The sequence below is a fragment of the Taudactylus pleione genome, unplaced genomic scaffold (assembly GCF_031769625.1).
Source record: "Taudactylus pleione unplaced genomic scaffold, aTauple2 ptg000061l, whole genome shotgun sequence".
Classification (NCBI taxonomy): Eukaryota; Metazoa; Chordata; class Amphibia; order Anura; family Myobatrachidae; genus Taudactylus; species Taudactylus pleione.
In genome coordinates, this window is record NW_028284463.1 from 5,896,660 (window position 1) to 5,968,748 (window position 72,089).

The window sequence follows — 72,089 nt, forward strand, 5'->3', positions numbered from 1 at the left end:
AGTATGTAATATGAGATTGGTGACATGACAGTAGGGAGCATGACATTCTTGTTCTGCACAGTATGTAATATGAGCTTGGTGACATGACAGTATGGAGCATTCCATATTACATATGAGCGGGTTCGGTTCCCAGAGAACCCAACCAACCCAAATTTAGCATATCCAAGTCGGATCCAAGCAGGCTCGGAGGTTCCCACCATACTCAGATCTCGAAACCCAGGCAAAATCACAGAGTCAGAAATCTCGCAGTTAGTTGAGCTTTTGTCTCTATGATCAATGTAGTATATAAGGGACCACGCGGTGGATGCCATTTCCGCTATGGCTGTGGAGACTGAACAGGGAGGGTGGGTAGTGTAGGGTTGGGAGAGGAGCTAGTGCTATCTGCTGTGACCTGGGCTGTTCCTGATGCATTCCGGTCTCTTTTCACGGTGCTGTCACTATCACTGTGCTGTCTGCTGATCCATTCCAGTCTCTAGGCCTGATTCAGATCCGGACGCTCTGAACGAGCGCCTGCTCTGAATCAGGGCATGTTTTTTTTAATTGTGGAGCGGTCTTTTGAATGCTCGCATAGCTGTGGGTTACCACCCACAGCTTATGCGAGCGTCCATGATGATGGTCGCGATTTTCAAGACCATCGCAACCATCGGGCTTGTGACGAGACCCTTGCGGTAGGGTCTCATCTTCCGCAAGCCCTGGAGTGATTTTGGCTCTATCAGAGCCAAAATCACTCCCACTGACATCAGTGGGGCAGAACCCTGATGGTAGGCATTCCCATAGGAACACCTCCGTCTGGACAGCCACGCCCCTGGCACACCCACCAAAGGGGGCGTGCTGTCACTCAACAACTCAACACTCAACAATTTAACATGATTATCCTTTTATCTAACTTATCAGTGTTTTGTGCCCAAAATAGACAAAATTTATTCTAGTCAATTTCATATGGTGCCCCATGGGGATTTCATGCATATTTAGGGGTAATTTTCTAAGAATCGAGTTTGGTTGAGATTGCATTCTTGTGTGTGTTTGTCCATTTTCTTAATCTCGCACATTTAGTTAAAGCAATCTCGGGGGAAAAATCATGATTCTCTCTGCAAAACACGTGTGACATCACAAATAAAAATTAATACACTATCAGTCAAACTCACAATTACTTTCCATAGACAAGACTACAACATGGGAATATATGAAGAATTGTGATTGTAATCACGGATGTAAATTAAGCAAACTTGGTCCAAAATAGAAGTTTAAACAGACTACGTCCTTAGCAGCATGTTTAGCAAAAACATACACAGATCAGTGTGATCTGTGTATGTTTCTGCATACAAGAAAATCAAAGAAAGGGTTAACATTTTTAAAAAAATGGTCCTGGTTCTGGTTAACATTTAAAAAGCAGTCCTGGTTCAAAAATATTGGGGACAAATGTGTAGGGGTCCCCTATGTTTAATGAACAAGCACTGGGCTCTTTGAGCTCATCCTTGATTTAAAAATATCAGGAAAAATGAAGTGGGGTGCCCCATATTTTTAAAAACAGCTCCAGGCTTCTATAGTCAGGGTATAATGCCACATACAGGGGAACCTTCAATGGGTCTCCCGGCAAAAGCATTAACACCCCAAACTAGTCAGCCCTGGCTGGGGATCCCAGGGGAGGTAGCAGCCCCCCAATTGAGGTCATCTGCACTTGCCGGGCCGCCAGACAATCAGCAGCAGGTAATATAGTAAGTTGATGTTGATTTGTGAGTTGTCTGGCTGTCAATCAACAACCAGGCCACTCACTGCCAATCCGTGGTCCCTTACTATAGTGGCGGCTGCTGAGAGAGTGGCTGCCAGGCAAGTTCACTAAACCTCATGGGCCCTGTCACTTGCCATGGAAGACCAGTATGTTTAAACACACACAGCTCTTTAGTCCAAAATGGCTTAGCACATTGCATTTTTTTAATGGCTGGGGACTCTCCTGGAGCAGAACACCTACCTGCACCAAGGTGTAGATAAATATTTATATATCCAAACTCCAGGATACTACTGGAGAAGAGGACCACACATCAGAGAAAAGGTGAGTATAGTGTGAGTGGGAGTGTATGTAATAAACTTTTATTTCCTAAGCTGTGTGTGTCCTGTGTTTATTTTATTATTTTTTTAAAGTGTGGGTACCAGTGCTCCCTGCTGGCACTTATAGCTCTACAAGTGCCAAGGAGCAGACACACTGGGAATTGTAATCCCACTGTATAAAACAATATTATGAGTACATTTACTAAAGGGAGAGTTTTTAGAAGTGAGTTTTAAAAGTGATTTTGCCCATAGCAACCAATCAGATTCTACTTAACATTTAACTAGCACCTTATAGAAGATAATAGCTAGACTCTTATTGGTTGCTATGGGCAACATCACTTTTAAAACTCACTTCTAAAAATTATCACTTGAGTAAATTTACCCCTTACACTGATTATTATCACTATTACCCCTGCACCCACTGCCCAGAGATGCAGGGTAGAGCCTCAGAATTCTGCCCAGGCCTGGGTTGCTCAAGAGAGGGGGGACTGCTGAGATCCCAGTCCTGCAGTGGCTAGTTTGGGATGTTAATTATTTGGCTGGGGGACCCTGTGAAAGGGTCCTCTGGCTGCAGTATTTTCCAGCTAATTAAAATGTCATTACTGGCTTATGGCAACAATGATGAGGATCCTAGTTAGCGATGCAGCTAGTCTGCTTGAGAGTCCAATGCAAGTAGTAAAATTATTGGCCTAATTCACTATCAAACTACAATTCACTACAAATCTTAGGTCCACGGAAAGTATAGGTGATTGGAGGTTAAGTACTATTTAGTGGAAAGTAAAGCATTAAATTTGTATTACTACAAAAACAAAAAGTAATTCAGAAACAAAACAAAAGATAAACCAAGCTTCAAATGTGAGTTTTGAAATGGAAGCTAAATCCAAAATGCAAATCACAGGTCTTAGGCCAGCATAAGTGATTGCTCCAGTAGTGTTGGTGGAGTCTATTGACACATGGTTGTATACCACAATGATACCTATGAACTATTTTGATACAATGTATTCATGTGGATATATGTAACAAGGTCAATATTCTGGAGACCTGACACCAGTGAGTAGCATTGAAGATTAACAAGGGGCTATGGGTAATCATACTACAGATGCATGGTCTTATTTATCTCCTGCATAACGATGTTGTACCACATATGACCTATCATCCATACCATCACCTACACCTGAACCAAGTTACTTTTACAGCCCATGGGCACCCTATAAGTGTTCCCTCTATACCAACATAGATCATGTTATATGAGCCTATACTCTATAATTGACAAACACATCAAAATGTATACTATATCAATTTATGTACTTAGGTACACAAAGAGAAAACTCAAAGTGAATGATCGTTCTCTAATATCACATATATAAATATTTGCTTTTCAACTTTTTTGTAATTGCTTTATATACTGTAGATATTATTGAACAAAGCTGACAATCAGGTGTGATGTCTCAAAACCTTGATTATTGGTGATATTGAATGAGACACACATCCCAAAAAAAATCACACTACATACTGGTCTAAGGACACATATATAGAAAATACTGTATCTCCCTATTTTCCCTCCTTCTTTCGTATCTTCTAGAGAAATATATTTTAACAGACATTAATAAAAGTTATATTTTAACTACTGTAAATAATAATACAAATTAGAGTGCCCCAGAAAAAGAGCCTTCTCTCTCTCTATTTTTTGTATTTGATTAAACTTTTGGCTCTAGGGAGCACCACCAACTTAAGTGATTTCTAACCCTGAATTGGTTTCAACACGCCATATATGTTGGTAAATAATATATCAAAACACTCTATTTTATTTCTGTGTGGATTCAATAATTTTTCTTCACATACAATAGAATTATGTTTGGAACTCACCTTCATGACCTGTAAGACATGTAACGCAGCCAATGTCCGGAGATGCCATGGCCATCTACCACATAGACGGACTTCAAGTCTCATCACAAAAGCATACTGCCAGATCGCTGATCTAAAGCCAAAAGGAGGACCTTTCAAATTGTGAGCACTCAACTACGTATAATAGCAGCTGTGATTTAGATTTGCAACTGGATGAGGAAGAAACATCAAATAGATGATTGTAGGAGGCAAAGACAGCTACTACAGACTTATATATTTACTGCAGGTATCATACTTATTGGCAAACCTGCAAAATGTCCATGTTTTAATACGGGACAAACTCACTGTTATCAATTGCAATAGTCTTTATTTTCTCAAATGACATATATTATTTTGTGAATTGTACACTATTAATTAAATGCTTTTTTTAATCATTTTAAAATTGTTATTTACGACTTTTCTTGCACTATTCTGCAAAGCACCTCTTAGCATATTTAGATTACTGAAATCATCGGATCAAATAAACAAAGTTATCATTTACATCAACTTATTTTTTTTAAAACCTTTACTTATTCCCATCTGCCTTTCTTACTTCTTTCCCAGTTTTTTCAGCTCCAGTCAACACACAAAGTTACTCTTTAAAGTGTGTTAATGTAACACCATATAATATGCATAAATGCAACAATTTCTAAATTTTTAAAAATTAAAATTACTCTACATAGTCCTATTGTTCTACAAATTATTTAAGAGATATTTTGAGTTTAATCTAACAAGCTGAAATATGGTTTAATTTCTTTAAATATAAATGCCAAAATATTATTGTTTTCACTCAAAAATCACTGCTAACTTTAAAATAAAATAACAATCACTTTTATCAATACATAGCAAGCTGTAATGTGCTTAGTTACATTACAATAAGTTTTTATTTTGCTCAATAGAATATGAGCAACATTAAAATTAATCTGAGGTTTAGTTTTTTTTGACCGTAGAGCCAGAATTGCAAAGGGATCTTTATTTATTAAATATAATTGCATGCGCTCATTTATATGACCACTAAATGCTCTAATGCTAAAATCTATAACTAATAGGAGGATGTTAATTTACTTCAGGAAAATTAATAGCAATAGATTAATGTTGCTATCAGAAAGGAATTTATTTCAAGGGAACAGCAAATATATTTCATAATGATCATAGGGAATAGCTGAAAACTGTATTGTCAAATGTACCATAAGAGGGAATTTGTAGAGTCCTGTATACTGTACTTTTTAATGTGGTGACTTGTAGACCAAAATTGAAACTAACAAACATAGAACATTCCATAAAGTAACTGATATCATTGTGTTTTAGTGTGTGTAAGAAATATTATTTGTCACATGTACTATCATATATGGATTTGTTATTTCTGCTTTTGCACCTGTCTGTTTAATTAAAAATAATGTGCTTGATTACTGGCATATAAAGAAGCAAATGGAAGCTCAAAGATAGAAATTTACAAGTTAATTTAATAAGTTATAATTAGCAAAACATATAATTTATACCTGTAATACAATTTAAAACCACTTTAAATGGCCAGCAGATTATCCTTAGTCTAAAGAGGGGATATACTGTATAATATAATAACAAATATACTCACATACAGTGCATATATAGTCCACCAATGTCTTTAAGGATCTGGTATAATTGGTAAATCCACTTTATAATGGGACATAAATAAATTTTCCAGGATGAATAACTGCAGTTAATAGCCCAAATGCTGGTGTGATTTTCAACCTCCCCACCATGAGTGCACCTCACCACCACTGTAGATCTTGATCCCCAGTGCTTATCCTGGAGTTGTGGCAGTGGGAGTGCAGTACCTCGGTGAATTACTCTCCCCTTGAGATGTTGTGAGCATCCACCTGTTGTTATGATAGAGCAGAGTCAACGGGAGCAACACGTCTTTGGCCAGTGTGTGGAGGGAATGCACGGCTTGTATTGGAATCAAGAATTAGTGTCTTTGTATATGGAGAGTCCCAGTTGTTATCGCATGTACTACTGGAAAGCTTAACAGTCGTGGACCAGCCTGCATATAGCATCCTTGATAACTGGGCTGAGAGCCCATTGTCATATTTATGTTTAATAATTATCAAAAGTGTATTAATTAATTTAGAAATAATAAAATAACTTCTTATTAACTTACACACAAAATTAATTTATAGCAAAAAAAGAGCCAAAAAAGTAGAAATGCAGATAAAACACTTTTAGTATATAGTATCCTTGTGCTGTAGCAGCAAACTGTCATGAAAAGTCAAAACCGCAAAGGGGAAGATTGGCCATATGTACAGTATTTAGGATTGTTCCCCTTGTAGTCTGACAACACCCATTATGTCATGGGCTGCCAAATTTAGTGTTTTCTAGATTTTATGATTTTCAAGGTAATTGGGGCCTCCCTTGGCCTTTTAGTGGCCCTGGACTGATCTATCCTTATCATGGCTGGTGTGCATCACTTCACATAGTGTCAAAGATTAAGAAGCTTTTGCTGCCTGCCATGATGGCCAAACAGGCCTTCCAGCAGGAACTAGTAGAGATAATGGTCAATATTCAGAGGTGGAAACAGTGTTGATGTAGGATGCAAGTGGCTGATGATTTCAGTCTGTGCATGCATCTGAGTTACACACTGGTTGCTGCAGGGGGATGTAGAGTAAATTTAGATGCAGAGAGGTGGCATTTCAGAGGGTGTTTCTTGGTGGTAACAGGGGGTGCCTGGACAGATGTGGGCATGTCACAGTCAGCAACTGCAACTTTTTCCACAGTTGAGAAAAAAATAGTGGTTGCTCAAATCAACTCAATGGTCTCTCACATGTGCTTGAAATGGAAAGGTTAAATCTAAACTAGAAAAAAAAGTGTTCCTGCAGCACAGTGCAAAAGACCAGCAATAAAATTTGAATACTACAGGATAATAGGGATCCAGAGATCTTTGTTGCATATGTTTGCAAAGAAATGTTTAAGTACCGGGCAACATCAATGCTTCTCTGTATATATTATTACTTGTATACACTGGACTCACAAGAGAGGTGAAGGGGTGTGGCCTGCAACGGGTGACACCATCCGAGGGGGTGCCACCAAAATAGCAGAGCTGCTCTGCTATTTTGGTGTCACCCCCTCGGAAGGTATCACTGAGCAGCCATACTCATGAGTGTAGGGAGAGGCTCTTGCTGGCTGTCCAGCAGCTGCTGTAGCACTGAGTCAGGCTTACTCAGCAGAGCAGCCCCTAGCCTCTCCCCTGCCTGACTTCAAAGGTCGGGATTGTTAACAAGTGGGTGTGGCTTAGTAAGATGATGCCACACCCCCTTCCAACCGCACGTGCGCTGGAGGCATGCGAGAATATGGATCCCATATCCATCACCGCACTGGGTGCAAAAAAGGTAAGTGACGCCACTGCTTGTATATATAAATTTAAAAAATAACTTAGATTCTGCAACAAAGATGGCTCATAGGAAATGAATCCTTACAGGAATGCATAAACATTAAGATTACCACGAATGTATTAGCACAATTTGTATTACTTAAATCACAATTTTTTTGCTTAATGAATTTGATTTATGGTGAACAGAATTTATGGAGCTTCATAGACCTCTACTCATACATGAGACTCATTGATGAAAAATATATATCTCTTATTAAAGACATCACTTAATAGATTTAATTTTATTATTGCAGAGCATGCAGGGATATATAGAAAAAGGGATGTAGTCAGCATTCCGGCGTGTGGGATACTGACAGGCTAAATACCAGCACCAATTCCCAACAGGTTTGGATATTGGCACCAGTATCCCGACCATTGGCATCCCAAAGGGTAAGTATTGGGGTACAGGGGGAGAGTAGAATAAGGTAGGTATAGGCATCAGGGGGGAGAAGTAGGGTTAGTCATCAGGAGGGAGGGTTAGGATTAGGGTGCAGGGAGGGGGATATTAGGTTTATGCACTAGGGGGAGGATAGGTTTAGGCACCTGAGTGGGGGTGTAAGGTTTAGGGTGCAGGGAGGGGAAGGTTAGGTTTAGGAACTAGGAAGGGAGGGTTAGGTTTTGGCATCAGGGGGGGAGGGTTAGGGTAAGGGTAGGGAAAGTACTCACCATCACTTGCTATGGGTGTCGGGATGCTGCTGTTGGTATTGTGACCAGCAGCATCCTGACAGCCGAGATATCATACCCATTCCAAAATATACATGTCAAAGAATTCAAATTTTTAAATAAAACCTAAATAACCTCTTTACCTCTCTTTTTATGTCATTATTTTGTAGACTGTAACTCAGGGAGTTTAGCATGGGAGCAACAGTAGCATACAAAACAGTCAAAACCTGTTCTAAGATATCTTTGTGGTTTGACGGAGGCTTTAGGTACACAAATGCAGCTGTCACATAATACATGATGATTAAAATGTGGTGGGATGAGCAGGTGGAGAAGGTTTTTTTCTTTCATCTCTTGTTTTGATGCACAAGATAATGGAAATATTTTTTATATTTGACAACAAACTACAAAGAAATAAATCAAAAACCAGTATCAATGTTTCCAGAACCGCTACCTATATGATATAGCTCTGTACTTGCATAGGAGATATCATCCAGAGCTTTTGGATCACAGAAGAATTTGTGAATTGTATTAGAATAACAGAAGGACTTATGTTTTAAGCTGAGGCTATAAATAATAATGAGTTCAAACATGATGGCACCAATATTCCAGCCATTAGTAGAGAACAGTTTTCCCTACACAAAATATGGTAGTAGTATAAGGGTTTACAAATAGTGACAAATCAGTCATAGGCCATAGTAGTCAATAGCAAATACTTGGTGCTGGCCACAAATAAAAGGAGAAACATATGGGTAAAGCATTGTGCAAAGTAGATTTTGTTATTCCAGGATATTAACATTACCAGCAGGACAGTTGTATAACAGATATCGACAAAATACAAATTACAGAGAAATAGATACAAAGCAGAGAATACGTGAGGATTTGTACATATCACTGTGATAATAGCAGAACTCACAAGTAGTCCAATTAAGTACATCTAGAAAAATACACTGGTAATGGTCAGTTTTGCTTCTGGACCACTGAAAAATGCCAAATTGAAGAAAAATTTCACAGAATTTTGATTCTCTATTTCTATTTTATGTATGCTTTAAAAAAAGAATACTATTTATCTGTTCATTTTCATTGCCCAGTACCTTTCTGAATATGTATCTCCAAAGAATATTGGACGGCACTCTGTGTCGGATAGCTTTCTGAATAAAGAATCTCCAGAAATCAAGGAGTAGGTTGACAATTCAGGGCGCAAACCCTTTTATCAAGCCAATATAATACAAAAACATACCTTTAAATAGTGTCCACCCATGCTTCACTTTCACCTTGCTGTGACTCCCATCGGAGATGTCATGTGATACACCATAGCATCAGTGTCCCAGTGTCTCCAGGGTGCATGACAACAACTTGACAACCCATGACCATGGCGATGCCTGATATGAAAGTATAAAAACAATGCACATGAACAGTAACAGAGGCCAATATGCACTTATACTAAAAGAACATGTAATGTTAATGTCTAACAGATATAGTAGCTGAAAGCGAAAATGATTTAACACTATAGCATATTTAATACATAGACAAAAGGGATGGCTAAGAGGAAACAACACACAAACAGTGTGTCATGGGAAATGGCTCTAAACATTTAATTGAAACCACCTTGCTGTGATTTGATAAATATCAGGTGAATGGCTGGCCAAGCAGGAAATAAACACACTAAAGGGGGATATCTACTAGGTTTTTTTAGCAAGCAATTCACGTTAACGACGTCCTTATCATACACTCGCTTGCAAATCGTGCATGCATCGGGCATATTTTGGTTGGAAACAACCAGCGATGCACGTGCACGCTGGTCACTTACAACATCAATTCATTGCCCATACATGTTGATCAAACTGACTATCCTGTCATGTTCAGCATGTGCTGTTATGATGGATGTGCCTTGACTGAACGAGTGCACATTCAGTCTAGTCACATCACTAGATATACAAACAAGAGCACAATTGCAATGTTGTAATCATGCTTTCGTTTGTATATCTAGTAGTGGATACCCACCTTTAGAAATTATAGGAAACAAGAGAAAAAAAGAATCTCAATTAAACCCTGGGGATTTACAGTCTGTAGAGTGTGATTCCACCAGGTTCTCCTCTGTAGAAGGATGCAATGTCAGTTACCACCTCTAGGGTTAGGTGGAAACCAGTTTATCATATTGTACCTAATGGTAGACAAATTGTGTTTGCAGTTGATAAAAATAGCTACTGGATGCTCTAATGATTTGCCATCATGAGTCACATGTAATTTAGACATACAGTATGGAGGGCCATCCTTTCTTTTAGCTGTCTGGAGGTCTTACCAACAGGGTTGGACTGGCCCACAGGGATACAGGAGAAATCCCCAGTTGGCCCCAATGCCTGTGGCCCACCCTCCTCCTCTAGGTGTCAGGTTCCAGACCTCAAATTATAGATTGTTACTCATTAGTTGGTCACTTACCAGGAACATTGAACAGCATGGGGGCTTGGTTCCCTTCTATAGAAAGTACACCAAGATTTGCCCATTGGTTAGCCAAGCTTCTATAGTGGCTCACCACACCCCCTCTGGTGGATCACCACAACCTTTAAGCATGGGCCCCTACCACTGCATTCCCCCGTGGGCCCTTCATGTCTCAGTCTGCCACTGCTTACCAATATACAAAAGTCCACAAGGACATCATATATAATAAACTACAAATCTGCTAGAGCAGGTCACAGTGTTCCATTCATGGAATTCATCAACACCCTCTCACAGTCAGGTGGCCAGTTGTACAGCAAAGTGGAAAAATTCTCACCAGAGATTTAGTGATTATCACAGAGATTACACTAAGAGAGAGTTCTTGTTTTCTTAAAGCAGTAGACACAGTAGCTGTTCTTCATTCATGCACCTCATAATGCAGGTGCTCTGAGATGGTCAGAGCATTGTAGAGAGGAAAATGTTTTCCATTAAGAATAATTCAACTATTGCTTTAATAATAACTGTACATATGCAATTTTTTTTTGTAAATGTAAGGTCATTGAGGGCAGGTAACCAGAATGCCTTTTGTTATGTTTTCGTTTATATACTGTTAACATTTTGCCCACAGAGATCAATAGTAGCTTTAATTACACTCAGGAAGCCTGAGGTGCCCTGGTGTAGTTTCATTAGTATGTATATTATGCATGGTCCAGAAAAACAAGGACCTAAAAAAGATGTGCAGACAAAAGGCCTTTCAATTATGCCTGCATATCGATGACTGGAGAATGCTTAACTGGATCCCAACACAGAAGGAGTTGTCCAAACAGCAGTCTGGTCACAAAGTGTGAATTAATATAAATAGGGATCAAAGACCTTACCAAATGTTATCTTTTTTTATGAAAAAAAAATATTTATACAACAACTAGGAGTTTCCAAAATTCAAAGATAAATATCTGAAGACTGTAAATTGGCTGGTGGTATTCGGAGGCAGCTAGTATGTATGGTTTGGGAGAAATTAGGTATTTAACTAATCACACATCATAGACCAGTTGTGATAACATTCATTTGAAAGCTTAAATAATTTAGTTTAATTTGAACATACCAAATTTAATGTAGCAATTACATAGGGGAAATTATGTTTAGATATTTGAACTTAGGTTAAAAGTTAAGTGACAGTAATCACAATTCCAATTTGTTAATTAGCAAGTCAGCCAGTTCTCAGGAACTTAGTATTGACCTACCTATTGGGTAGGAAAAACAGATAAAATGTATGGAAGTATGTTGTTTATGGGATCAATTTTGAGTTGCAGCCTAGACCTGCATGTAAATCTGTGTACATTTTTCCCTTTTATATTAAGATTGCAACATATTTATCATTGTTTTATCTAACCCTTTTTATTTAAATAATTTCTGTAACTAAGCATTGCATTTTGTAAATAAAGTGTTAATTTATTAGCCTATTTTCAGATATGCTCCAGAACCCAGTCTATTAGATCACTAAGGTTATGCTATGACTATTATTTATTGCAAGAAGCAGGTGGAGACCAACAAATTGCATGGTAGTTTAGTCACTGAGCCTGCACAACTGTAATAGAGTTAGGGGACCTGTGACCCCCTTTGTGTATGTTCCACAGGTTATGTGAGTAGATAGGTGTATGGTATAATTTGCAGAGATATAAAAAATTGTGAGTATTATATTCAGCTATTCCCTCAGTACATCATACCTTGGGACTCTGCATGATTGCAGTCCTGATGCAAGTGTAGTCAGGGTAATACAGTCATAGGGGTAAATGTACTAAGAATCATGTCTGGACAAGATATCATTCACGGGTGTGTTTGGTCATTTTTTACAACTTGCAAATTTGCTAAAAGTCAAACTCAGGTGAGAAGTCATGAAAATCTTCAAGACATAAGTGAAAACACAAATAGAAATAAATACACCATCGGCAAAACTTGCAGATATTTTCCATAGATAGGAATACAGCAAAGGAGTTTACCAAGTATCATGATTATAATCAGGGGTGTAATTTTAACAAACTCGGTCCAAAATAGAAGTTTTAAATAGACTACCTCCTGGGTTGTGTGTTTAGCAGACACACACATAGATCAGGGTGATTTGTGTATGTTTCTGCCTATAAATAACCAAAAAAAGGTTTACTTTTTTTAATGATGAAGGGTTCCCCCTAAAAGCATAACCATCTTTGGGCTTTGTTAGCCAGTCCTGGTTCTAAATATATGGGGGGACAAAATGTGAAGGGGACCCTCATGTTTCATGAACCACCAGTGGGCACTGTGAGCCAGTCCTGGTTTTTAAAATACTGGGAAAAAATTGCATGAGGTTCCACTTTTTAAAACCAGGACAAGCTCACAGAGCGTAGTGTTGGCTCATAAAATATGGGGGACCCATACACATTTTGACCCCTGTATTTTTAGATCCTGGATGGACTCATAGAGCCTGTTCTGCATGGTTTTGCTTTTGTGGAACACCAGGCCATTTTGTTTTGTTTTTTTACACTTTTTTTCTACACAAAACATACATGCAGCCTGCACATATCTCACTGATATGTGCAGACTACATATTTGAGTGTATTTGGCTGTGGTCAGACACAGGGCACATCGGGATAAATGTGAACCCATACAGCATCGAAAAAATTATTCAGCAAAACACAATTCTTGGAAAATTTGAATGTTTCAGTGATGCTGTTAGTGTTTCAACTCGGGCCAGACATGACTCTTAGTAAATTTACCTTTAGGCTCTGTCCAGAGTTAGTGCCAAACTCATGGGAACCACTACATACTGGGGTCCCTGATATAATTTGCACAAATTAAAAACACAAGACATGTCAGTGCAGCAAGTTTTAATGTATGAGATTGTGAAAGCCTACCATCTCTCTGCAAAAGTGTAATGTGCTTGACCTAGAACAATTTATACTTATGTCTGGTGAAGTCATTGGAAGAGATGTATCAATCCTTCTAAAGAGAATAGGTGGAGAAGTTCCCTGTAGGAACCAATCACCTTCTAGTTACCAATTTAGAAAATGTACCTGATACATGATAACTAGAAGCTGATTGGTTGCTATAAGCAACTTCTCTACTTGTTGTGTTTAGAAGATGTCATACTGTTTTTAAAGCCACAGATTATTTTATCAGACATCATAATCAGTAACACTGAACTCACACTGATGTACAAAGCTCACACCAACAAAATGACCCAATTTCTTTGTGCAACTACAAAACCAACTACAGGATCAGTGAATACTGAATCCATTCCCACCAATGACTCTCCACTGTAAACTCATGCATGCTGTAGCAAGTTCCTCTACTCTTGCCCCTGCTATTTGTCATTCTTTTTTTGTGCTGAGTTACTAATGTTTGTGCTATGTATTTATGCAGTGGTTTGTCATTGTGTTTTGTATTTATGCTCTGATACCCTTTATATGTTTTCTCTGTATGGTACTACATATAATTTGTGCCAACTCATAAATAAAAGTTAATAAAATGAAAATAAAAGATTTAGCTGCAAAACTTACTGAACTAGCAAACCCCATGGCTGATTTACAGATGCACATGAATACAGATCTTGGTCTACTTTCATAGTTGGCCAACTCTCTTCATTCACCTGTGAAAGTACCGGTCATCACTAATAGTGGCCATTTACAATAGTACTATATTTGGTGCACTAGGTATCTCTGATTTTAGATGGCTCTCTATGTATGCTCAGTCCTGAAAAGCTGGCAATTCCTTCTACACAACTTCAGTATGACATACCCACTAAATATTTATGCTGTATGTGAAAGCTCTTTTGCTGCACAGTTACACCTAAGGTAGTTAGCCACAAGTGGAGCTTATTTATGTTCTACTCACCCATAACTGCCCAAAGTTGTATATGCTAAACTAAAGCAGTCCAATTGGGTTTGATTCAAATCATGGCTGTGTGGAGTTTGCATATTCTACCCATTCTTACATGGGCTTCCTCCAGGTGCTCAAGTTTCCTCCCACACTACAAACATATACTGTTAAGTTTATTGGCTCCATAAATAAAATTAAAACTAGTGTGTATATATGGTAGGGAACATTGGGCCCAATTCAGCAAGGATCACAGTCGCTCATATGCACGCAATTGGCCGATTGTTGGATAGTGCACATGCATCACAGTGCACGTGCATGAACCAGCTGCTGCAATTGCAGTGGCAACACAGACCCATTGCAGAGTGATTGATAGGAAGTGCCATTTGTGGAAGGTGGTCGGGTGAAAAAAGGCATCCCAGTGCATTTAAATGGTTAAACAGGGGTATTTATACATTTTCCACTGTAATACCATACGCAGCCTAAGGACTCATAGCGTGTGCTGAAGTTAGCAGTTCCTGAGTGAGGTCTGACCTGCCTTAAATGTGCGTATGGGTCCGATGTTACTTGATGTTATTGATTATTTCACTATTTTGCCAAAGTGTACGGATGTGAATAAGGGAAGTGGGCATCTTTATGTTAGGCTGGGATCGCAATGTGAATGCAAACATTTACATATCACTACTGATATTAGCAACTGCATTGCATTTGCATAAGCAGAATAGCAATCCTTGCTGGCTCATAGTGTGAAAGCTCCACTGGGGCAGGGACATATGTGAATGGCTATATATACTTTGTAAAAGGATTATGTGTTCACTTTATAAATTACTGATAATAAATAAACAACAAATGCTGAACCAGCCCATCTGTATTTACATGTAGATTTTCAAAATGAAATAAATGCATTGCCTGACTTACAGTACCATATTTATCAATAGATAATCTATCATGAGACTCACAAGTACATAACTGTAGGACAGGAAACAATGTACAAAAAAACTATTAAACTAAATTCCTTCCTTTTCTTCTGGCCCATGTGTTCCCTGGATTTGGACAAGCCAGCAAGGATGGAATAATGTAATTGGAACAAAGACTTAGGATTACTCCTGGATTTTCCCCAGTAGACAAGTGCACACTTCACAATGGTGTAAATCTACTAAGTGGTGGCTTGCAAAAATGCACTAAACAGAGGAGTGCAAAAGCCACCACTTCTCAGCGTGTAACTTAAAGCAGGAATTATTTATATTAAGCTTAGTAATGCTGTTTTAAATTTTCTGCTTAAACACACAGAGAAGCAGTAGGTTTTGTAGTCACCACTTAGTAAATATTCCCTCATATCTCTAAGTGAGCCTTCCTTAAACTCCAGAAATGTATGAGCCTTTGGGAAAAATTGCAGTTTCTAAATGTCACCAAAACTGCTGATAAGTAAAGTTAGCCCTTTGTCTCCAAGGCAGTCACCAGTTGTCCAGAAATAGCTATATCAGGAAAATGGGGATATGTGTAATTGGTTGAGATTTCCATGGACTAAACAGATCTTTGCTTGAAGCATTATTTAAATCAGCTATAATTTCAAAGACAAATTTACCTGGTTTTGCCTTTTAAATTATTGTGGCTTTAAATCTACAGCCCTAATTGCCAAGATTGTACCAATTCATGGAAATAGCCCCATACTACTTATACCCCATGGACTCCTATAGACTTTTCCAGTGCAGTGATAAAGTAATTTTTCAGAGATGACTTATCTCTTAGCAGTAGCAGTGCATATATCTAAGTAGCAGGAGGTTTAGTTCTCACCTATTTCTTGATTATAAATAAGAATTGAAGAGGAGCTGTTTCCTTCTCTGAGTGGGAAAAATGCTGAGTGATTTTGGCTGCACCCCATTCTTGACTCTTGTGGGTATAATTATTAATAGTAAATTTTAGGTCTATTTTGCAATTTTGGTGTATTTGTAGTCCATTTCAATTTGATTTTGCAATTCAGGGATTTACTAAACACGAAATCAAATATAAAATCAACTATAAAACCATATCCCAACCAAAATTGAAAATCAACAAAACATATATACTTTCCCTTAGACCACTTCAGGATCCCCTCATTTACTAACAATCAGACTGAAATTAAATTAAATTTGCTTTCAAAACTGACATTCAATTTCCAAACTAAGTACATGTCTATAGAGGCTTCTTAGGTTTAAAAGCTTTGTAAGAGTTAAAAATTTAAAAAAGAAAGGTGGTGTGGGGTCCTATCTTTATCGATAACCAGCCCTGGATCTTTTAGCTTGGTCTGATCATGCAAAATTGGGTGGAAGACTGGCATGGAGTTCCCCCTATTTTAAATTAACCGTCACCAGGCTTAACCAGCTGGGGTTGTAATGCTATAACAGGAAGACATACTGCATAGGGTCTTTAGCTAAAGCATTAAACCAGCCCCAAACTGGTCAGCCCAAGGATGTCAATCCTCAAAAAGTGGGTACCCCCCACAAAATATGTCACCCCCTCCAAGGCATCAACCAGCCCTGGGCTGAAAGCCTAGGGCTCTTCCCTGCATCACTGGTAATGGTGAATGCAGGAATAATGGTATAAATATTGGATTAACATTGTTTCTCAACATGGGATTACAAGTCTCTGGGAGCCTGCCTTGTGCTACTTGTAGAACTAAAAGTGCCAGCTGGCTGTTGGCACTGGCACTTCCACTGTGAAAAGAATATTAAAAAACTACAAGACATACACCAAATGTTTTATTATTTGATTACACAATCACTCACTATCTCACCAGCACTCACACTAACCCCCACTCACAGAACAGACTTACCTACTACCTGCCGCCGGTCAGTCCTCTTCTACAGTAGGCATCCCAGGTCTTGGTAAAATAAAAAAAGAAATTCCAATGCACAGGGACATAGTTCGGAACACTAGGGGACTGATTCACAGATGAAAGTCATGGCGATTATGTATGTTTGCCATCGCTCATGTGTATAAGCCACACTGCACATGTGCTCTGATCACATTGCGATTATGGATGCACATCAGAATCTATCACAGAGTGAGTGACAGATTATCAGCATTTGGGGGTGGTCTGGCTGTTTGAATGCCAATACATGGGTGTGCATAATTTAGCCCGAGCCATCTGCATGTCAGGAGAGCTATTGGGTCTGCGGCAGGTCAGACTTGTAGCAAGGACAAGATGGCCACTGCATCTGCATCAATGTTAACAATATTTATGCAGCTAAGCAATGTCGTACATATATTAGAAGGCATCTGGGGACATACTTATGCTCAGGTAAGCTCTGGAACTATTAGCATATTTTTTCACTTTGTTCTATGTGAAATTGCAGCTGCGATTGCATTAGCATTCTTCTCTAAATCATTCCCTAAGTACAGTACTTCACAAATGAAGCCAGAAAATTCAATTGAAATCTATGGGTGGAGCGATGATTGGCTGAGAGAGCCATGGTCACAAGGTCTTTCTCATAGAATTTCCAGTTTATTTTTATAAACATTAATTACTCCCGATTTTTTGGAAGTACCCTCCTTTGCTGATTGTTCACAACATTTCTGGCTGTCTTAAATACTCTGAGTATTCACTGGAAGGTAGGCAGCTTAAATAAAGCAAAAGTAGTTCATACAAGGGTCTCAATATTGCCTTTTTTTCCTCCCAATATTCAAAGGGACTGTGTGACATGCTACAGTAATTTGTACATTGTCATTAAAATAATCCTCTACCATTCTATTGATGCTTAATGTATCAGACTGAGTCATAGTAGAGGTGTCAATAATTTATGGTCATTATTTTAAGATGACACAATTGTGTGCTAAGTTGACTCATCCTCATCACCAGTGGGTCTACTTGAAAAGGTAGGTTTTTTTCTGCTAATAGCATTTGCAGGAGAAACTAACTGAAGCATTAGACTTTGTTGTGTCATGTGCCTCTTTAGATGAAAACTTGCTTGCAAGTAGCTCTTTGAATCTCTTAAGAGCTGTGTCAGTTGGAAAGAGAGACATTACACAAAACTTAAACTTAGGATCAAGCATGGCTGCAAAAATGTATTGATTCATGATTAAATTAGCGTAATTGCTTCATTTCAGCTCTTCCTCCAGGTTCTCTAGCTGTTTTCCCAGTAGTTTAATTAAGAGAGTCACCAGGCAGTGTCTGAAGTCACTTCATTGCTTACTAATTAAAATGTTTTGAGTAGTTCTCATAAAATTCAGAGTATTCTCCACTGTGGTGGAGTAATGTACACTGCCCCCCTCTCCCAGTCAATATGTTTTTGCTTGTTGTATATGTTTGGATGGCTTGTTGCTATTGCTCTGGTCACTGAAGCATATAACACCTGGTTGCTACAGATTTCTTCAGTTGGTATCACATCCCTGAGTTTTCTAATAGGTTGACACTGGTATGTCTCTGAGTAAAGCCAGTATTACATAGTCCTGCCTATGATTGAACTGGTGTTGTATGTAAGATACTGCTGCTTCTGAAGGCTTTACACCCACCCAGTGGGCTGTCACAATCATGTAATCTTTAGATTGACCAGACCTGCTTGTTGACATATCTGTATTTAAGTGGATATTCAGTACGATGGAATTTTTTAAGCCGAGAATAATTTTTTTTTACATCTTGGTATAGGAGAGGAATTGTTCTTCTCATAAAATGGAATTGAAATGGAATCTGGTAGCAGGGACAGAGGACTTCAACTAACTTTCTAAAAACAAATAAATTGATTGAGGATATTGGATGAAGATCTAATGCTAGCAAAGCTGTCATGGCTTTGATAATGCAATGTGCAACTGGATGGAAGCTTTCATACTTGCATCTTCATGCAAATGTTTGTTTCACAGTCAATTGTTTTTAACTACTATTCTTCTTGGTCCCTTTCTGTAATAAAGATTCATGCCAGCAGTAGCCCTAGCACACAATTCTTGGTAATCCTGGATAGGGGGGGAGTCAGTTAGCTTTTACAAATTAGATGCAGGAAGATTACTTTCAATCATTAATGAGGATATTGATGAAGAAGGTGTTGGTGGTGAAGACTGCTTGTGCAGGAATCTATCTATGCTGCTGATAGCTGAGACTGGACTGCTTGTTATTATTTAACATGATTTTTGAGATTTTGATAAATATCTTTTAATGAACTCAATGCAAATAACATAATATGGAGGAGGTGCCTAGATTGTTAAAGTTTTCAACCTCTACTTATTTTGCCCTAACAAATGGTACAGATGGCTTGACACATGTTGTCTAGATTGTGTCAAAATTATTTTTGGGGGGCTTATTGCCAGGCATGACAAAGCCTTCTTATAACAGAAATTAACTGCTGCCACTGGTGGCTGACTTACTTTGACACAAACAACACCCTCCACCTGAATTTTATAATTTTATTATTTTCCAACACATTCCTCACCAACATCCTCATTAGCATCATGGACACACATACTGTATACCCCTCATCCTGTTGAACTTTCACAGCAGCATCCTCAATTTCTACAGATGTAGCCATGCTCATCTATCCGCATTATGGCTTAAAGTGTGACTGTGATAACATAGTCGCACTGTGCCTGGTTGCAGGGTTGCGCATTCTGTCATGGGGTTTTGCGGGGTGGACATTGAGGTTTAGTGTGGAGTATGGAGTTGCTGGCGAGTGTAATACTAGTGTTCATCCACCAGGTGTCATTTTTGAAAATCACCATTGTGCATGTGTGAGTTCTCCAATGAAATACAGTACATACACTACAGTACTACTACACTATGCTCTACAGTATGATTTACACTACAAACCTAATGTTAATACACATAAAGATGTTGAGAGTTATTTTCTGCAGTGCGCTCACTCAATGCTTCACATGCCTTACAGCTACGTGCTGGGACCCCCCGATTGCTTTTTAAAGTCCTTAACGCCCAAACTAAAAATGTGAACTTGCTTGCACTCAGCTGACTATGCTTGGAAGATGCACACAGTTCAAAACGTAAAAAAAATCTTGCCATTCACCAACATCACTATGTAACAGCATGAGAGAAGGTGAGACACCCAGAGGAGAGAGATGCAGGGGAAGTGGTGTCAGACAGTGAAATCAAGGTTTCATTAATGGCTAAGAAATGCAACTTGCTGGAGGTAAAAGGTCATGAATGATGACCAGTTTATTACAGACTGATCTGGCATTGCTGAGGGCACAGGATAGAGGGACAGTGTTTGTAGGAGAGATGTGAATAAGATTATCAGGGTTGCCGTAATGAGAAGGGGAGATTCATTTTGTTGACCAAGATGAAATTAGTGGAGAGAATGTGCGTGCACCAGTGCTGTGAAGGGAACCTGTAGGTGGCAGTAGGCAGGGAGGGAGATAAATGAGATGTGGATGTAGGTGGGGAGACATGCAGAGGAGGTATGGAGGAAAGATTAGTGGTGAGGTAGAAGGACCCAGGTGGGGTAGAAAAGAATGAAAGTGGAGTAATGGGAAAGGAAGAAAGGCAGACAGAGGAGGGGAGATAAAGGAAGGAGGATGTGGACCAGACAAGGGGAAAGGATAAAGGTGGAAAGAGGCAGAGCAGAGGATTAGGTAGACACTGAGTGGAGAGGAAGTATGAGAAAACATGGTCATGGTGTGACTGAGTTGAATAGGGGGAGGAAAAATAGATGTACTGTAGGAGTAAAGTACTGTATGAAAGTTTGCGAAAGTGCAGAAAAGCATGTAAAAATACAGTACAGAGGAGGAAAAGGTGTTTGCACAATCACAAATGTTTATTATTGAGAAGAGGAAAAGTGAAGATATAATGGTAAATAAATTGATTATTAAAGTAAACTGTATTAGAAGATACAGTAGATGACATGAGGCTAGGCAAATAACTAAGGGCTCGATTCAGATCCGCTCGCTAGTTGGATTCATACGCAGCGAAAGTATGCAAATTTGCGATTGCACGGCAAGACATTAGCACGTCCACTATGTCTTGGTGTGCGAATACAGGGCCTGATTCAGACCCGGACGCAATGATGCGCTTGCTCACATTAAGCATATACAAATTTCCTGGGATGACGTGATGAGAAGCGTTCACTCACCATGGCAGAAGCGCGCCTCTATGGTGATCGAGCGATCGCTTTATGTATGCAGACACCCACCAGAGAATACATAGAGCCACCCAAAAACCCACATGACCACCAGGAACTGGTTCTAAACATTGGTTCCAGGACAATTGGAAGCGATCGCTTGCCTGTGTTGCGGTCTCTTCCTAGGTTTCGATATACCCTTTAATTGCTTATGCTTATGTCCAAGCGCTTTTTTTCTTTTGTCTTTTCTTTTGGTGTTATTTTGTGAATTAACAACTTATATATGCAGTATTTAGTAAATTGGACTTTAAAATATTTGTTTTAAATTTCTGCAGCTCAAAATATAAATCTATGTATATATATATATATATGTATATATATATATTTTTTTTTTCCTTTTAAATTATTTTAGCGAGATATATATATATATATATATATATATATATACATATACATATATATATATATATATATGTATATTGCACTATAAATATATATGTATATATATATATATATATAAATATGTTACAAACTCAAATGTATCTCTCTATCTATCAATCTATCTATCTATATATCTATATATATATCTATATATATATATATATATATATATATATATATATATATATATATATATTAGGGATGTGCAGGCTCGGATAGGTTCGAGTTTGCACGTGGAGTTCGGATTTTTCCCTCCAAAAAAACGGAACTCAGAAAGAGGCAAAACGTCATCTTGCATGGACGAACATCATCATTCCTGGACAAAAGTCCAAGAATGATGATGTTCGTCCATGTAAGATGACGTTTTGCCTCTTTCTGAGTTCCGTTTTTTTAGAGGGAAAAATCCGAACTCCACGTGCAAACTCGAACCTATCCGAGCCTGCACATCCCTAATATATATATATATATATATTTATGGACCCATTATCTAAAACATACATAGGGCAACATTGAATGATCTTGGGCTTATTTTTTCGGTTTTCTTTAGATAATATTTTTATTTAAATAAATAGTCCACACAATTTATGAACGTAAATAAAAATGTGTTTATTGACACAACAACAAAAAAACAAAGGACAACATGTGCTTATAGCAGCCGTTGGATGCACTGTATGTCCTCCCAGCAGCATTGCAGGGCCATGGCAATTTTGCCCATCTCTGTGCGCAACATGGCCCGTAGAGGGTCCTCTTGTTACACTGCAAATTAAAGGGAAAACAATTAATAATGTTTTTTCTTGTTTTAAAATTTCCAAAATCCACCCACCATAGCCATTACAAATGCGCTGAATCAGGCCCATAGTGTGCATGCAGACACCACCCATGAATGACTTGTCCTTTCATTCCTTATATCAAGCTGTCTATGTGCAGTGAGTAAACACTTCCCAATTGCATGGACTAGTTTGTGCACACGCACTGCAATGCATACACATGTGCAGATTGCATACATCGGCAGGCTGCACACGCATACAGCCTAGCAAGTGGATCTAAATCAGGCCCAAAGGGCCTGATTCAACATGGATCATATGGCTCCATTCTCATGATCCCAGCCACTGCGAGAATGTGCTAATGAACCCAATCACAATGAAACTGCAGCATAATAACCATTGCCCACCACTACATAGAGCCGCACACTTCCCTTTAAGTATGTAAACTATACCTTGCAAGACAGCAAAAACATCAGTAACATCAAAAACTATCAAATCGACACACACAGTTGTGGTAGACCAGACCCTCCCACAGACATTGCTAAACTTTCTGTATGTAACTAGACATTAGACTGCATCTTCTGTTGCAAAGGCTTAAATGTGAACAACGTTGTAACAGCGTTCAAATGCACTGGCACATCTGTGTTTCACTGACCACCACCTGTCACCAAATGTTCAATTCCTGTCAATCAATGTGTGAAGACACTGTAATCGGTACCAAATCACAGTGGCCTGATCGAGCAGGTGCACTGCAAAACAATTGATTGGGTGCATGCGAATTTGCAGCTGCAATCCATAATGAATAAGGCCTTAAGGTAGAAAGACAAAACTTCTAAGATATAAACTGAAATTGGCACAGATACAGTACAGTATTCTTTGAGGTATTTGTGAAACCAGAGAGCCAGAACAAGTACTGAAGTCAGCAGCCACCCCACCCCCCTGTTAGAGTTGTGATTTGACAGACTTGTTCAGCAGCTTTAATAATAGACACAATGGGGCCTTTTGTAATATATGTAATAAATGTTGGGGGGAGGGAAACCAGAAGGCACACAAGGTATGTACAATTAATATAATATTTTTTAGTGTGTCTATGCAAGCACAATCAGCTGAGTCCAAACATCTGTGAGTCAGTTGTAATATAAATATAGTGTATTTATTGTAAAATTCAGTAGGTTACAGTGTGTAATAAAAAATGTATTATAAAACAGCTAATACCGGTATATACATACAATATACACACTAACAACATAAAACAAAAAACAACAACTAGAAGCAAACTAATTCCTTGGTCAATATGTATGGAGGAGGAGGCATACACGCTACTGAACATTTTAGTCTGTCTCTCCTGGTTGAAAGGTGACAAATCATATGACTTTACAAAGCAATCAGGGGTCCTGGCATGCATCTTTAAGGCACATGAAGCATTGTGTGAGCGCACTGCAGAAAATTACGATCAGTGCCTTTATGTCTAATAAACATTAGGTTCGTGGTGTATTTTTTTAAATCTGTTTTATGGTGTTAATCATACTCTATGTACATTAAAGTGTAATATAAATAACAGAGCAGAATTCTGAATTGTTTTTCAAATGTGTATACAAAAGCGTTAGCTGGAAACAAATCCTACTGTAAAGAAAAGGCATGGTAATCATTGGCGATACCACTAGTTTCCATTAGTGTAGCAATCACCTCCCAGTGAAGCAGCTAAGTAATTGCACCTTAGTGCACTTTAGTTTGCCTCAACCTGCGCTACTTTTATGGCATGACTAGGCTGCCTGTATGGTGTGATTGCAGCAACAATCAGTGTTGCTACATCTGTATGTCACCATCATTAATTTTAATGCTATTTATCCTCACATATGCAGAGGGTGCAGAAATGGTGGAAGGAGGCTTCTCTAGGATTACAGTGTCAGAAAAGTCAGACTCTGGCATAACACTTGTCGACACCCTTATGAACACAAAGGGGTCATTAGAATTTGGTGTGAGTTGGCTTTTGCAAACTGTTTTCACAGCAATCTAGGAATGTGAAGTCCATTTGCAATCCAATGCCAAACTCATATTTTATTTTGAAAGGAATATCGAGATTTTTGTGTGCACCTCCCTAAGTGTGTGAGATTGTAGGAGTTCTTTATTTTAGGGTTAAATGTCTGGACACAGTGAAGAACCTAGTGGATTGCCTCTCTAATGACTAGTTGGGCATTTAGAAGTATTCAATTAGCTTAATTGGCCCAATAATTACATGTTATTTTTGGGTGTTAAAAATGGCATATTACACCAAAAAAAAATTATTTGCATGTTAGACTCCACACCTCAGATAAGGTTCTCCACTATTCCCATGGTACAGTTTGCATCCACTATCCATACGTGACTTGTGACAACATGCTAATGGAATTTTTTTATAACAGTCCACCATCCCACACCCTCTTCCCCCTCTCTCTTGTGTAAAATGTCACCCAATAATGAGGGAGGGGCTTTTATATGCAATCTAAAACATGTGAGATCTGATGCCTGGAAAATGACATTTTACCTCATTTTGGGATCCACACTTTCCACAGGCAGACGCAAGCTGAGACTTAGATTCACTCATAAGCCCTTAGATTGGGTGTGTTTGGATTGCAAGGAAACTGAAACACTTATCTCTAGCCAAAACTAGCAAGTACTGTACTCTAAAGATGCACATCTTAAGTTGAAAACCCATTCCTATACATATCTCATGTAGCCGGTAACATAGTTGTGCAGGGAAACTATTGCATAATACTATTTATGGAGAGAATTCTGTAGAGTCTACAGTAGATAGGTAAATTATAGCCTTCAAAGCAGAGGCTGTGCTATCTCACTGATTCCCTGTTAGGAGTTAAGCATCTAGAATGAAATATGTATCTCCCAGTTATATAGGCAGCCAGGGGAGATGTAGTCCAACTGTAGCCTGCATGCATAATAAATATCTATAATAGGATAGCCTAATTGTTCCTACACAAATGACAGAAAAAACACATCAGGGTGGAGATGATATGGCGGCTCCACCAGGTCCAATCTTGGGAATGGTATGTAAAGAGTAAACAGCTATGGGTACACACCAAGACCAGAGTGAACCACCAACTGTCAGGACTGCAGGCTATTGCAAATCAACCTGGAGCCCATACAATCATGATGGCAGACTGCAGCCATCAGGAGGGGAGACACATTAACAACACTCATGGATAAGCAGATGTAGGCATTCAGCTGGTGAGTAAAGACAGCAGGATCCATCCTGCTCCTTGTTGTCCCATCTCCTGTTCTTTATTATGTTTTTTCTTGTAATTTAATGTTTTTTGCTCTACTTTAAGCTCTCATGGGCAGGGTTGTCCTTCCTCATGTTCATCTTTAGCATGATCCTTTCTTACATAGCTCCTTGTCTCTTATTTTCTAGTCTCTGTGTGCTTACCCTTAATTTAGTGCAAACTCATTAAGTGCAAAACTGCCTTTCCCTCCTATGACTCACCTCACACCTGTCTTATGTATATACATTTAATTTACAACACTCACCATTTATCCACATTATAGTTTGGTGGTTTATTGTTCTGTGTTGTTCCTAAGCTACTATACTGTATGCCAACTTACCTTTACTGTATCTATCATATCTCAAGCTTCAATGTTACTTTGTATGTATAGTCCTTTTATGGTGCTGTGTAAACTCTAGTATGTGTAGTTTAAAAATAAAATATAATTATAATATAACTATAGACAATCAAGTGATTGCAGTAAAACTTTTTACTGTTACATGAAGTTTTATCTAACAAACACTTTATATAAAACCCAAGAGCAAAGTAAGAATGACGCAATTCCAAACATTATCATTTTCCCCATAGATGATGTTTTTGAATGTGAGATCATTGTGCAGAGTTTATCATGATATAAAAAGTCTAATCAGTTCCCTCTCAGTCCTGTAAGTGTTATAGTAGAGGATGCTGTGTGTTACTGAAGTGATGACAAGGTAAGAAAGTAATTTAATTTAGCAAAATATCACAATATCACATTATATTACTGGAATGGTTTAAGTCTTGAATACAAAGTCCTGGTTGGAAATCTTATGATTATTATTAGACAAAGGTAATAAAAAAATCTACAATTTTTACGTGTATGTGTTTTAGAAGAGCTTAATATTCAAAATAGTAATTCTTATCTTTTTTAAATCAATTAAAAAATAAAATGTGTATTTTATAGCACAGGTTGAGTCTCCCATATTCAAATATTTCAAAATCTGGAATATTCCAAAATACAGAATTTTTTTAGCATGACTGAGATAGTGAAACCTTTGCTTTTTGATGGTTCAATGTACATAAACCTCGTTTAAAGCACAAATTATTTAAAATATTGTATACAATCACCTTTAGGCTTTGTGCATAAGTTGTTTATGAAACATAAATTAATTAATTATTATTAGACAAATGTAATAAAAAAAAAATACATGTAGTATGTGTTTTAGAAGAGCTTAGTGTGTATTTGAAAGTACTGATTGTTATGTATTAGTGATTTGAGCATCAAAGTCATGTAAATCTGCACAATTTTTTTATTACTTATTAAATTAGAGATGTGTGGTTTGGTTTTCCTAAAAAACAAACACACCTGAACTTCGGGGTCCTGAGTCAAATGAGTCCACTCTTGGATCACTTTTGGCATTTTGAGTAAAATCGACTCCTGGCTCTGATCTGCTGTAAATTTGGAAATCAAATTTAGAAAACAAATCTCTGTTTTGGATTGCATGAAAAGAAGTCCAATAACATAATTTTAGCTTTTTTAAATTCTAAAGAAATCCAAAAAGAAAACAGAACCCCAAAAAAATATTTTGATGGTAATTGTGCCAAAACCAAAATAATAACATTTTAGGGCGGTATTTGCAAACTAAAAACACGGGGATCCACGCACATCTTTATATTAAATTTTGCCGAAAAAAATCAGTTTATAAATTTTAATGCTAATTATACAGTATATGCTTCCTAAAGACACTTAACTAAGATATTGAACTGACAAAGATAAGTTATTGTTGTGCCAGTGAGAATAAGTATATTTGGTCAGTCGAAATAAACAACCTATCAACAAATCAAAATATTACAATCTAATATTATTTTTAGCACAAACCTTAAAAGGAAATATTGATTGTACATGATTAACATTTTGAATATAAAGACCTACTGTAAATTTTATTTTCATTACTGGAACTGTAGTTGTCTTCTAATGTTACTATTCTTTTTAAGACACTTTACACTATACTGCAAACAATATGTTAACATTAGGGTTAAGGTTAGGGGGGAAATGTTCAAAAAAGAGGTCAACATACTATTGTGAAAATGTTGGCATGTACTCAGCTGAAATGCAGAACCTGCTGACATAATGGATATAAAAGTAATATTGTCATCAGTTTGACAGTTGTCAAATCCTATTAAACCCATTCTCAGCCTATAGTAAGTAATATTAACTTGGTGATACAAAAGTATGGAGCATTGCATAAAGTATTTGTTCTGTACAGTACAGTATGTAATATAAACTTGGTGACATTACAGTATGGCGCATGACATTCTTGTTCTATACAGTATGTAATATGACCTTGGCGACATGACAGTACAGAGCATGACATTCTTGTTCTGTACAGTATGTAATATGATATTGGTGACATGACAGTATGCAGCAAGATAAACTTGTTCTTTACAGTATGTAATATAAACTTGGTGACATGACAGTATGGAGCATGACATTCTTGTTCTGTACAGTATGTAATCTGATATTTGTAACAAGACAGTTTGGAACATGACATATTTGTTCTGTGCAGTATGTAATATGAACTTGGTGACATGACAGTATGGAGCATGACATACTTGTTCTGTACAGTATGTAATATAAACTTGGTGACATGACAGTGTGGAGCATGACATACTTGTTCTGTACAGTATGTAATATAAACTTGGTGAAATGACAGTATGGAACATGATATACTTGTTCTGTACAGTATGTAATATACACTTGGTGACATGACAGTATGGAGAATGACATATTTGTTCTGTACAGTATGTAATATATAGTTGGTAACATGACAGTGTGGAGCATGACATACTTGTTCTGTACAGTATGTAATTTAAACTTGTTGACATGACAGTATGGAGCATGATATACTTGTTCTGTACAGTATGTAATATAAACTTGGTGACATGACAGTATGGAGCATGATATACTTGTTCTGTACAGTATGTAATATACACTTTGTGACATGACAGTATGGAGCATGATATACTTGTTCTGTACAGTATTTAATATACACTTGGTGACATGACAGTATGGAGCATGATATACTTGTTCTGTACAGTATGTAATATACACTTGGTGACATGACAGTATGGAGCATGACATATTTGTTCTGTACAGTATGTAATATACAGTTGGTAACATGACAGTGTGGAGCATGACATACTTGTTCTGTTCAGTGTGTAATATACACTTGGTGACATGACAGTATGGAGCATTACATATTTGTTCTGTACAGTATGTAATATACAGTTGGTAACCTGACAGTGTGGAGCATGACATTCTTGTTCTGTACAGTATGTAATATAAACTTGGTGACTTGACAGTATGCAGCATGACACTTGTTCTGTATAGCATGTAATATAAACTTGGTGACATGACAGTATGGAGCATGACTTACCTGTTCTGTGCAGTATGTAATATGAACTTGGTGACATGACAGTTTGTAGCATGACATTCTTGTTCTTTACAATATGTAATATGAGCTTAGTGACATGATGAATCCACAACAAGATCTTCAACAGGCTAGCATCAGGCGGAGCTCATGTATGTGTGTCAGACCTCTTGATCGATATATCTCTTTTAATTATCAGCTAATACAGAGTATAACATGCGGACCAAATCCAGTCAGTTTTCAAGCATCTCTGTTGTATTAGAAAAGCATACATAGATTCTTATATGCACATATTACAAGCAAGATGTTCTCAAAGTGTGACATGCATAATCTTTAGAAAGTACCAACATCAACTGTTCTCCAAGGTTAGTATTGGGAGTACATTAATCAGACCTTATTCTTTATTATTTCTTATTTAGATTATGAAGGGAGTTAAGCATGCATAAGTTTAGACTACAAAGTCTATTCAAAATGCTATCTAGTCTGACAACATCTGCACATTCCAAGATTTCCAAAACTCAACATCTAGCAAAAATCATTCTCTATATTATTCTGTATTTAAAGTTGTAAATATCTTAAAAGCACACTCCATCTTGTCACAAGATGGAGTCTTATGTGGATGGCTTAATATAAGATATCTCATTCCCCATCTTTTATTCTCAACTTTTCCCTATACTATCTAAATAACAGGATTGTGTTCTTGCTATTCAAACAGGTACTTATACATAGAAGTCATTCTACACATACTTATACATAGGATCACCCTCTCTCTGGTAGTGTTAACCTATTCCCAGCTAGGGTAAGCCCATGGTCCTCAGTATCTATTTGTCTAGTATCTTGTCCATCTTGTCATGAATATTCAGGGAAATGATGATTGTCTTGCATTTTCAATGAGGTTGGTTCCACAAATGGTGCAGCTTGGAATGTTGTCTTGGGTATAGATGCTATCATAGACTTGAGTCATCATCAAGGCGTGAGGCATGTTTTCCTTGGAAAAACAACAATCTAGTGTAAGTGACTTCTTAATCAGAAAAATTACAAGTTTTATAGCAATATAATTGATTACAACCAAGGCTAAACTTTTAACAATGAAATAAAGTATTCCGGATATCCAACCACCAAATCCCTTGAACAAATTAGCTCGGTTTAGCCAAGAAAACCATCCTTCATCAACAAGATCATACTCTGGATCTTTATGTGCTTTCTAAATTGGTCTTTCAGTTCCTTGATTTTCTTCATGTGTTTATGTATTGGATCAGAGAAGCTATCAGTTATATAGTTATAACAGGCCGGTCCAACTATCTGACACATGCCACCCTGTGCAGCAGTGAGATAGTTAAGGACCAATCTAAACTGTTCCATAACCTTTACTTTTAATTGCAGTTCATTAGTGATTATATCAAGCACATCAAAAATTCCATCAGTGACATTATCAAACAAGTAAGCTAAAGCTTCCATATTGTCAGCATTCTGTACACTGAGTCCATAATGTGTTAAGGATAAACCCATCTTTTTATTCCATGGTTTGTGTACTAAATCATGGGCAAGAGCTTTATTTATTACAAGGTCTTTTCTTACTCGAAGGTTAGCTGGACTATTTGTTATGTCAATGGTAATCATTATCCATGAAGCTGGACTCAATATCACTAAGGTACAAATACCTGATCCTCCAAAAGGTAGGATTATATATGCTTTATAACCAGAAACAAAATAGAGGGAAAGTGGAAGTGTCAATCATACACAAGTGGCATATAAATGTACATATACCTCCTCTGGGTTTCTGCAGTTACAATTCTTTACATCAGCACAATCTATAATATTGACACTATTGTTGAGGTAATTATCCCACTGGTGTGATCCTTCCCATGTCAATGTAGGATATGTATTGACAATGCCATTATGATGCTGAAGTGTGGCAGTAAAAGTAAAGTTTGCTTCCTCTATGATTTGGCCTAGTGGTTCTCTGTATACCTGGGTATATATTTCTGTGTTATTCACCCAAACTAATCATGTAGTTTATTTGTTATGAGATGCATTCCTGAAAGCCTTCCACCAGGGTGATTTTAGCCATCCCACAATAACAAAATTCAGGTTACTTTGGTTATAGCCATCCTTTGTTCTGGGTAACAGTACAACCTTGGATTGTGTTACAAAATACTTCTGGGAAAGCTATTTAATTTCTTCATAGGAGACAGGGACTACTACATAGGGCATAGGACCTGATTCAGACCCAATCACAAGCGTCCACTCGCTCATACACCACGCAAGCTAGAATATGGTAATCAATGTATTTACTTGTGCAGTCGCCTGCAACCAAAATGATGCCCAAAAATGTTCAATACTCCTTCTATAACTAGAAAGCGATAGAAGAAAGCGACCAAGCCACTTGTTTTTTTTTGTTGTGATGGTTGCACTCGCAGGTTATTTTTCAGCAGCAAACATGTAATGTTTTTCGATTGTCTATCTGTTTATCACACAGCATTTGTTAATTGATTGATGTGAATTATTTAATTGATTAACTTAAGTGTTGGGCAAATGTTGGCTTTGTTCCCTTTTTTATTATGTCAATAAACTTTATTGTTCAAATATCATTTTCTTTGCTTTGGTGTTTTGGTGTAACCCTTCATTGTTTTTTTTGGGTTGTTTTGGTTTTGTTTTGTTTTTGTAAAAGTTTTGATTTTACTAAGTGCATTTTTCATATTGTTCTGTATTTCTATGTATGATTAATTTTTGCCTTTAACTTTGCAATTGCACCTAAATGCATGGAGCCAATCAGAACTCACAATATTATAAATTATTAGTGGCACATGACTAATGCAGTATCCAATCAAAGTTAGCATATGTGATCTATTAAACTAAACTAGCCAATCATCTTTATTTTGCATGTATAAATTGGATTTACTGTTAAAAATGTCATTGCCATCATGAGAGCGGCAGTGTTCACACACTGTGAGCTGTCCTTTTTGGTACAGATTATGGACCAGCGCATGGGCACTCTAGCTCCCCCTGTCCCCAACAGAATCAAAAGAGAGGTGTATGCAGATGTGCAGTGGCGTATGCATACGTTGGGGTACAGGAGGGCCATTGCCCAGCTTGAAAGGCCTTGGTCTGATTTGCAGCACCACTCATCTGCCCTTCTGGCTTATTTGTGGCTGCGTATTAGATAGCATAAGTATGAGTTATTAAAATTAATAAATGTTCACCCAATTATTATGTTGTTTTTTATTTTTTTATTTTGTTTATACCATTTACTTTACAGTAAATATGATATTAAGCAGTAATGTATGTTGCAACTATTGTACATTATGGACCTACTGTACAGTATATATGTTATTTTCCATTAATGTATGTTGCAACTATTGTACAGTATGGGCCTCCTGTACTTTATATTATGTACAGTATGTCACCAAATTAGTTTTGTCTTCAACAAGAGATGTATTTTTTATGGCCTATGACTACACTGTTTTGAACTGACAAAACTAAATAAATAAACACAGAAGCCAACCTTGTTTTTGTTGCTTGTTGACGCATACTTGAGGTGTCACCATGTTAAATTTAGGCCAGAAAAAGTAATTTTGTGAAATGTATCCCCATTAAAAAAGCAAAGTTGTTTGTTGTTGCCTTTACCTATATATATATATATATATATATATATATATATATATATTTTTTTTACATTTTAAATTTTAAAAAATTTGACCATCCACATCACATGATCACTACTAATAGATTTTGGTTTGGGAAATTCATTAGTACTAATTTATGGTCAACAGTCTTTTAGATGTGAATTTACACACATAAGTAGTACCCATTGTGGTTTTTTGCACATATTGGAGTTATATTTCCTTCAGTATATATGCATTTTCACTATATTAATTCATACAACAAAGTACCCTACTGTGAGCTGTGCCATGCCACAGGACAACACATGTCTTGTGTCACTGCTACTGTTTGTGACATTTGGCCTTACTAACACTTGTATATCTCTTGTATAATAACCATCATATAGTGCCCTACCCTCTCTTACCTGGTTCTTTATCATGAGCACATGGCATTTTCCATTATTGCCTTATTTTATATCATCTAATTTTAATTTTGCAAGGGAGGCCACAAATCCAGATTGGGCCCCTGATACGCAAATGTTTGATTTTATTCTCTATGTATGTTCCCATGAATTTCATGTGTAGTAGTATGTTTTTGAAACATCTTAACTAGCATTGATACATTTGTATTTTTATTTTTTTATTTTACAATTATGTACATATATGTAATTTTGAAATGGTTTTTGTGTTTGTACTAAATCAAAATTTAGTTGACTCCCTTTTTGCACAGAACTACATTGTGCTGCAACACCTGACACAGTTTCCCAGATTTAATTTGGCCAGTCTTTAGCTATACATGTAAAGATTTGTACTTATCTTTCAGCTAGAGGTCAGCTTAGTGGCCACCCATGTTGTTTTTTGGGGCGATTTTGTATCTAATACTTTGGTTTTTGGTCCAAATTTTTGTCCCTAAAATTAAATTTTGTTACATTACTAACAGATCCCCAGTTGTTGTTGGACAGGCTGATAGAGGAGTTTAAAGAGGCATGCTTCTATTTAGGCCGCCTTGATGGCTGCTTCAGCAACATCATATCATTGTTGTGCAAAAATTGAGGGTCCCATTTTTTAAATGTTGTTGTTCAAATGTACCTTATTTTCATAGTAAAATTGAGTTGTTTTCAACCACAGAGTCATTATTCCCTGATAAATACATTGTGAACCTAGGTCTACACCTCATTTTGTATGTTTTGCAGGTTAAACACATTTTTAGATTAATATTTAAATTATTGACATCCATTCTCATTTGAATTGCTAACTAACACCACATTTTTACTGATTGTTATAAATACATAGGGCTGTTTTTATAATTGCTTAATCAAATAGTTTACTATTGGTGAGATTTTAAAGGCAAAACTTCAAAAAAGCACAAACCCACAAAAAAGCACATTAGCCTTACTACCCACATCTAGCATATGTTCAGAAGGCATATTGTTTACATTGAGCCTAAGGGTAAAAATAAAAAAGTACAATAAAGGATGTTTACGTTTTCCTGCAATTTTTAAAAAAGTGCTATGATTAACTCTAACACACATTCACACACACAAAAATTTAATGGATCTGCATGTTGTTTTGGTTTAAACTCCAAAAACAAAAAATGGCAGATAGGAATGTGCATTGCCAAAAAACTTTAAAAAAACTAACAACAAAAAACATACAGAACAAGGACATTTATTTTAAACAATGGAAAACACAAGACAAATGTTCATCCAAAAAACATCAAGAGGTGGGAGAAGATTGAGCATCACTTGTTGGTCCAATCCATCCAAAGTGTGATTTTTCCAAATGCAACATACAAATTTATTGATAATGTGTCAATGATGTATTTTTGAGTGGAAGAAAGGTTTTCGAAAAAAAAATAATATTAACCATACATGTTATCATTTCTAAATCAAAGCATTGGTAATCATCTAAACATAAATTGCCAAAATATGGCCCACAAATTAGATCATATACATTATGCCATAAATAATAAAAAATACATGAAAAATCAAGCAACCACAGCATCTCGGATGGCCTACCAGGACACTCCCACACTACCTAACTCAGGGAGGCCATCCTTTAACAAGACATCCTCTGGCTGCATTGGGACTCGACTTATGAAAGATCCCACACAGGACCACAATCTTGGAAACCATATCCGGCGAATACATGACTTCGCCACCAGACCAGTGGAGACATCTGAATCAGGCCTTAACTGGCCTATACAGTGCTCCACCACCTGCCTGATGGCAGTAAATGCAGCATTATATTGATTTTGTGGCCCTGGTGTGGGAGCCAAATAAGGACTTAGCAGCCAGGGCGTGCAAGGATATCCACTGTCTCCTGCAAAAAATGAATTGGAAATATACATATCAGAAACAAAAAGTGACATCAAGTTCATTTGACCAACACATCTACATATTTTACTTACCCAGAAACCACGCATCACCAACTTGCTGGGTGGATACTTTGTGCCAAAGCACTGATTGCTGAATCACAAATGCATCATGTGCACTCCCTGGAAACTTGGCATTCAGGGACAGGATCTGGAGGGAGGCATCACATACCACCATTACATTTAATGAATTAAAGTATTTCTAGTTCCTATATATTACCTCCTGCAATGCAGGTGGCTGAAGTGGTATGAGTGCCATCCACTAACCCGATGATGTGTGGAAAGCCAGAAAATTAAAAAAACTGGTGCTTTACCACACCAAGAGCTACCATATCCAATGGCATACTAATAAAATGCTGGAGGTGTTTTAAAAATGCATCCATTACATGCCTCAGGATCCTCAAAAAGTATGGCTTGGAAATTCCACCCACAACACTCACTGTGGTCTAGAAGGACCCTGAGGCACATAAATGTAACACAGACAACAACTGCATTAATGGTGGGATTGCTGTAGGAATGTGAATTTCACTTTCTAGATCACTCTCTATTAATCTGAGAGTGTCTAGGATAATGCTGGGTGGGAGCCAGTATATTCGTAACACAACATCATCTGGGATTCCAAAAAGGGTGACACATGTTCTATAAATCTTGGGACTTGCATGCCTCCTCTGCCTATGCCTAGGAGGATGATCAGGTAGGGAGGGGTATGAGAGCATTGCCACTATCAAATCTCCAACGGCTCTCTGAAATTTGGCAAAACATTTTTAATTTTGTTTAGAATGTAAAATTGCAGCTAAAAACTTAACTTCAGCAGAATGTCGAATAATCTTACAGGGTTGGGAAGGGACATCTTGGGTTGCTCCTACATGTTTAAAATTTAAAATAAAAATAAAAATTAGTGAAAAATTTAAAACATGGAAAAGAAAAGTAAACCATGCCCTCCTAACAAATAAGAAAACACAACATTTTTGTTGTTGAAAACAGGGCCTGCTAAAAAAAATTACAATACTGTCAAACATGGCCTGCTAATAAAGAAGATTACTAGACATTGTAATACTGTCAAACATGGCCTGCTAAGGCAACCTCAACACAAGAGCAGCATGCAGTAGTCATATGTAATTACCTGGCCCACAAACAAAAACTTTAGGAAATGGGAAGTCCATTCAAGGAAATTCCTAAAATAAGGCACTACTACAAATTAAAAATAAAATTCTAAATTAAAAACACTGGTAAACATGGCCAGCTAATAAAGAAGATGACTAGACATTGGAATAGTGACACACATGGCAGGCTAAGGCAACCTCACCACAACAGCAGCATGCAGTACTTATATGTACTTACCTGGGCAAAATACCAATGACATATTGTGCATACAGAAAAAACAACATCCAGCAGCCACTAATCAACGTTAAAGCACATCTAATGACAAAAACACCTCAACCTTAAATGGGTGGAAACTCCCGTCCCCCCCCAAAAAAAGCATACGCACAGTCCCCAAAAAAAGCATACGCACAGTCCACGGCACACAAGCAATGATGCGTAAGCATCTATAAATAGAGGCTCAAACACCACTATTACTCATGCTTTCAACAGAAAACACACCATGGACTCTCAGGAGCAGGAAAACCAGAGAACAGAACAATTAAGTAAGTTTCAATTTCAAAGTTTGCACTTGACCCAAAAAGGAATGACAGTATGAACTTTGCATGCTTCACAAAGTAAACACAAATTTCCTTTTTTAATGTGTAGACTTTCAAGATGCACAAGCGAGTGAGGAGAAGGCTGGGCGGAGGCGGAGGATGAGGCAGCCACCATTCAAAAGGAAGGAGATGGATGTTTTGGTTGCTATATGCATGGACAATATTGTCCATGCACCAATAAATATGGGGGCTGCACAGAAGGAAAGGATTTGGGACAAGATAGCCAGTGCTGTGAACATGGAGGGGACCAGCCACAAAACAGCCGTGGAGATTAAAAGACGGTGCAATATTTAGAATTTAAATGTTTTTTGATATTTTTAAAACAACAATTGCCTTTTAAGTAAAAAACTTAAAACAAACCATGACAGATGGAGTGACTTCAAGTACCGGCTGAAGAAGAAGCTCACAAATAGGGCTCACCATGCCATGGGGACAGGTGGTGGTGCCACCCCTGAGTTGCTCAATTTAACATCTTTGGAAGAGATGGCTCAGGGGTGTGTGCAGTAAGAGGAGGTGGTTGGGTTGTCTAATATGGACACAGACATGCCTGACCTTGCAGCTCCACATGGTAGAGAATATAATTGTTTAATTTTAATCCCCCCCCCAAAAAAATTAACTTTCCATACACAATATGATTATTTGTTATTTGCTTCTTTACAGAACCAGAGGAGGAAGAGCCTGCTCCTGAGGTGAGGTCTGGGCCCAGCAGATATGTAGGCTCTGCAGGGGATGAACCAATTAAAATATCTGGGAACCATATGGAGACCACTCCTGGGGCCCCACCCTTGCAGCCCCTGGCCCTCCTAATTGAGTTGGTCAACAACACTCAGCAGAATAAAAATGCTCTGCTGAGGATGGAGGCCACTCTTGTGAGGATGGATGAAACTCTGCTGAGGGTGGCGGAGGCCCTGGAGTCATCTGCTGCAGCCCATAATTGGTTGGCTGATGCCCAGGAGCAAGCAAACCAACTTGCCATGTAGGAGCGAGCCTCCCTTTCTGCAATCTATCATGGACCACCACCTCTGGCAGCCCATCAGCCAGCCCCCAACCTATGGCTAGCCCTATGCCTAGGCCAGAGCCAATACCATACTGCTCTGGCCAGGTCAGTCGGAGTGTTACATTCCAGTTGACTATTGCGGTGCTTCATCTTCAGCCGAGGTGTAAAAAATTCAGAAAATAGCACTGGCTATCTCGTCCTTCATCCATTACTGTGCAGTCCCCATATTTCTTGCAACCCAAACCTCCATCTCTTTCCTTGTGAATTTTTAGTTTCATTTACTTTTAATTTGATTGCATTTTCTTTGAATTTTTTTTTGGTTTAAGGCCCCATGAAAGTAAATGGGCAAAAAGCAAAAATTACATTTTGAAATTAAATTATAAAAAACATATGTGATTGTCTACATTTCATTTTTTTACTTTTTATTATACTTAAAAAATATGCAGGGTTAACAATCCCAGGTAAAAGTTAATTGCTTACAAAAAACATTTGTTTAAACAATTAACTAAAAACTGTTTTTGTATTAAAAAAAACCACGTTTGGAAATCCAGCAAAAGTTAATTGGTTAATTTATCTAATTTGCTCCTGAAAACGCATCTGAGCAATTGGGCAGTCAATTATCCCTAATATTACCATCAACTTAGACAATTACTAAGTGTTTGCATTGTGGGCTTTGAAATAGCAACATCACTAGTAACATCAGTTACATTAGGTAGTATTGAAAATACTATCAGGCTTGCAGGAGCCCATACCCTACCACAAGCTGGACAATCATCCCGACCTGAAACCTGCTCACAGAGTGACATATTACTACTTCCACTCTTCAATCTCTCTTGCTGCAAGTAATTTATGTATGCCCCTAAAACGCCATGCATTTTTAGACAACCCCCTCATCAACACCCACAAGCGGCCATTCCTGTCAATTAACTATCGGGAATCCTTTCCTGCTCACAGCCTGTACAAGTGAAGGAATATGTGATCGCAAGGACTCGTTCGCACATGCGCACAATGAAGCATGCACATGCGTGGTCGCAAACCATCAGCCACATACGATTGAGCAGCCGCTTGCGAGTGGATCTGAATCAGGTCCATAGTCTTTGAGGATATAATGAGAATGGGTACACACCCAACAGTCAGTGGTATTGGCAAATTTTTCTAAAATGTGATGCATGCAAATGGATTCTAATGGTCGAGTTCCCTCTTCTCTCTGGATGTACTATTTTTTGTACTATTTTTTGTACCATTGTTTGTACCATTGCCTGGTTTTGTTTGTGTAATAAAAGCATCAAAGTTGAAAGCTATAATAAAAACTACAAAAAAAGCAAAGCAACGTTTGGGGCCTAGCAACATGTATCTATTCATGTTTCAAATTACTCCTACTCCCCTTGGGTGAAGATTTTGCAAAGGAAAGCTTGGATCCAGGTTTCCTTTCCTTGAAGTTTCACTGAAGTAGGTGTGGTCAGCAGGACTTGGAATGGACCTTCAAACCTTTTCTGGTGTGCTTTTGAGTCACCACCCAATCTCCAGGTTGCAAACGGTGGATACCTGTATCAAGATTAGGGTCTGGAATAGAAGAAAACACTTGAAAATTTATTTTAGTCAGCTGTTTCTGGAGGACAGATACATAATGCACCATATCACCATGGGAGTGTTGCAATTGTTATGGAAAGTAACACCCTAGTCTGTGTGCAGAGAATTTCATAAGGTGTTAGCCCTATCTTTTTTCTTGGGCAGTTTCTCACTGAATGTAAAGCCATGGGAAGACATTGTACCCATGTCAAACCTGTCTCTGTAATCAGTTTTTGGATCTTTAACTTTAGGGTCCCATTCAGATGTTCCACATATCCACTGCTTTGAGGCCTATACAGAATGTGGAGGGTGGAGACTATACCTAAGGCTTTCAACATCTCTTGAAATACCTGTCCTGTGAAGTGGGTACCTCTATCACTTTCTATGGCTTCTGGTACACCATATCTGCAGATAACCTTAGACATGATTTTCTTAGTCACTGTCTTTGCATCTCCCTTCCAATACGCCCATCCCTTTGCCCAATGTCTGAAGATCTCAGTACAAACAATGACATATTCATACCCTGAGCATTTTATCAGTTGTATAAAGTCAATTTGTATCCTCTGAAAGGGATACTGAGTCTGGGGAGTACTTTTCAAAAAGGTTGGAATAGACTTACCCAGATTATTCAATGCACATATTAGGCATCCTGTTACAAAGGCCTGTGCTGTCTGTGCAAAACCTGGAGCTATCAAATTCTGGTTGGTGATAGCCACCATTGTATCTTACCCCAAGTGCACATTACGATGTATTATTTGGGCCATAACTGGGTAAAGTGCTTTTGGTAGACATAAATGTTGACCTCCCCCCACTCACCATTTGTCTCTTTAGCTCCCAGCTTTGACCATGTTTTTTTCTAAGCCTCTGGAGCTTGTGCTTGTAGCTTTGTGAGGGTACTTAAGTCAATCTTTGAGGTGAGATCTACCACATAAGTGGGTTGCCCTTGGGAGTAGTGTCTTATGGCAGCAGCATGTGTTGCCTAGTCTACCAGTCTATTGCCCTCAACCTTGGGTGTAGTGCCTCGAGTATGTGCTTTTACCTTTATCACTGAAAGCTATTGGGGTAGTTGGAATGCACTATGCTCTGATGTGATTAGCATGTCTGATTGGCTTACCTGCAGATCCTAAGAAATCTCTGCTCTTCCATATTTGTCCATAATCGTGGGTGATCCCATATGAGTACCTGGAATCAGTATAAATATTTACAATTTTACCTTCTGCAAGGAAGCAGGCCTGTGTAAGGGCCTTGAGTTCTGCCTCCTGTGCAGACATGTGACAAGGTAGAGCTCCCACAGCATATCCAGTGTATGGAACTCCATCTACATAGTATCTGGACCCATCTACAAAGAGAGTAAGGTCTGCATCTACAAAAAGAACATCTGAAATATTAGACAAGTACAATGATTCCTGCTTCATTAGTTTTTTCATATTATCAGTGTTCCCCTCGATCCTGTCACTTTCACTGTCATCATCATTTGTACTTGTATAAGAGGAAATATCATCTCCACTTCCATCACTTGATACCTATGGAAGCATTGACACAAGATTCAATACAGTACATCTTTTAAGAGTGATATGACTTGGTGTTAGCAATGCTACTTCATATTTTGTAAGGCTAGCGGCAGACAAATGTTTAGTTTGGGAATAATTCAGGATTTGGTACCATAAGGGTTAAGGGGTGTCCTAGCACTATGTCAGCACTTTTTTCCAACATGAAAGCTGCCGCTGCCACCACTCTTATACCAGTGACTGTTGCTCTGACTACAGGGTCAAGCTGACAAGAGTAGTGTGCCAAAGGCTTTTGCTTATGTCCATATAATTGTGTAATGACCCCCTGAGCATGTGAGTAAGACTCATGACAAAACAGTATAAATGGCTTACTGTAATCTGGTAAGGCTAATGCTGGTGCATTAATGATATCTTGTTTTAGAACATAAAAAATTTCAGCTTGTTCAGATGTTAATTCAAGGAGACCCTGCTGTATATGTCCCTTTAGTGCATCATATAAAAGTTGCAATTTACCTGATGCACAAGGTTTCCATTCTCTGCAATATGTAATTATGCCCAAAAAGGCTCTAAACTGTATGTACATGGGACACCAGCTTTTTGAATCACACACTTTCTTCTGTAAGATATTTAGCTTGGTGTGATATGCAGTGTCCTAAAAACTCAACTCTTTTCTGTATGAGCTGTAGCTTGTCTTTAGATACCTTGCAATTTGTGTCATGCAAAAAATTCAGGAATGATATTGTGTAATGCAAATAGTCTTGCTATGAATCAGCATATAAAAGCAGATCGTCCACATATTGTATGAAGACTGTATTTGCATTGGCAGGTCGCCAGTCTTTTAATACAAGTGACATAGCTTCTGTGTATTCACTAGTGCCACCTTGTGGTAACCAAGTCCATGCATACTGCTTATCTTGGTGTGTAAAAGCAAGTAACAATTGACTTTCCTCTGTTATTGGGATTGAAAAAAGGCATTTACTAAATCAATCACAGTAAAGAACTACGAGGTAGGTGGTATACCATTCAACAAAGTGTGTGGATTAGATACAATAGGTGTATTAACTTGTAACCTTTTATTAATCTCTCTTAAATCATATGTCATCCTAAATGAGGGGCACACATCTGGATTTGAGGTTTTATTTTTAATAGGGAACAAAGGCAAGTTCCAACTGGAATGGCATTCCCTAAGAACCCCTGCTTTAAGGTAATCTTTTATCTGTTGAGTTATTGTGGCCACTTGATCTGGTCTTAAAGGATATTGTTTAATCTCGACCAGCTGTACATGTGGCTTAAGTTTAATTTCCAAAGGCTGGATAGGCAGTAGCCCTACATCCATTTTACCCTTTGCCTATAATGTATCAGAGACTTTAGCAAATATCTCATTTAGGTATGGACTTTCAGTTTTGAAAACATGATATCTGTTAATGTGTTACTTGTATCAAAGGCTATTCTTCCAAGAAGTAATGGCTTGGATGTTAGAGTCACTTCCCCATCTCTGTATTCTATTGTGGCATTTAATGCTGGCAATAGATCTGCCCCTTACATATTAAGTGGGCAGACATCAGAGACTAAAAACTGTGTTTTTAATGTTACACCATTATTTACAGTAACTTGTAATGGTTTTGTCATTTGTAAATACTGTATTTGACCATACAGGCCAGTGGCTAGGACTGCAGAGGAGCTCAAAAGTTCTGTTGGGATTAATTTAGGCTGTAGGACACTTGTGGCAGCCCCAGAATCTTCTATAGCTATAGTGTTGTACTTTCCCTTTATTGTGATAGGTACAGTACATTGTGGGCCATTAGAACTGGTTTTTGCTGAGAAGTATATGACTCTGGGGGCCGTTTTCCTATGCTTGGGTGTCTATGCATTCCACTCTGGGTGTACTGAGATGAGGACAATCTATTTTAAAATGCCCTTTTGCAGACAGTTAAAAACAAACCATTTCTCATACAAACACATCATCTTTTGCTCATTTTAACATTAGGTAATGCTGCAGCAGCAGGTGGCGCTGTTGGCTTATTTTTAAAGCATGCTCCAGTACTGTGACCAAAAGGTATTACATTTCACTGTGGATTGCACGACATAAGTAGACTGCAATTGGTTTTTTTTCTTTCTGTTCTGTTTAACTCTTCATCTTCTTCAATGGATCTTAGAATTGTGATGAGCACTTTGAGAGTTAAAGTCCCATACTCTGGTTGGCTTATTTTAAGCACTTTGAGCAAATCAGTTTTTAAGCCATTTAGGATTGAGTCTTTAAACATTCTCACATCTCTAGCATTTTGCCAATTAGCTCCATAATCCTCATGTGTCTGTCTACATTGTTGATAGTAATCAGTGACAGACTGGTTATGCCCTTGTGGAGTATCTTGTGCAGGCATATTGTTAACTTTGTTTGCACAGTATGCATCACATTTTGCTATCCATTCATTTCCACTAAAAGCAGCCTTTATATGGTTATCATCTGGGTCAGCTGTATCTGCATCTTTTCTGTGGGCTGGCTGTCTTGCTATTTGATCAGCCTCAAAAATGCCCATTGTGGTCTTTGTCATTTGCTCTAAATCTAACCATGAGGAAGTGTAAAAGACTTGCAGGTGTCTCATATAATGTGCAAATCCCATAGGGTCGTAATTTATATTAGGTATATCCTTTGCTAAAGCCATTTTTTCTGTTGGAGTCCACGGTTTATACCAGTGAACCTGCCTAGCAGCCAGTTCTCCCTGTCCAAGTGTTGTCTGTGTAAGCACAGGGTATAATCTTGTCAATGGTTTTATTTCAGGGATTGTACCAACTGCTCCTTCATAGGAAGGTGGTGATAAGGGAGATACTTTATTGTCTCTATTACATTTGCAAATATTACAATTTAGTTCCCTCCACACTTTAATTCAGGGACATTAACATTCCAATGTATGTTTCATACTGGGGTCTATGGATTTGTTATCCTTATCCCAACTTCTGATATCTTTCCTGGGTTCAGTATATGATAGCTCCAATTTACAGGCTCTACAATTTACTGACAAATGTGCATCACAATTCCAACAAGTCTGATCTTTGGGGTCATTACATGCTTGACAATCTGCATTAGGGCACCTCCATCCCCTCTTAGCATTAACAGTGCCTATTGAAAACTTGGACCTCCTGTCCTTACAGTTGATCCTTCAGAATTATCTCTAAGGGGCATGGTGCCCATCTCTTCTTCCAATTATTGTGACTCTCTTTCTAACAATATCTGTTCTGATACCTTTATCCAATTCAAAAGAGTACCATCAAGTTTGTTACTATTTATGTAAGGGCAGAGTAACATTATTATTATTATTATTATTATTATTATTATTATCATCATTTATTTATATGGTGCCACAAGTGTTCCGCAATGCCTTACAAAGTACATAGACAAAAAAGTAACCATTGACTTACAATACAATACAATACAGGACATGGATAAACATTGCTATATTAGTGACCTTAACACCCGCATAAGTAGCCAAGTGTTAGTTGCCCTAGTGGGGAGTAAGAGATAAATTAAATTACAGTAGGGAGAAGTACAAGAGGGTAGAGGGCCCTGCTCTAAAGAGCTTACATTCTTTAAGGGAGGGGAAGACAAACAGGAGTGACACAGATGGGTTGGGCGGTGAGAAAGGAAGATGTAGCAGCAAGTTAGGATGAGAGCTGGAAGGCTTTAATGAAGTAGTGGGTCTTAAGAGCTCATTTGAAAGATGGTAGAGATGTACAGAGTCTGATAGGGAGAGGGAGGGAGTTCCAAAGGTGAGGAGCAGCATGGGCAAAGTCTTGGAGGTGGGAGTGGGAGGAAGTAATCAACTGGCATGAAAGGCGGCGTGTATTAAGTGAACGAAGAGGGTGGACAGAAGAGTGAAGGGAGATGAGATCAGAGATGTAAATAGGAGAGGAATGGGTGAGGGCTTTGTAAGAGAGTGTGAGAGCCTTGAATTGGGTTCTGAAAGGGAACGGGAGCCAGTGGAGGGCTTGCAAAAGAGGGGAGGCAGATGTAGAGCATTTGGAGAGGAATATGAGCAGAGCAGCAGCATTGAGCACAGACTGATAGGAGAGAGATGAGATTTGGGGAGGCCAGCTAGGAGAAGGTTACAATAGTCCAATCTGGACATGAACAGTGAATGTACAAGGGTTTTGGTAGCATCTTTGGTGAGATAGGGTCTGATCTTATAAATATTCTTGAGATGGAAACAACAGGACTGCGAGAGGTTCTGAATGTGTGGTTTGAAGGAGAGGGAAGAGTCCAGGATGACTCCAAGTCAATGCACTTTGGGACTAGATGAGATAGTAATGCCATCTATTAATAAAGAAATAGTGGGACGTGATGTTATGTGGGAGGGGGGAAGACTATCAGCTCAGTCTTAGACATATTAAGTTTGAGAAATTGCTGGGACATCCAGGAAGAGATAGCAGAGAGACAGTTAGAGATACGAGTCAGTAGAGAGGGGGAAAGATCAGGTGGGGAAAGGTAGATCTGAGTATCATCAGCATAGAGATGATAATGGAGGTCAAAAGAGCTGATGAGTTTACCTAGAGAAGATGTATAGAGAGAGAATAGGAGAGATCCAAGAACAGAACCTTGGGGAACACCTACTGTAAGAGGCTGTGGGGGAGAGGAGTTGCCATGAGTGGAAACAGAGAAGGAATGGTCAGAGAGGTAGGAGGACAGCCAGGAGAGAGCAGTGTCACGTAGACCAAGGGAGTGAAGGATATGCAGCAGTAGAGGGTGGTCTACAGTGTCAAAAGCAGCAGAGAGGTCAAGGAGAATAAGCAGGGAGTAGTGGCACTTGGATTTGGCAGCAAGGAGGTCGTTGCTAACTTTTGTTAGTGCAGTTTCAGTAGAGTGGAAAGAACGGAAGCCAGACTGAAAAGGGTCAAGGAGGGAGTGGGAGGAAAGAAATGTGGTGAGGCGGTTGTAAACAATATGCTCAAGGAGTTTGGAGGCAAAAGGGAGGAGAAAGATGGGTCACTAGTTAGAGAGAATGTTAGGACCAAGGTTAGGTTTTTTAAGAATGGGGGAGACATGGGCATGCTTGAATGCAGAAGGAACAATGCCAGATGAGAGGGAGAGATTAAGGAGGTGAGCAAGACGGGAGCAGGCAGAAGGAAAGAGGTAGCATTGGAGGTGGGAGGGGATAGGGTCAAGGGGAGAGGTGGAAGGGGGGGAGGACTGGATAAGAGCCTTAACTTCCTCTCCAGTCACAGGGGAGAAGGATGTCAGAGTCTGTAAAATGGATGGGGAGGGGTGATCCGGGAAAGGAGGAAGTTGATTGCTGGGGGACTGGTTGGATATGATGTCCTGACATATGGAATCAATTTTAGATGTGAAATAGTTAGCAAAGTCAGTGGCAGAGAGCAAGGAGGTGAGACGAGGAGGGGGTGGGCAGAGGAGGGAGTTGAAGGTGGAAAAGAGATGCTGGGGATTTGAGGACAGGGAGGAGATGAGATTCTTGAAATCTGACTGTTTAGAGAGGGAAAGGGCAGCACTGTAGGATGACAGCATGAATTTGAAATGGAGAAAATCTGCCTGAGAGTGTGATCTTCTCCACTGTCGCTCGGCGGTTCATGAATATTTTTGCAGGTATCTGGTGCATTTGGGATGCCAGGGTTGAGGTGTGGATTTGCGAGGGTGAGTAGTGATCGCTAGAGCAACATAGTCAAGAGCAGAAGTAAGGGAGGCAATGTATAGGGAAGCAGCTTGTTCAGCACAGGAGAAATAGAGGATAGGGGAGAGAAGTGAGTCAAGTAGGGAAGAAAAGAAAGCAGTGTCAATAGGTTCAATGTTATGCTTAGTGATGGTGGCTTTCGGAGGTAGTGGAGGGGAAGGAGAGAGGGATAGGTTAAAAGAGAGGAGGTGATGGTCAGAGAGGGGGAATGGGGAATTTGAGTAGGCAGAAATATCACTGTTGTGATTTAATCAGGTCAAGTGTGCCATCTCTGTAAATGCCAGCCCTTTTAAATAGCTTAGACTTTCCTTCTGTTGCTCCTGGACCTAACACTATATGTATAATATCCATGGGGGTCTGACAGTTGGACAGATGTTTTCTGTCTGCCTTACCCATTTCTGTGGGTTTACCAAATCCCTATTCTATGTGTTTACCAAAACCCTGTAATGTGGCTTCTCCAAAACCCTTATTCTGTGGGTTTACCAAAACCATTATTCTGGTGGGCAGATCCTACTTAGAGGAAGAAGCCAAACACAGATTCTTTTGTATCCATTCTATTACAAAAGTGGGTCTCCTTTGTAGTTCTGGGCACACAATGGTCCTGATTCAGAGCCGGATGCTCTGACCAGAGCGCTCGCTCTGAATCAGGGCCCTCCTCCTTGAAAATGGTCACCCACAGCATATGCGAGCTGCCAAAAAGATGGTCGCGCTGGTCTTGACCATCACAACCATCGGATTTGCGACGGAGACCCTGTGGTAGGGTCTCCCTGCCACAAGCCCTGGAGTGATTTTGGCTCTATCAGAGCCAAAATCACTCCCACTGACAACAATAGTGATGTCAGTGGGGCCGGCTTCAGATGGTAGGTGTTCCCATGGGAATACCTCCATCTGGCAGGCACGCCTCTGGCACGCCCACCAAAGGGGGCATGCTGTCAATCAACATCGACAGCACGCCCCCTTTGGTGCGAGACCCGGAGCGATGGGAAGCCCGTCGCTCCCCTGGTCTCGCGCATGCGCACGACGGAGCTCCCTCCGTCATGCGCATGCGCAGTGGGGAACATCAACCCACTTGCAAGTGTACTGCCGCTTGCGAGTGGGTCTGAATGACCCCGTATGACTGTACCTTTGGGATATAGATTGATTGGCAAAGTTGTTATAAACGAATCTCAAAATTCTCCTACTCTGGTGTTAAGATAATTGTTATCAATATGACACCCTACCAACAAACAAAAGGCACCACTATGTCTATTCACTCTGTTTCTGGAAGTGTAAAGATCACAAGGTGTTTTAAGGGGCAATACCCCTGCCAACCATGGAAACTAATTCTCAGACTGCTGAATAACAATAACACATTTGCATTTCTCACACTTAAATCTATCGAGATTGCAATTTGAATCAATTTCAGACATGTAATTTCACAGACAGAAAAATAAAAAACAAAAAAACAAAACAAGAGTCTAAGACATAGATATCCGTACCTGAAGTCGCAGACAGACATAGGAATGCAAAGACAACAGAATACCAACTTTGAGCTGAAAACTACGCACCTGTGGTATGAAGTTAGCTTTTGCTGTCCCGGGCACTCCTGCCATATCCATCTCTGGATCAGGGATAGGAATCTCGATGGGACTCTCCAAGTTAGATGAATAGACAAGAGAATCTTCAAAAGTCTAGCTTCGGGCAGAGCTTGTGTATATGTGTGTCAGACCTCTTGATCAAGATATCTATTTTAATTATCAGCTGATACAGAGAACAGCACACAGACCAAAACCAGTCAGTGCTCAAGTATATCTGTTGTATTAAAAAAGCGTACATAGATTCTTATAGGCACATATTACAAGGAGGATGTTCTCAAAGTGTGGCACGCATAATCATCAGAAAGTACAAAAATCTATTGTTCTCCAAGGTTAGTATTGGGACTACATTAATCACCCCTTAGTCTTCATTATTTCTTATCTATCTTAGGAAGGAAGGGAGGTAAGCATGCATAGGAGTTTGATATCTTAATGATATCTAGTCTGACAACAACTGCACATTCCAAGGTTTCCAAAACTCAAAGTCTAGCAAACATATTTCTCTGTAATATTCTGTATTTAAAGTTGTAAATATCTTAAAAGCACAATATGTAGATAACTTAGTATCAGATTTCTCAGACATGTTAATATGGAGCATGGCATACTTCTATACAGTACAGTATGTAATAAGAGCTTGGTGAAAGTATGGAGCAGGATATACAGAACAGTGAGACTAAGCTGCTGTTGTAATAACCAGTTGAAATGTACTGTACAAACCATGATTCAAAATTAATAAAACATCAATGAAATATTATACTGTGACTCAAATTGCAGTTTTCTTCAGTTTATACATATGTGCCCACATACATCTACCCTCTGCAAACTACAAGTGGCACCACACATAACGTGGGAGCACATTGAGACTTGGTAGCACCAATAATCTTTTCAAGCATCTTTTTACTTTCAAATGCATCTTATTCGCACAGTGGTGCAAATAGAAAGCAAATGCAGCTTCTGCTGATTACATTGATATGCAGAATGCCTATATTCTGTGTATGTCTGCAGGTGTATCTGAATCCTAAACTCTATGTTACAGTGTAACAGCCACTGATACTATAATGTAGTGTTTTGCATGCAGATATGCCAGCAGACGCACAGAGAACCAGGGCCATAATTAGTCCATGGCAAAGGGCACCACAGGGCAGGGGCATTGTTTAGACATGTCAATTTTCCTGTCTATTATCATTCTCACTTGTAGCTTCCTCTTTTTTTATCCCCAGCATCTCCTGGCCTCCCTTATATTTTGCCTGGCCCTTCCTTTGATGTCATGGCCCTTTTTCAGGTATACTATCCTATGTCCCAATTTAAAAAAATTAGGTGGGGGGTGCCAATGCTCTCTCTGGCACAGGGCACCAAAAAGTCAAGTTACAGCTCTGCAGAGAACATAAGCATGCTGCATATAATTTTAATCAGCAGAAGCTGCTTGTGCTAACTATTCACAACATTGTGTGAATAAGACGCATTTGAAGGTAAAAAGATGCACAAAAAGACACTCTGCGCTACCGAGTCACGCCACAGCATGGCGTGAATAGAAGGACAGTTTAACATGCCAGGAGGCTAGATGTATGTGGACCCATATGTATAAAATTTAATTTTTGACCAAATGTTTTTTAAAGAATGTTCCTTTATTTATCACAGTATGCAGTACTAATCCCACCAAAAGTCTAAAATTAATATGAAAGATTTACAGATGGCTTTTTTATTTGGGGTAAAGTGCTGAAAAATCAACTGTATAAAAAAACCACTAGATATGTTCATAAATATGTAAATATGTGTAAAGATTTTAGAAATAAGTTACAACTTGACTAACTCAAGAAATGAGGATTGAGGGAGCATGCAAGGTCCAAATGAGTGTAACATTACAATATTTTTTCCCTAGACTATCAAGAAAAATTAGAATGAAAAATCAGACATCAGTGGAATATTTTTGCTTTCTGACATATACTGAAAACAAGGGATCAAATATACTGCTTTCCAGTCTGTTTTTCTTAATATATTTGTTTGGAGTGCTGGTGAATTCTTCTATAATCACAGTAATATCGCTGGAACCACAGTTACATAAACCAATGTTTTTATTCATCTGCAATTTGTCCATTGTAGACATATTATACCCAACAGTCACTGTCCCTAAATTTCTGGATGTGTTATTATCAGGAAATAATATTGTATCTTTTGCACAATGCTATAGCCAGTTTTACTTTTATTTTGCAGTGGCCATTACAGAGGATATTCTGTTATTCATCATGGCGTATGACCGATATGTGGCTATATGTGACCCCTTACACTATCACCGCATCATGAGCAAGAGAAACTGTTCCCTGATAACTATGGGAATATGGGTGTCTGCATATTCTAATGCATTACTTTTTCTAGTCTCAGTATTAAATATGACCACCTGTCATTCTAATACAATCCACCAGTTCTTCTGTGATGGCAAATCTCTTACTATGACCTCCTGCACAAGCAGAAGGCTGCTTTATATAATTACTTTAGAAATAGCGTTATATGGACTATGCCCATTTTTATGTACTTTGGTATCATATATAAACATTTTCTCCATTGTCTTGCAAATTAAATCCAGTGATGGAAGAAGAAAAGCCTTCTCCACCTGCTCATCCCACCTCTCCATAATTACCATGTACTATGTAACATGTCTATTAGCTTATCTGTTACCATCATACTCTGATGTTCTGGATTTTGTTTTCACCGCATTCTATACAGCAGTTACACCTATACTAAACCCTATCATATACAGTCTACAGAACTCTGATGTAAAAGTGGCTCTGAGGAGGATATTGGAGCAAATAATTAATAATTCATAGATCATTAATCACCATATTCAAAAGTTCTCCACCCTCCTCTGTCTTGCAATATGACAATACATAAAACATAATTGGATTTTTTGCCAGAGTCACAGCAGCAATAATGTGCAAATTCTATTTTCTACCTTCTCCTGGTGTAGTACCCGGTGTCTGAATGTGCAATCACTGAGACTCCCACTTCCAGCATCTCTGCCTCCTGTAACACTACCAGTAATTCTAGACCTGCTAATATCAGTGCATCATCACTCTCACCATCGGCACTTGCACCAGCCTATTGGCAGGTGCATTAGCTCTACCTGAACATGGCCTGTGTGGTTGATTCTGTGTTTTTGGGAATACAGCTGCTGTCACTGACACACACACACACTACCATAACATGCCAACAAGGTTGACATTTTTGCATTCACTTCAGGCCACCACACAGTCACCTCACAGGAACACCCATACCTTTCCCCAAATATCTGATACCATATGTCCTGACTGCAACAGAAACTTTGAGCATACACTCTGTATAACACAAGCATCATAGATGTATCCAGAACTTTTTATGTATGCACAGTTTCAAATAACAGCTCAACTACGTGACCATCAGCATTACATTAATATTGCATGCACCTCTGAATCAGGCCTTAGTGAATATGCTGATGAGGGATTAGGGGATTGCTGGGTGGGGCAGAGAAAATAAGCAGGAAATGGTGATAACGAATTTGGAAGCAAGGCTGTAACTAGTCTAGTGGACCTTTGCCATCGCACAGGGCACCACAAGGCATGTGGTGCTGTTTGGGCCTGTCAATGTTTCTGTTTATTATCATTCTTACTTGTAACATCCTCCTCTTTTTTTCCCCAGCATCTCCTGACTGCCCCAGGAGTAGCCCTATCTCTTCCCTGACCCTTCCTCATGAAGCCATGGCCCTTTTTCAGGTGCACTAACTTATGTTCTTTCTGGCACAGAGCACAAAACAGTCAAGTTACAGCTCTGAATGACACTGTCAAAAACAAGAAAAAAGAAATAGCGGCAGTAGAATAGATAAAGCAATATATGGAATAACAAAACACAGTACTAATGAGAAACTCACACGGAAGTATATGAAAAGTAGCTAGTGCACATAAAAGTATTACAGAATATAATGTACAGTATGATGTAAAGTATATCAAAGCTAAGGCACAGGGGCATTTCTAGAGAGGAGGAGGCCCATGTGCAGTCTCCCAAATGGGCCCCCTCCTCTCTGTCCGGCAGCTGGCTGTGCACTGAGTGGGGCATGATGAGCACCACACTTAAAGACTCTGGGCACTACAGTGTGCCCAGAGTCTATAGCGCATACACAGATCACTGGGAAAATGGCTGATGTGGGACTCTGGAGAGGTAAGTTTATGGTGCAGGGTGTGCGGTGTGGGCCCCCCTTGACCCAGCACCCATTATAAATACGCCTCTGCTAAGGCACTGAGTCACAGTACATGAGCACAGCAAATACATGCAATATAAATAAAGAAGCTATGGCATATAAAAATAGTATCAAGGCAATATAAATAACAGAATAGCAATATATAGTAGTAACATTCTAACACACAGTAATACATATGTTACCTAATATGCATTAAATGTGAAAAAATAGTGCAAAGTTGAATAGATGTAGAGAGCACATTATAGGAAAAAAAACATTTGTAGCTCTTTACTTCTTTCCAAGCAGGGGAACTGTTATAGTGTGTATATTAATATCACAATAGACTAATTATTAATCAACCACTATGTATATATATATATATATATATATATATATATATATATATATATGAATATTACATCCCTATATAGTGTGGTCACATAATAAGATGACTATAGCAAGCCCAGATTTGATTCTACCAGTTCACTTAGCATTTAAACAGATCTCACACTGCAATCTAATTTGCATTCCAATGCATGTGGCAAAGAGAAACTGTGCATGCATGCAGGATACCATAAGTTTTAGAAACACCCCTTTTATGAACGCACCTCTCAGGTGAGAGCAGGGAGGTTGGATTCACAAAGAGAACTCAAAGGAACAGATAGCTGAACACTTAGAACTCACTCATGCTATGGCAAGAATAGAAGAAAAATTGGCCTCAATACACCTGGAAAGAGTCAAAGTTTCAAACCTATAATGGATTAAGGACGTAGCTATGGTTAAAAATATGGATTTGGCTTACATGGTGATGGTTAATGATATTGTTTAATAATGTCTGCACAGTAGTTAGCCTTTATGTGTATTTGTAATGATTGGTGTTAGCATGCAGTAAATGATGTAGTGTGCTCTAGTCTGTTTTGTAAAGAGAGCAATTTTCATAGTGGAGTTTTTGTCTATTCATATATTAGTTTTATATATGTCTGGCTGTCTTTGAAATATACATTGTTGATGGTAGATGTGTGTTATATAGTTATCCTCTTTCCCCCCTCCTTCTTCCCATGTGCTTAATGGAGGCTGCAGTTGTTAATATGGTTCACCATGTTGTTTAATCAATAGGTTTAATCGGCTTGGAACAATAGCATGGCCTAGGATGCATAGGGATGTGTTATACTTTTGTGGTTTAGCTGTGATATGGTATGGTTAGAATTAAGATGGAAACTGGTTGATATATCACAGTCTGTAGAATATATATATATATATATATATATATATATATATATATATATATATATATATATATATATTCAGTTTGATGTCAGCTGGTGATAGTAGTCTGTTAAAGGAATTTGTAATAGAGTTTTGGTACTATTCTGTGAAACAGCCCTATAATGATATAGTTATTACCAAGTGGAATGAAAGGTGCAGTTTGTTAAATATGGCTGCCACTATGTGGCTTAAACAAAGGGATTCTGTGTGCTTTCCCCTTTCGTGATAAGGCCTTACCATGTGATTGGTTCAATAGGGATTGTGGATTGCTAATATTGTGATCATCAGGGGCATATCTATAATGGGTGCAGGGTGTGTGGGGCACATGGGCCCACACACCGCACACCCTGCACCCATAGTACTACTTACCTCTCAAGAGTCCCATGTCGGTGTGGGGGTCCGGGGCTGTAAAGACAACTGGAAAATGTCCACTGTGGCTATATTCCGGTCATTTGCACATGCGCAGTACAGGGAAAATGGCCGCCAAGGCCATTTTCCCCATGACCTATGCATACTCTATAGACTCTGGGTGCACTCTAGTCTATAACTCCGGCACTGGCCACTATACAGAGAGGAGGGGGCCCATGTTGAAGAGTGCACATGGTCCCCCTCCTCTCTAGAAATGACCCTGGTGATTATAGTTATAATCCTAGACTTGAATTGGTGTTGTATAGTTCAAATAGGTTTGTTATAGTTATTATAATTATGATCATTGATGCATGTCAGTGTTGTTGGATGATTTAAAGAGATGTAGCTGTATGGCAGTCTACAATAGGAGTTTCAAAATGGAGTTTGTCTTGGGACCATGAGGTCTGTAAACAAAGGTAGAACATGCGGACTCCCACCCCCCCACACAGAACATAAATACTTTCTGACAATAATCTTGGTCTCTCTGTCTCTCGCTCTTTCTCTCTGTTATCATTTCTGTATATCTTATATTGCATTTTGCGTAATATTGTAAAGTTTAAATACGGTTTTATGATATATTTTATGTACCATATGTTGACTTTAAGAGCATTGATTTGATTATTTAAAAACACTTTGCTTTACTACTTCTAGTGTGCAATGTTCTTATTGAAATTAAATTATCTTAATGATTTTAAGGTATATAATTCTGGGTAACCCTCTGCGAGTTGATTTTTTTATTATAATCTGTTAATAAAAGAATATGAATAGAATATATGCTTCAGACATATGAGATTAAAACAGGCAACTGCATGTTCAAACAAACAAACAAATGAAAGAGGGGAAAAAGGAAAACCCCCCATAACATATATGTACAAACAAGCTGCTTACAATTGTGATTACCATATTTAAAAAGCAGAGAAACCACATTTTTTTGTGTTTGTTTTATTTTTTTTGGACACAGTATGCCAGCAATGGCTGATTTCATTGTAATTCTCAAACTACTAGAGACCAAAATGTGTTTGTTTTAATTTTTGAATGGTTGCACAGATAGCTAACATTTTCTTTCCAACAAGAGTATTTTGCAGGATTATTACATCACACAGAGCAGCAGGCTCTAAGAAATGCTGGCTCCTGGCTATTCAATGTACTCTGTATTAACCCTTTATCTTCCTATATCTGCAATAACACACTACATTAAAATCCCTTCAAGAGTTTATAAACACACTCACACTTGGCATCTCTTTCCACCCCATCCCCTACACATAGCAACACAAAGCAGACTACGCACACATGCACATATACACTTCCATACACAAATAATTGTTTCTCTGATAGATTGCCATCCACAATGTGGCTATAGATTATTAATCTCACTGTAAATGCTAGAGAACATGTATCCCTTAATTATACATACAGTACATCATGTATCTCCCCATACACACACACATGTACACTACTCCATGTTAAGTATTTTCCTGTTCAATCCAACCTACAGTATATCTACAGTGAAACTTGTGTATTAAGGTCACACACATTACACAAATTCAGCATCTGCAAGCACGGCCCATGACACCAGTATTTGTAACTACTAATTGCACATTACACATGAACAGTACATGTTTTAAAGTCAAAGATAATTCATAATTAATCGCAGCAAACTCAAATATGCATAATATTTTTTTTTTTAATAAAAAACATTTTTCATATGATTGAATCAAATGAATATAAATGGAAATTCAATTGGTTATGGTAAATGTATTTTATCTTTTGAACTGCAATGTATTGCGAGTTTGTTCCAGATGTGATATGTTCTGATAATGTCACGAACAATACAATTGGCAAATTTTATGATGTTTGGTAGAAAAATCATGATTCATGCAGGAGCTGGAATTCAGCTCCAATGTGAACCATGATTTGCATTCATTACCTTCTGATGTTGTTCTCTATTTCTTATTGCAAACAAAAGGGGGGGTTTACATAAGATTTTGGAAAACAGGGATCTGTGTAATATATGGCATTACTGAACATACACATGACTGCAATACAGAAGTTTTGAGGTTTATTTTTGCTGTATCAGTGCAGAGTTTATATGTACCCCATCTGAAAATTATGTGTGTGTAGCTTGTATGTACCTCATATATGTGTGTAGTTTTTATGTACCTCATATATGTGTGTAGTTTATATGTACCTCATCTGAAAATTATCTGTGTGTAGTTTGTATGTACCTATATGTGTGTAGTTTGTATGTACATCGTCTGAAAATTATTGCTCATCTGAAAATTGTGTGTGTGTAGTTTGGTTAAACCTTGTCTGAAAAATCCTTGAAATACATCAGTTGGTAGACTTGTTTTAGGTTAAGAAATTCAATTCTGAGTAAGTTATAACATGTGGTGTGTTATACTGTTTTATATTTGAGTATTAGATCGCATATAATCTTACAGTTATGATTTGAAGGTTTGCTTAACATGCATAATATATTCAGGGGACTTGAAGTAATTTGTAAAGGAATATTTGGGTGGTTATTGGCCCTGTGAAAGCTGGCATGTTTAGCCCACATGAAGCTTTGGTTGCTAGACATATAGCATAGTGATGGTGACCTGGTGTTTGGGGTCTGTGGTACAAGACAGAAATGTAAAAAAACTGTATGGAAAGGTTAGCAAGTTTCAAAGAGATATAAGTTCCATATGAATATCTGAGATGTCACGGGTTTGTGATTTTGACATGATGAAAATAATGGTAAAGCAATTATTTATTTATTTAAGGCATTCTGTTATTTTATTCTAACCCTTATTTGCTATAGAAGCATGTCTTTGACAGTTGTCTAGCAGGTACTGCTTCAACAACACAATAGGAATTTTGAGCAGAGAGCACTCACACACTGGGAACTTGTGGAAGGCATGAGTTAGCTACTCTCGCTGGGTGATCTCAGATCTATAAGATAAAGTATCCAATCATGTAAGGATTGAGGACTTAATTTCCATTAATACAAACAAGAAAGAAAAAGTAATACACCATCAGTGTCAGAATGGGGCAGTTGGGCCCACTGGAGATTTCCTGTACACCTATGGCCCAGTCCGACCCTGTACACTATTCATAACTCAGGTAGATATGGAATTCCTTAATATTATGTCAGAAACTCGCAAAGTACATAATTATGTTTAACCCATTTATTCAGTTCTGCAACAGATATATAGGAGGCACCGGTGTGAAGCATATAATCAGGTGATGTATTGCTAAGCAGGGTGTGATTAACTGGATCATATAGCAGGTTTGCAATGAGTCCTATAATTATCATTCTATATATAAGTAAACATAATATGGTTGAAAGACTGATTTGCAGGTTGGCAAAGTCTGTAAAAAATTTAAAAATGTATAATTTTATTTACGATGCCACAGATGTTAGGATGTCTAAATAATTGTTTTTCTTTAGGTAAAAAGGTCATGTGGTAAATATATATATGACTTCTGGAAATATTTTTTTTAGACAGCAATACACATTATAACATTTTAGATATTTAGAGACAATGTGATATGTGTATATTGCTTTCTAAAAAAAATATTTCCAGCAGTCAAATATACTTACTGCATGACCTGTTTACCTAAAGAAAAGGAAAATCTCATCTCCAATGTCCTTAGTAGTAGGGATGTAATCTGAAAAGCAGAAATAAGGATATCTAGATTTGTCGTTACTGCTGTAAATAAGGATACATCCTTATGATACTGATAACAGATGATAATGGTTTAACCTTTAAGCTTATAACAATGTTTATGGTCTGTGCAATTCTTCTTAGGACTATATATGTTATATATGGGTAAAATAGAGAAGTGGCAATATTTTCCTGCCCATATTAAAGTCCCAGGTATATACAGGGAAATTATAATGGTATAAATTTGAATATCAGAGTAAGGTATTCCAAATTCCCCTAGTGGCATAAAGTAGGAATTGCAACCACTGACCAAATTCATAGGAATTGGAAGATGGGTAGACAATGTATTTTTTGAAGGATCTTGGTCAGATTAAGAGCTAAAATATATATCCCATGAAGTGACATTTGTGGTAAATGCAATTGGAACTGTTGTAAGTAATAACAGTTCATAAGAAATAGTTTTTGGAAATCCCAAGTGATTGTTAGTAGGAGGCACAAATGTGATATTTTTGTGTTTATAAATCCCTGTAAAACCTAGTTAAATTGTAGTGGAAGTATTAAGGATAACTCTATGGTGGAGATTTCATTCACCAGAACAGGGGGATTGCCAAAGATCATTAAAATATGGATTTGACCATAGTGTTTTAAATTGTTGCAGTGACAATAACTCAGCGGAATGTAAGTTTATTTTTTTCAAAAATAACTTTTGTAATTTTGTTGTTTTGCCTCTTGTGGCCAGTATGGACACTCACAAGTCTTAGGAAGGGGAAATACACAGCCATTTGCCAGCAGAGGTGGTAATGTCTGGAATTACTAATGGTTTCAATGAAAAAAAATACATTTATGGTTGCTTTAAAATGGTATATCTATTAACAGTTTGTATGTTTGGAATAGGTAGGAATTAGTTACATATTGACATATCTGTTTTATGTATACTAACATTTATTTTATTTGCTCTGAACATCAGAAAACATATCAAAGTGGATCAAAGTGCCCAAGACTTCTCTGATTCTCCTCATTAATTAATGCACAGATTATTGTTAGGTTTAAAGGAGGGGGGTGTTATATGAGTATTTGAAGGATGACAATTTAGGATTTCCCTGGTTAGGGATATTTTTGGAGATTTTTTATTAGAATTGAGAAAAGCTATGGCATTGTAAGAACTTGAGTGCCATGTAGTGGAGAAAACAATGTAAAGTTCAGTCTGTAACTCTCACCAAGTTTAATGATATGTGATTTTTGGAAACTCCAATATGGAGCAAACAAAATTATAAATTATCATAGAGGGTGAGGAGGAACATCTAATGCTCAAAAGATAATCTGTTTTTTGTCCATATAGGTAATTCAGGTCAACAACAAGATATCTGAGGACTGCAGGCTGATAGGATGGAAGAGAAGATGTAAGATTTGGTAGGAAAGGTGGAGACATTCAAAAGTACTGATACCGTATCTCTTAATATCTTATTTAGATGCTAATGAGACCCAGCTGTAGACAGACTACATTTCTGACAGATGACTGCATGAACCCTAAGATGACCAGATGGAACAAAGATCGGAAGGACCAGGGTAAAGATGACAACACCCCAGAAGTGTGCCCCCACCCCATTTGGTGAAGATGACATTAAAGGAACAACTATGGACTTTGATTTCAAATGTTAATGAAAATTAGGAAAGGGCCTGCTGCTTACATAGGAAGATTTTTTTATCCTTGCATAAATATGCAAAAATATAACAAATTTTTTTTTCATATACCTATGTTGTAGGAGAGAAATGCTGCTTCTCAACCCTTTGAACTATGAAAAATACATTATGAAACTCTCCAAACTGAATTTTATCTCTCTTTCACCACATATATGATACACATACATATGCTATAATGGTTATAACACATAATCATATGTCAGTTCAGCTGTCAAATGTCAGTAAACCAACATAGTGGGAAATGTTACAGTGTGTATATTAATATCACCATAGACTAATTATTAATCACCCAATATGTATGTATATGAATATTACATCCCTATTCAGTATGGTCACATAATAAGATGACTATAGCAAGCCCAGAACTGGTTCTACCCATTCACTTATCACTTGAACACAGGTAGTCAGATCTCACACTGCAATCTAATTAGCATTCCAGTGCATGTGGCCAATAGAAACTGGGCATGCAGACATGATACTATAAGATTTAGAAACACTCCTTTTATGAACACACCTATCAGGTGAGAGCAGGGAGGTTAGATTCACAAAGACAACTCAGAGGAACAGACAGCTGAACACTTAGATCTCACTCATGATGCAGCAGGCATAGAAGAAATATGGGTCTCAATGCACCTGGTAAGAATCTATGTATCAAACATATAATGGATTAAGGACATAGCAATGGTTAAAAATATGGATTTGGCTTACATGGTGATGGTTAATGATATTGTGTAATAATGTCTGTACAGTAGTTAGCATATATGGGTATTTGTAATGATTGGTGTTGGCATACAGAAGATCTAGTCTCTAGTCTGTTTTGTAAAAAGAATATTGTTCATAGTAGAGTTTTTGTTTATTTATATATTAGTTTTATATATGGCTGGCTGTGACAAGCTAATGTGTTAGCTGATAGATTACTGTAATTTTAAACAGAGTATTAATCATTTGAACCACTTTGTTCCAAAATGTCCAAATTATGCCACATTCCCACATACAGTGGATAAAGTTAGCATCTGTCATATGACATTTAGGGCAAACACCAGATTCTGAGTCAACCATATATTTGCACTGTGCCAGAGGTATATATATATATGCCCTGAGAATCATACGTAGATGCACTTCTTGTAAATATGATGACTGCAATTTGCATAGTGTAGTAGTTAGGTGCATAGTTAAATCAGAGAGGGAAGATATTGTCACATCTTTCTTCCAAACATTATGCAATGAAACCCATTGAACAGCAGATAGATTATTAACCAAATGTGCATATAGCATATTTATTTTGTAGGGGACCTGACAAAATTATTTTATTGATTGAAGAGAGATATATTCAATGTTGTCATTGGTTACTAAAAAGATAGACAAAAAATAATGTCTGGTTTGAAAGTACATATATCATTTTTGTTTTGGTAATTGAAATTTATCTTGTAAATCAGTAAAAGACAATAAGGAGCCATGGGGATCGAAGACTTTAGAAATGTTTGAAAGACCTTTCTCCTTCCATTGAAAATAGTTACTATTAGTTAGTGAAGGGGTAAATTTGGATTTCCCCATAAAGGAACAAAGGAGGAATGAAGAAAATTACTTCTTAAGTTCTTGTTAATAGAAATCCAGGAGTAATAAGTATCTTTGAAAAAAATAATATGTAATATATAAGAAGGTATATCCTTAGGTCTAGTATGCAATAATGCTCCAGGGGAGTAAGGTAAAGACAGTGCTAAATCCAATTGTTTATCTGTGTAACTATGACTATCCAATAACCAGTCATTAATATACAGTGCATCCGCACAGTATTCACAACGCTTCACTTTTTCCACATTTTGTAATGTTACAGCCTTATTCCAAAATGGAGTAAATTCATTTTTGTACTCAAAATTCTACACACAATACCCCATAATGACAAAATGTAAAAAGTTTTTTTGCAAATTTAAAATAAAAAAAAAGAAATCACATCTACATAAGTATTCACAACCTTTGCTCAATACTTTGTTGATGCATCTTTGGCAGCAATTACAGCCTCAAGTATTTTCTAATATGATGCAATAAGCTTGGCACAGCCTTTTTTGGGCAGTTCCACCCATTCCTCTTTGCAGCAGCTCTCAAGCTCTGTCTGGTTTGATGGGAAGCATGTTTGCACATCCATTTTCAGATCTCTAAAGAGATGTTCAATTGGATTCAAGTCTGGGCTCTTGCTGGGCCACTCAAGGACATTCACAGAGTTATCCTGAAGCCACTCCTTTAATATCTTGGCTATGTGCTTAGTGTTGTTGGCCTGCTGAAAGATGAACCGTCACCCCAGACTGAGGTCAAGAGCACTCTGAAGCAGGTTTTCATCCAGGATGTCTCTGTACATTGTGCATTCATCTTTCCCTCTATCCTGACTAGTATCCTAGTTCCTGCCACTGAAAAACATCCCAACAGTATGATGCTGCCACCACCATGCTTCACTGTAGGGATGGAATTGGCCTGGTGATGAGCGGTGCCTGGATTCCTCCAAACATAATGCATGGTATTCATGTCAAATAGTTCAATCTTTGTCTCATCATGGTCTAAGAGTCCTTTAGGTGCATTTTGGCAAACTCCAGGCAGGCTGCCAAGTGCTTTTTACTAAGGAGTGACTTCCGTCTGTCCACTCTATTATACAGGCCTGATTGGTGGATTGCTGCAGAGATGGTTGTCTTTCTGGAAGGTTCTTCTCTCTCCTCAGATAAATGCTGTAGCTCCAACAGACTGACTATCAGGTTCTTAGTCATCTCCCTGACTTCTCCCCCGATCGCTCAGTTTAGACAGCCGGCCAACTCTAAAAAGAGTCCTGAAGGTTCCAAACTTCTTCCTGTTACGGATGATGGAGGCCATTGTGCTCATTGGGACCTTCAAAGCCAAATAACTGAGAATTGACCAATGCTGGAGCTATAGACTAAAACATTGTGGCCTGAAAAGAGTGTATCCTGATTGTAAGTATGGACAAGCCACAATATATAGTGACCAGTCAGGCATGTCTGACTGGTCACATCAATTGTGACCATCTCAAGAAAAGTCCAGTCTAGCATGATGACATATGATATGACCATGCCAGGCAAGTGGTTAATACAATAATGAAACCTTTGTTTTGTGTGTCCTGCTTTTTTATTTTCTTTGCAGGTGGACTACAGGTGCTAGGGGTTGCTGAATGCCAATGGATGCTTGTCCTTGTGGCTCTCCATGTACAATCATGCACTGGCAGGCCTATTAGGACCACTAGTCTACTGCAAAGAACAATATTATTTTTAATAATAATAATGTATTGTCTCCATACAAACTGGAGAAGAGCCCATCCAGGGCTGATTACACTTAGGAGAGATGGGCTATATTTTTTTTGGAGTCACCACATCCATTCATAGGCTGATCAGTTTAGGGATAATTGAAATTATGACATGGATACCCCACATTGCATGAATTCCTGATATAGTTTCATTAGCTCTGGCTTGATCATTCTAGACTTGAAGACTTGGGATGGTTATCAATTTGGGAGGATTTTTTTTATAAATAATGTGATTTGTTAGACTTTTAAAAACAAACAAACTCCTGGAAATATCCTAGGATCTGTGAATTGCTTTAAAGCTGCTTCAGATTTATGAAAGAATTTCATTGTTCTGCCAGCAGGTCAAGGGCTTGGAAACTGATGGACATGGATGGTGGCTTTAAAATGACAATCAGAGAACCAATGTTTTTAAAATTAAATATTTTTAGACACTAATCTGAAGGCAAAAACACCACTTAGTAAATTTACCCACAAGTCTGAAAAAGGCTCTATAAGTTCTACATTTTTAGGATAGAATTAAGTTTGGAATTCAGCTTTGTGACCTGTAAGACCCATAACGCAGTCAATGTCCACAGACGGCGTGGCCATCTACCACATAGAGGGACTTCAAGCTCATCACCAAAGCATACTTCCAGATTGCTGCGCTAAAGGCTAAAGGAGCACCTTTCAAATTGTGAGCATTTAACTACATAAAATAGCAGCTGGGATTTATATTTGCAACTGGATGAGGAAGAAACATTAAATAGACAAGCTGATGGTTGCAGAAGGCAAAGACAGCAACCACTGACTTTTATATTTACTGCTGGTCTCATATCTCTGGGCAAACCTGCAAAATGCCCATGTTTGAATATGGGACAAACTCACTGTTACCAATTGCAATAGTCTTTATTTTCTCAAATGGCATAATTTAATTTGTGAATTGTACACTATTTATTCAATTCTTTTTTAATCATTTTTAAATTGTTATTTTCAACTTTCCTTGCATTATTCTGCAAAACACCTCTTAGCATTTTTAGATTTCTGAAATCACTGGATCAAATAAACAAATGTATCATTTACTTCAACTTGTTTTTTTAAAACCTCTACTTATTCCCATCTGCCTTTCCTACTTCTTTTCCATTTTTTTCAGCTGCAGTAAACACACAAAGCTGCTCTTTAAAGTGTGTTTATGTAGCACCATATAATATGTATAAATGCAGCAATTTTGATGCTTAAATATAAAAAATACTCTACTTAGTCTTACTGTTCTACTAAAGTATTTAACAGTTATTGAGTTTAATCTAACAATCTGAAATATTGTTTAATTTCTTTAAATAGAAATGGCAAAATATTATTATTTTCACTCAAAAATCACTGCTAACTTTAAAATAAAATAATGACTTTATTAATACATAGCAAGCTGTAATGTGCTTAGTTACATTACAATGTTTTTCTTTGGCTCAATAGAATATGAACATTAAAAAGTAATCTGATAAATTAACAAACTCAGATGCTACAACTGAGGTTATGTTTTATTTGGCCCTAGAGTTAGAATTGCAAAGGGATCTTTATTTATTACATGCGCTCATTTATATGACCACTAAATGCTCTAAGGCTAAAATCTATAACTAATAGGAGGATGAAAATTACTTCAGGAAATTAATTGTAATAGATTAATGTTGCTGTTAGAAAGGAATTTGTTTCTAGGGAATAGAATATATATTTCATAATGATCCTAGGGAATAGATGAAAATTGTATTGTCAAAAGTACCATTAGAGGGAATTGTAAAGTTCTGTATACTCTATTTTTTAATGTGGTGACTTGTAAATCAAAATGGAAACTAAAAACATAGAACATTCCCTAAAGTAACTGACACCATTGTGTTTTAGTTTGTGTAAGAAATATTTTGTGTCATAGGTACTACCATATATTGATTTGTTATTTCTGCTTTTTCACCTGTCTGTTAAATGAAAAATAATGTGCTTGATTACTGGGCTGAGAGCCCATTGTCCTATTAATGTTTAATAATTATCAAATGTGTATTAATTAATTTAGAAATAATAAAATAACTTCTTATTAACTTACACCGAAATGTTGTTTACTGCGAAAAACAAAAAGGAGAATTGCAGATAAAACCCTCTAAGTATATACAGTATTCTTGTGCTGTAGCAGCAAACTGTCATGAAAAGTCAAAACCACAAAGGGGAAGATTGGTCATAGGTTCAGAGTTGTTCTCCCGGTAGTCTGACAACACCCATGATATCATGGAGTGTCAAATGTATTGATTTGTAGATTTTATGATTTTCAAGCTAATTGGGGCCTCCCTTGTCCTGTTAGTGGCCCTGGTCTGATCTATCCTTATCATGGCTGGAGTGCATCACATCACATAGTGTCAAAGACCAATGGAGAAAGCTTTTCCTGCCTGTCATGATTGCCAAACAGGCCTTCCAGGAACTAGTAGAGATAATGTTCATGATTTAGAGGTGGAAACAGTATTGATGTCCAATGCAAGCGGCTGATGATTTCAGTCTGCACATGCATTTGAGTTACACATTAGTTACTGCAGGAGGATGCAGAGCAAGTTTAAAATGCAGAGAGGTGGAATATCAGAGGGTATTTCTTGGTGGTAATAGGGATGCATGACATGACGCAGGCATGTTACAGTCAGCAACTGCAACTTTTTCCACAGTTGAGAAACAAATAGTAGTTACAAAAATCAACTCAATTGTCTCTCACAGGTACTTGAAAAGGGAAGGGCTAAATCTAAACTACAAAAAAAGAAAAAAGTGTTCCCCCAGCACAGTGCAAAAGACCAGCAATAAGATTTGAATACTACAGGATAATAGAGACCCAGAGATCTTTGTTACATATATTTGCAAAGATATGTTTAAACACCGGGCCGCATCAATGCTTCTCTGTATATATTATTACTTGTATATTGAATTTTTTAAAATAACTTAGATTGTGCAACAATAATGGCTCATAGGAAATGAATCCTTACAGGAATGCATAAAAATAAAGATTACCACGGATGTATTAGCACAATTTGTATCACTTAATTCAAAAATGTTTAGCTTAAATTAATTTGATTTATGGTGAACAGAATTTCTGGAGCTTCATAGACCTCTAGTCATACGTGAGACTCATTGATGAAAAAATATATATATCTAATTGAAGACATCACTTAAAATATTTAATTTTATTACTGTAGAGCATGCAGGGATATATAAAATATACATGCCAAGTAATTCATATTTTTAAATAAAACCTAAATAACCTCTTTAGCTCTTTTTTATGTCTTTATTTTGTAGACTGTAAATCAGGGGGTTCAGCATGGAAGCAACAGTAGCATACAAAACAGTAAAAATCTGCTCTATGACATCTTTGTGGTTTAATGGAGGCTTTAGGTACACAAATGCAGCTGTCACATAAAACATGATGATAACAATCTGGTGGGATGAGCAGGTGGAGAAGGCTTTTTTCTTTCATCTCTTGTTTTGATGCACAAGATAATGGAGATATTTTTTATATTTCACAATAAACTACAAATAAATAAACCAAACCTCAGAATCAATGTTTCCAGAACCACTACCAAATAATATAGCTCTGTACCTGCATAGGATATCTCTGCCAGCACTTTTGGATAAAAGAAACTTTTGTGAATTATATTAGAATAACAGAAGGAGTTATGTTTAAAGCTTAGGATAAAAATAATAATGAAGGCAATCATGATGCCACCAATATTCCAGTCATTAGTAGAGAACAGTTTTCAATAGACAAAATATGGCAGTAGTATAAGGGTTTACAAATAGCAAAACATTGGTCATAGGCCATAGCAGTCAATAGCAAATCCTCTGTACTGACAACAAATAAAAGGAGAAACATCTGGGTAAAGCATTGTGCAAAGTAGATTTTGTCATTCCAGGATATTAACATTACCAGCAGGTTAGGGACAGTGACAGTTGTATAAAATATATCGACAAAAGACAAAATACAGATAAATAGATACAAAGCAGAGATTAAGTGAGGATTTATACATATCACTGTGATAATAGCAGAATGCACAATCAGTCCAATGAAGTACATCAAGAAAATAGCACTGGTATTGATCAGTTTTGATTCTGGACCACTGGAAAATGCCCAAATGAAGAAAAATTTCACAGATGTTTGACTCTACATTTCTTTTTTATGTTTGCTTTAAAAAGAGAATACTATTTCTCTCTTCATTTTCTTTGCCCAGTGCCTTTCCTATGAATATGTATCTCCAAAGGATATTGGATGGCACTCTGTGTCTGATAGCTTTCTGAATAAAGAATCTATAGAAATCAAGGAGTAGGTTGACGTTTCAGGCTGCAAACCCTTTTATCAAGACATTATAATACAAAAACATTCCTGTCCACCCATGCTTCACTTTCACTATGCTGCAGCTCCCATTGGTGACCTGATGTCGTCACATGATATGCCACAGCATCAGTGCCCTGATGTCTCCAGGGGGCATGGCAACAACATGACAACCCATCACCATGGTGATGCCTGATATGAAAGTATAAAAACAATGCATATGAACAGTGAAAGAATCCAATTTGCACTAATACTAAAAAAACATGTAGTAGTATAGATGCTAATTTCAAACAGGTATATTAGCTGAAGGGGAAAACTATATAACACTGTAGTATAGTTAATAATAATAATAATATAACAAATGGGATGGCTAATAAGAAACAACACTCAAACAGTGTGTCCTGGGAAACAGCTCCTTGTTGCGAAAAATAGATAAATTTAAGGTGAGTGGCTAGTCAGCAAGGAAATTAACACACTCAGAAATTATTTGAAACAAGAGAAAGAAATAATCTCAATTATACCCTGTAGATTTACAGTCTGTAGAGTGTGAATCCACCGGACCTGTAGAAGGATACTACTGCAGTCACCACCTCTAGGGTTAGGTGGAATCCAGTTTGTAATTTGATACCTGATGGTTGACAAATAGTGTTTATGTATGGCTACTGGATTCTCTGATAGTTTGCCATCATGAGCTGCATGTATCTTAGACCTAAAGTGTGCAGGGCTATCCTTTCTTTTAGCTGTCTGGAGGTCTTACCAATATACAAAAGTCCACAAGGACAACATGTATAATAAACTACAAATCTGCTAGAGCAGGCACAGTGTTGCATTCATGGAATTCATCAACGCCCTCTCATAGTCAGGTGACCAGGTGTACAGCAAAGTTGAAAAATTCTCCCTAGAGATTTAGTGATGATCATGGAGATTCCACTAAGATAGAGTTCTGGTTATCTTAAAGCTGTAGACACAGAAGCTGTTCTTCATTCATGCACATCATATTGCAGGTGCTCTGTGATGGTCAAGGTATTGAAGATTGGAAAATGTTTTCCATTAATGACATTTCAACTACTGCTCAAATGATACCTGTATATAGGAAAAAAAATTTTTTTGTAAATGTAAGGTCCATGAGGGCAGGTAATCAGAATGTCTTTTGTTATATTTTTTTATGTACTGTTAAAATTTTGCCCACAGAGATCAACAGGAGCCTTAATTACACTCAGGAAGCCTGAGGTGGCCTTGTGTAGTTTCATTAGTATGTATATTATGCTTTGTCCAGAAAAATTAGGACCTAAACAAGATGTGCAGACAAAGGCCTTTCAATTATGCCTGCATATCGATGACTGGAGGATGCTTACCTAGATCCCAAAACACAAAAGGAGTTGTCCAAACAGCAGTCTGGTCATAAAGTGTGAATCAATATAAAAAGAGATCAAAGACCTTACCAAATGTTATCTTTTTTTATGAAAAATTGTTATTTATATAACAACTTGGAGTTTCCAAAATCAAAAACAAATATCTGAAGACTGTACATTGGCTGGTGGTATTCTGGGGCATCTAGGATGTATGCTTGGGATAAATTAGATATTTAGTTAATTACACATTTTAGAACAGGTGTGATAACATTCATTTGATAGTTTAAATAATATAGTTTAATTTGAACATACCAAATTTAATGTAGCAATTACAAAGGGGAAATTATGTTTAGATATTTGAACTTAGGTTAAAAGATAAGAGGCAGTACTCACATGTTCAGTTTATTAATTATTAAGTCAGTACGTTATCAGGGACTTAGTATTCACCTACCTATGGGGTGGGAAAAACTGATAAAATGTATGGAAGCATTTTGTCATGTTTATGGGTTAAATTTTGAGTTGAAGACTAGACCTTCTTGTAATCATGTGTACATTTTTCCCTTTTATATTAAACTTGCAAAATATTTGTCTATGTATTCTCTTACTCTTTATTTTACATTATTTATTTTATTAATCATTGTATTTTGTAATTAAAGCATTCATTACTTAGCCTATTTTCGAATATGCTCCAGAACCCAATCTTTGAGGAAGCTATTAGATTGCTAAGTTTATACTATGACTATTATTTATTAGAAAAAGTAGGGGGGTTTAACCCCCTATTGTTCCTCAGCACACTGACTAATACCTGCAACTATATATGAAGACTATATGGTCATAGAATTTCAGAGATATTTGTTGCATGCATTTGCAAATACATGGGAGGCTGCTAGGCCACATCATGGCTTCTCTGTTACTAGCAGTCCCTAATACTAAGGGGTTCACTTCCGGGGCGCAGTGCACCCCAAAAAAAATGTCCAGCCCAGGAACCCCCCAGGGCATCACACGAAAATGGAAAAAGAGTGACAGTGCAGTGGAAAGTATAAATATGTGTGAGAGTAATCAATCAGTGTGGAATGAGAGATTAAAATATATGTGAAAAAATAAATGAATAATAAACAAACATAAAAGGTGATGTGAAAAGCAACTATGTGTATTAAGTGGTGATGCCCTGAGGAGGCCCAGCCAGACCAGCCCCGGCGGCCCTACACCCAAACGCTCACCCCAAATGTTAGCAATGCCGCGTCTTTCTCTCTTAGGCACGTGCACCAGGACCACTGACCCCCCCCCTTTTGCTTGCAGCCCGGCTCACGGGGGGGCTCCGCAAGTCGGCCGGACACCCCCCGCTGTGCATCTTCCTCCGGGCAGGCCTCCTCACACTACATGCCACAAGCTGGCCCCATCCACCCTCCGCGGTGGCCATTTTTGGCCCCCTTCCAGCATTTGAGGCAAATGTGTAATGGCCCTCTCTATTTGCACCCCCGCCACCACTCCACGCACCGGGGATCAGCTCCCCAGGGTTTCATCTCCCCATTACTATTTTGCACAAGCGTGCTAGGTGCTGCTGTTTCTCCAGTGGATTCCACCTCTCCCTTACCACACCTGTGTAGCCATTCCCAGCCCCCACCCATTCCTACAAACTGACAATTCCTATATTTCACATAAACAGTGAAGCATTTGCCCCCCCCTGCATCATTCCATGTTCACAGAAACTGAGCAGCATCAGGCCCCCCCAACCTCTCCTTTACTCGCCACCCCTGTGCAATTTATGCCTGCATGTTTTTTCTTTACTGCCCCCAATTCACATTTAGCCCCTGGTTCTACCAGAAATTACAGCCGCCCTGCATGCCAGCCCAGCCATAGACACCTTCACCCCCCCATACTACTCCCGGGCCCACTGCCACCATTTCACATTCCTGATCTGCTGAAAGAGGTCACGTCCCATGCTTCCACCTTATGTGTTTTATTTCAAGTCCTCAGGTTTCCATAAAGTAGTCTTCCAAGGTTCCGCAGGAGTGCCTTCGGCTGTCCAGGACGTTCAGAAGGTGATTCAAGTTGTGGTTGGCACACCGCTCAACGAGGGACAAGCGTTAGCGGCCAGTCGGTCGGGGCTGGGCCTTCATCCACCGTACCACGTGTGCATATTGTAATCTTTTTATACAGCATTTTACTTTTCTTTGCTTGTATAGCAATTCTTCCAGATACACAGTAGGCCCTGTCAGTTTAAGGAGTGTTTTTTCAAACACTTAAGGGTAACCATAAAGTCCAAAAGAGATCTAGTACTATATTAGCAGCTAGGGTCCTGGTTGCAGCGGGGAATGGGTTCCATTGTGCAAACGCATCTCTACTTATTTGATTTGGGGTTAAAATTACTGGCAGCCCTGACTGTGTGGAATTAGTTAAACAGATGTGTCCTCATACACCTTTCCTTTTTTTATTTATTTGGCACAAGATGCCATCACGGCTAAGATGACCTACGACGAGTAGCAATTAGATAGATCCCAAATTTGTTTTCATGCAAAAGTATTCATATAAAGTATCAGATTAAAGTAGCAAATTTTAAGAAAAATCACAAGGCATGGACAATACACAGATTCAAAGGCATGGCACATTTGGTGACATGGCTCGATTTTAGGAAAGGTGTATGTGTGTGGACACTACTGTACTCTCATGTACTCTGGATTCAGGGAGCGGCTTAGGTAAAGCAATTTGGTGGGCATGTTTGCCAGTACGGCGGAAGCTAAATGAATGAATGGCAGTAAGATTGGTGTAGTGGTTAGCATTCCTGCCGCACAGTACCAAGGGTTCAGGTTTGAATCCCAACAAGGTCCTATCTACGTGGAGTTTGTACATTCTCTCTGTGGTTGTTTCAGACAAAGGCCTTGTTAGCATTTTGGGGTTGTTACCAATAGTTATCCCTGATTTGGTTAGCTGGCTTGTTCGTATGCGTAGTTTCATCTTGTGATCCAATGACGTGGAGTTTTTTGATTGAAGGTTACTCGGCAGTATTGCATAAATATGGGTTTCCATGTTTGCCTGGAGGCAGTACGATATGGCTGGTCCAAGTACCTCCAGTGCCAGGCGAGATGACGGCTATGCATTCATTAATGCCCAGTGTAACAGAAAGTCGAGTGTAGGTGCAGTAAAATTCTGCATGCTGTGTGGTGATGGCCATTGGCCAGTAATGAAGCCGCATTAGTGGTACAGGAGCGGGTCCAAGGGATATCACAATGAATAGCGAGGGGGTATTACATAGCGTTAAGGGGGTTGTGAATTTGGGTTTTCATTTGCTTTTTAACGCAAAATATATATGTCGTATTCCCTACAGAACCACCAGCCCATACGCAATAACCCAGGATTCATTAGTAGCAGTTTGGTAGCGGAGGTTAGATTGGGACACATGTGTTGCCCTTTATTATCTTGCATATTGCTGTTGAGGTTTGTACCTAGGAGGGTGATGGGCAATTTTAGATTTATTATGCAGCTTTTCTTCCCAGAAGGGTGATCCATCAAGGACGCGTTAGATTCGGCAGTTTGCCACAAAGTGTATCAATCCTTTGAGCAAGGCACTGGAAGTGGTTCGAAGTCTTTGGAATGAGCTCACCTAAATAAAAATAAATATAATAAAAAAGGGGGATGTTGTACACCATGGATAAGTTCTTTCAAGTGGGTTGTTCTGTTTACTTTTCTTTGTCGAATGTGGCAG